Source organism: Oncorhynchus gorbuscha, linkage group LG01 (assembly GCF_021184085.1).
Source record: "Oncorhynchus gorbuscha isolate QuinsamMale2020 ecotype Even-year linkage group LG01, OgorEven_v1.0, whole genome shotgun sequence".
Lineage (NCBI taxonomy): Eukaryota > Metazoa > Chordata > Actinopteri > Salmoniformes > Salmonidae > Oncorhynchus > Oncorhynchus gorbuscha.
Genome location: NC_060173.1, coordinates 100,283,361 through 100,355,449, shown reverse-complemented (window position 1 = coordinate 100,355,449; position 72,089 = coordinate 100,283,361). Strand labels below are relative to the sequence as shown.

The 72,089-nt window shown below is 43.2% G+C and overlaps 1 protein-coding gene across 7 annotated transcripts; it reads left to right on the top strand.

The window, feature by feature from the left end:
* The first annotated feature begins 27,136 nt into the window (after positions 1–27,136).
* Positions 27,137–54,370, top strand: LOC124047383 (zinc finger protein Helios-like). Of its 7 annotated transcripts, none has more exons than XM_046367802.1 (9): positions 27,137–27,342; positions 32,488–32,534; positions 33,182–33,236; positions 36,572–36,679; positions 40,259–40,447; positions 42,032–42,199; positions 50,902–51,039; positions 51,481–51,612; positions 52,898–54,370. In XM_046367802.1, the coding sequence occupies exons 4-9, from the start codon at positions 36,613–36,615 to the stop codon at positions 53,758–53,760; spliced, it is 1,557 nt and encodes a 518-aa protein (XP_046223758.1). In that variant the 5' UTR covers positions 27,137–27,342; positions 32,488–32,534; positions 33,182–33,236; positions 36,572–36,612; the 3' UTR covers positions 53,761–54,370. The 7 variants fall into 7 exon arrangements, with proteins under 7 accessions (XP_046223758.1, XP_046223754.1, XP_046223755.1 ...); XM_046367798.1 differs by lacking the exon at positions 33,182–33,236 and adding an exon at positions 28,440–28,498; XM_046367801.1 differs by lacking the exon at positions 27,137–27,342 and adding an exon at positions 27,382–28,498.
* The last annotated feature ends 17,719 nt before the right edge of the window (positions 54,371–72,089 follow it).

The following is a 72,089-nucleotide window of genomic DNA, read 5'->3' as shown; positions in this document are numbered from 1 at the left end:
GTAGTGACACGATGCGATGCAGTGCCTTAGACCGCTACGCCACTCGGGAGGCTTGCTGTTATTGTCAGCTTGGTGTGGCGAATGGGATTTAGTTCAAAACTCAGGAAATGCAGTTTAGCTTTGTATTAACCTAAATCTGATAATAGGCCAACATTGTAAAAGCAGAACTAAATCAAGATATGCTATCAGTAGCTATGTTTCCATTAACTTGTACTGTGATTTTTTTTTCGACATTTAGCTTGCTTAGAAAATGTGACAATTTCCTGCTAGGGTGAGTTTCCATTCGACTATCTTGTGTCGATCAGAACAGTTGGACTTAATGACATTAGACCTTTTTTAAAGTAGTTGAAGTGTTTCCATTACCCATTTTGGCAAATAATGCATTAATAAATTGCCGACAGCCTGTATACCCTCCCACCGAGCTGTTTTATGTCTCAGGAAGAATGCAATAATTGACTAACATTTGCCATATTCTAATAGATCTCATGTGCCAAAGTTTCGCCAATGAACGTAGATCTGAAATAATTGGTTGGTGAAACCAGCCAACCAGAAAAGCAAGGTGGAGCAAATCAGGCATTCTTCAAAGTCAGGAAAATACTTGTCCTGCAAATATATGTTTTGTTCTATGTTTGGAGCAGTAAGCATTTAGAGTTGAAATCCCATGCCACTTCCATTACACATTACACAAAAATGGTATATTTGTGCCTACCATCAGTCAGAATGTTGTACCAGTTTAAGTAGTTTTAGTGTTGAACAATGTTGAAACCATCTTTTGACTCTATCAGTTCTGAAAAGATCTTGTGATATGCAAGAGCTGCACTGTGAAGAGGTCAAAGTGCATTCTCCAGTAGCTTAATGATTCATTTTCAATAACTCAACTAGCTACTGTACAGAGTGGGTTATTGTAACATTCACAGGACCTTACTGTAGCTAAATACATCACACTGACAGATATGATGATCTGGTAAGGAATTGTTTTTAACAGTGACATATAGGCCAGATATACTGTGCGAGTCAAAAATTTGGACACACCTACACATTCAAGGGTTTTTCTTTATTTGTACTACTTTCTATCTTGTAAAATAATAGCAAAAACATCAACACTATGAAATAACACATATGGAATCAGGAAGTAACCAAAAAAGTGTTAAACCAATTCAAATATATTTTATATTTGAGATTCTTCAAAGTAGCCACCCTTGATGAGAGCTTTGCAGAGTCCTGTCCTTATGTCAATCAGCTTCACTTGGAATGTTTTTCCAACAGTCTTGAAGGAGTTCCTACATATGTTGAGCACATGCTGCTTTCCCTTAACTCTGTGGTTCAACTCATCCCAAACCATCTCAATTGGGTTGAGGTTGGGTGATTGTGGAGGCCATATCATCTGATGCAGCACTCCATCCCTCTCAGTTAAATAGCCCTTACACAGGCTGGAGGTGTGTTGGGTCATTGTCCTGTTGAAAAACAAATGATAGTCCCACTAAGTTCAAAACCAGATAGGATGGCATATTGCTGCAGAATGCTGTGGTATCCATGCTGGTTAAGTGTGCCTTGAATTCCAAATAAATCACAGACAGTGTCACCAGCAAAGCACCCCCACACCATCACACCTCCTCCTCCATGCTTCATGGTGGGTACCACACATGCGGATATCATCCGTTTACCTACTCTGTTACTTACAAAGACATGGCGGTTGGAACCAAAAATCTCAAATTTGGAGTCATCAGACCAAAGGACAGATTTCCACTGGTCTAATGTCCATTGCTCGTGTTTCTTGGCCCAAGCAAGTCTCTTCTTATTATTGGTGTCCTTTAGTAGTGGTTTCTTTGTAGCAATTCGACCATGAAGACCTGAATCATTCCGTCTCCTCTAAACAGTTGATGTTGAGATTTGTCTGTTACTTGAACTCTCTGAAGCCTTTATTTGGGCTGCAATCTGAGGTGCAGTTAATGCTAATGAACTTGTCCTCTGCAGCAGAGGTAACTCTGGGTCTTCGTTTTCTGTGGCGGTCCTCATACCAGTTTCTTCATAGAGATTGATGGATTTTGCGACTACACTTGAAGAAACTTTCAAAGTTCTTGACATTTTCCGGATTTACTGACCCTCATGTCTTTAAGTAATGATGTTCGGTCATTTCTCTTTGCTTATTTGAGCTGTTCTTGCCATAATATGGTATTTTACCAAATAGGGCTATCTTCTGTTTTCCCTCCCTACCTTATCACAAAACAACTGATTGGCTAAATCACATTAAGACTGAAAGAAATTCCACAACGTAACTTTTAACAAGGCACACCTGTTAATTTAAATACATTCCATGAAGCTGGTTGAGAGAATACCAAGCGTGTGCAAAGCTGTCATCAAAGCAACGGGTGGCTACTTCGAAGAATCACAAATATAAAATAGATTTAGTTTTTGGTTGCCTCATGATTCCATGTGTTATTTCATAGTTTTGATGTATTCACTATTATTATGCAATGTAGAAAAGAGTACAAATAAAGAAAAACCCCTTCAATAAGTAGGTGTCCATACTTTTGAATGGTACTGTAAATTAAATATGCCTCCAATAAGCTACACCTGCAATAGGCTGCTGCTGCTACAGTATAGCTGCCAATCATCAAGTGATGTGCATGTTGTCAGCAGAAATGTCAGTGACCAGTAGGTTACTGGCAATGATTGCTAGTTTCAGCAACTGTCCTCTAGGTTACTGGGAATATTTTGCCAGTAAGTTACTGTACATTTTACTATAGCTTACTAACTAGTAGTTTCCAGGTAAGAAATTACAAGTTCACAGCAACTTCTGGCAACAAGTTTCCATTTATTTACTGGAAAATGCACAATAACTTCTTTACAGTGCAGCTTATTACTGACACATTTTCTTACAACGTTTTCAGAACAGACAGTGTCAAAAGAGGTACTTAAACTTGCATCAGCAGACACTTAAACTGCTATAAAAAAAACACCATGGCCCCAATTATACTAATGTATCCCACCAGTACATTGCCCCCACCTATATTGTGTGCCGTGATGATCATACCTTATATTCAAAATATTGGGTAGAACAATGTCTTGAACTGTACCCTGTAAGTTCATATGTGTACCTGTGATGAGTACCTTTGACCTTTTTGTATCCCAGGGAACAACACGATAGTATACCCTAACAATACCATTATTTTTAAGAGTGTTCCAAGCAAGGAGTAGGAACCTGGTGGCACTGCTGAAAAATGTATGCACTCACACCCAAGAGGATGCTAATACAAAGAATGAATGTATACTCTACGATGTCATGTGTCCTTGAGCACCGCTAGTTTAAATCAAATCAAAGTGTATTTGTCACATGCACCGAATACAACCTTACAGTGAAATGCTTACTTACAGGCTCTAACCAATAGTGAGAAAAAAAGTGTGTGTGTGTGTGTGTGTGTGTGTGTGTGTGTGTGTGTGTGTGTGTGTGTGTGTGTGTGTGTGTGTGTGTGTGTGTGTGTGTGTGTGTGTGTGTGTGTGTGTGTGTGTGTGTGTGTGTGTGTGTGTGTGTGTGTGTGTGTGTGTGTAAGTAAAGGAATAAATCAACAGTAAAAAGACATTTGAAAATAAGATAAGTTTATGTTATGGTGGTGGTGATAATTGCACAATTATTTATTGTAGTTGATTCCAGGCAGCTTTTAGCAAAGTGCAGACATGCATCCTTGCCAATTAGTCTGTGGCCCATATCTCTTTCGTTCTCTCAAAGCTGGTGGTGTAGCTGCACTGTGGTGGGACATTTCAGGTTACCAAGGACTGAGATTTTATCATGTTCAAATCTCATAAAAGGATAACTCCCAATTGTGCTCACAGTACAGCTTTTTACAGTAATTGAAATCGGATAGGTCAGCATACTCTCAATCTATAGAAATAACTATTTGTTTTTGTATGTATTTTTACTGCAACTTTAGGCAAAGTGCAGCAGTGTATTATTGGCAATACTTACTGTATATAGCCATTCTTCATAATTTTGGCATACCTGGTGGCAGAACAGAAACTTCAGGTAGCTAGCAATCAAGATGTTGTGAGTTCAAATCCCAAGTGAGGTTGAGTCACAAGTATTCATCATCCTGTCCTTTCAAATGAACATCTGTATTTAGCTGTAAAGTAATTTGCCTCCCCATGATGTCACATTTATTTCACATGAGATTGTTTTCACATGTTGTCACGTGTACTTTTTTTATCATGTTCAAATTGTGCATCCCAATGATGTCACATTTATTCCAAATTAATATCACATGAAATCATTTTCTCACATGTGCTAACATGTTGTCATGTGTAGTTTTATGTTATCATATGTTGCTTCACATGTTGTCACATGTTATCACATTAACTTCACATTAAACCACGTGATTACATGAAGTTATATAAGATCACGTGACACAAGTTTAATTGTCACATGCGCCGAATACAACGGGGGGGGGGGGTAGCCAGTCTGCAAGTAGCCATTTGATTAGCTGTTCAGGACTCTTATGGCTTAGGGCAGAAGCAAGACTTGGTGCTCCGGTAACGCTTGCCATGTGGTGGCAGAGAGAACAGTCTATGATTAGGCTGGCTGGACTCTTTGACAATTTTTAGGGCCTTCCTCTGACAACGCCTGGTATAGAGGTCCTGGTTGGCAGGAAGCTTAGCCCCGGTGATGTACTGGGCCCTACGCACTACCCTCTGTAGTGCCTTGTTGAATCCCAGTTGCTATACCAGGCTGTGATGCAACCCGTCTGGATGCTCTCGATGGTGCAGATGTAAAAACCTTTTTGAGGATCTGAGGACCCATGCCAAGTCTTTTCAGTCTTCTGAGAGGGAATAGGTTTAGTCATGTACACTTCCAGACTGTCTTGTGCTTGGACCATGTTAGTTTGTTGGTCATGTGGATGCCAAGGAACTTGAAGCTCTCAACCTGCTCTACTACAGCCCCGCCGATGAGAATGGGGGCATGCTCGGTCCTCCTTCTCCTGTAGTCTACAATCATCTCCTTTGTCTTGATCACATTGAGAGACAGGTTGTTATCCTTGCACCACACAGTTAGGTCTCTGACCTCCTCCCTACATGCTGCCTCATTGTTGTCGGTGATCAGGCCTACCACTGTTGTGTCATTGGCAAACTTAATGATGGTGTTGGAGTCGTGCCTGGCCGTGCAGTCATTAGTGAACAGGGAATACAGGAGTGGTCTGAGCACACACCCCTGAAGGGTCTTAGCGCGCACCCCTGAGGGGCCCCCATGTTGAGGATCAGCATGGCAGATGTGTTACTATCTACCCTTACCACCTGACTTCCTGATGGCCCGTCAGGAAGTCAAGGATCCAGTTGCAGAGGGAGGTATTCAGTCTCAGGTCCAAAGCTGAGCTTTGGTGTTGAACACTGAGCTGTAGTCAATGAATAGCATTCTCAGATAGGTGTTCCTTTTGTCCAGGTGGGAAAGGGCAATGTGCAGTGCAATAGAGATTACATTGTTTGTGGATCTGATGGTGTGGTATGCAAATTGAATTGCGTCTAGGATAATGGTGTTGATGTGAGCCATGACCAGTCTTTCAACGCATTTCATGGCTACAGACATGAGTGCTACGGGTCGTTAGCCATTTAGGCAGGTTTATGTAGTGTTCTTGAGCACAGGGACTATGGTGGTCTGCTTGAAACATGTTGGTATTACAGACTCAGACAGGGAGAGTTTGAAAATGTCAGTGAAGACACTTGCCAGTTGGTCAGTGCAGGCTCAGAGTAAACATCCTGGTAATCCATCTGGCCCAGCTTCCTTGTGAATATTGATGCTATTAATGTTTGATTTGTCGGAGGGCATAGTGGGATTTCTTATAAGCTTCCGGGTTAGTGTCCTGCTCCTTGAAAGCGGAAGCTCTACCCTTTAGCTCAGTGCGAATGTTGCCTGTAATCCATGGCTTCTGGTTTTGGTATGTATGTACAGTAACTGTGTGTTATTATTATATTATTATATATTATATTAACTGTGTGTACGACGTCCTTGATGCACTTACTGATAAAGCCAGTGACTGATGTGTTGTACTTCTCAATGCCTTCGGAAGAATCCCAGAACATATTCCAGTCTGTGCTCGCAAAACAGTCCTGTAGATTAGCATCTGCTTTAATTTCTGATAGAAATTACGCTAAACTGATTTAAGTTTCCCTGCATTAAAGTCCTCGGCCACTAGGAGTGCTGCCTCTGGATGAGTATTTTCCTGTTTGCTTATGGCGGAATACAGCTCATTGAGTGCGGTTTTAGTTCCAGCTTTGGTCTGTGGTGGTATTTAGACGAACAATACAGATGAAAACTCTCTATGTAGATAGTGTGGTCTACAGCTTATTATGAGCTACTCTGCCTCAGGTGAGAAAAACCCTGAGACTTCCTTAGATATCGTGCACCAGCTATTTTTTACAAATATGCATAGGCCCCCTCCTGTGTCTTACCAGAGGCTATTGTTCTGTCCTGCCAATAACCCACCAGCTGTATGTTTTTAATGTCGTTGTACAGTCACAACTCGGTGAAACATAAGATATTATATTTTTTATGTCCGTTGGTCGGATATATTGTACGTGCTTTCAGATTGTCCCATTTATTTTCCAGTGATTGAATGTTAGCTAGCAGAATGGAAGGTCAGGGCAGATTAGACACTCATTGCTTGTGCTTGTGAAAGCTATTCAGGGGGCTGAATCTTGAATCAACTTGAGGCTGCAGCTGGGGCAGGCAAGATTAGGAGATTCCAATTCTGCCCACTAAAGAAGGACTGTAAAACAAATACTACGTGCTGCACATGTGAGAAATACAGTCCATGCACACACACTTGCATACTGTCCTACATGTGCTAATTAGGGTTGATTGATTTATGTTCTTCATGTTTTTGCTTTGTAAATATTATCTTATTCTTATTTATTGTTGTTGTTTATACCCCTTGTGGGTGGGGGAATTGGTTAAGAAAATGGGAGAAGAATAGTATTCTGTAGTTGAATTTGTCATTGTACAGTATATAAGAATATATCACTGTTGCCTAAAAACTGTTATTGTTTCCCTTCAATAAAATGGATTCAAAACTACTTTCTGCATATTTCTGCTCATTTCTTAGGCTATACAAGTGCTATCTCTTGCTTTAAAAAATCATGTTTACACCTATGCAGTACCTTTATCAATACTAATAATTAACCTCTACTTTAGTAAATAAAATAAAAACTCTAAATTGGGAGAAGGGAAGCTCCTTTCGATTAATATTATTATATTCCTCTTTAAAAATTTAAAATTATGACATGACAATGAGACGTAACTGTATCTAGGGGGATTGTTATTTAGCTGACCCTGCAAGCTAGCTAAATTGAATTTTCTTGCTAGCAATTGCTGTAAAGTGACAGAAATTATTTGAAAAAACAAGGTAGCTTTGTAATCTAACTCAACACTTAACTACTACAAATGAATATAAATTACAATAAATTCATTATTAATAACTTACTCATTTTTTGCTATCCAATGGCACCACAAGTGGACATGTGATTTCAGAACTCATCACGTTCTCTTACTGCAGTACAGAAACGCTGCTAACCAAACTTAGTGCAGGGCATGCACACTGAATTACAGGGCAACTACACCCAAAACTGAAAGTTTTGTAGATTTTCCCCAGAACTCAAAAGTCATCCGCTGATGTGGGTTAATTAAGCATTGTTGCGTACATAGAAAATCCAATTTCTTCTATTAAAAAAGTGAGAAAAAATTGTGGGAAAAGCAGAAACGTTTTTGGGAAATCCAAAACCTGGAAGAACAAATACAATTTATGTCACGCCCTGGTCAAAGTATTTTGTGTTTATCTTCATGTATTGGGTCAGGCCAGGGTGTGGCATGGGATTTTTGTATTGTGGTGTGTTTTGTCTTGGGGTTTTGGTGTGTATGTATTGGAATTGTAGCTAGTGGAGTGATCTAGCAAAGTCTATGGCTGTCTGGAGTGGTTCTCCATCAGAGGCAGGTGTTTATCTTTGTCTCTGATTGGGAACCATATTTAGGCAGCCATATTATTTGAGTTTGTCGTGGGTGATTGTCCTTAGTGTCCTTGTAACGGTCTAGTGTTAGTTTGCACCAGTTTAGGCTGTTTCGGTTTTTGTTACGTTTATTGTTTTTTGTATTGATTCGTGTTTACTTTGTTTTTATTAAACATGGATCGCAATCTACACACTGCAGTTTGATCCGACTCTCCTTCACCACATGAAAACCGTTACAGAATCACCCACCGCAAACGGACCAAGCAGCGTGTTAACAGGCTGGAGCCACAGGAGAGGCAACAGAGGCAGCAGCAGCATGAGCAGCAGCAGCTGCAGTGGGAGAGGCTGCACCACCTGGAGAAATTGACATGGGAGGAAGAACTGGACGGTAAAGGACCCTGGGCTCAGCCTGGAGAATATCGCCGCCCCAAGGAAGAACTGGAGGTGAAGAAAGTGGAGAGGCGCGGGTATGAGGAGGCAGAACGGTGACGCGGATGGAAGCCTGAGAGTCAGCCCCAAAAATGTCTTGGGGGGGGAGGCTCAGAGAGAGTGTGGCAGAGTCAGGAGTCAGACCTGAGCCAACTCTCCCTGTTTATCGTGAGGAGCCAAGGAGGAGACCAGAACCAGAGCCGGTGTTGGAGGTGAGCGAAGCAGAGACTGTGAAGGAGTTAATGGGGAAATTGGAGGAGAGAGAAATGAGGGAGTTGCTGTGTTGGTGCTTTTTGCATGGAATGTCAGGGTTTTGATGGCACCTGGGTCAGCGCTCCATACTCGTCCTGAGGTGCGTGTTAGTCGGCTGGTGAAGTTGGTGCCAGCCTCACGCATCAGGCGTCCTGTGCACATCCCTAGCCTTGCACGTCCTGTGCCAGCACTGCTCTCAAGATCTCCAGTACGCCTTCACGGTCTAGCCCATCCTGTGCCACCTCCACACACCAGTCCTCCAGTAGCAGCTCCCCGCACCAGGCTTCCTGTGCGTGTCCTCGGTTCAGTTCCACCAGTGCCAGCACCACGCATTAGGCCTACAGTGCGCCTCGCCTCTCCAGCGCTGTCGGAGTCTCCCACCTGTCTAGCGCTATCAGAGCCTTCCTCCTCTCTAGCGCTGCCGGAGTCTCCTGCCTGTTCAGTGCAGCCAGAGCCTTCTTCCTCTACAGCGCTGCTGGAGTCTCCTGTCTGTTCAGCGCAGCCAGAGCTGTCAGCCTGCATGGAGCAGTCAGAGCTGTCAGCCTGCATGGAGCAGCCAGAGCTGCCAGTCTACATGGAGCAGCCAGAGCTGTCAGCCTGCATGGAGCAGCCAAAGATGTCAGCCTGCAAGGAGCTGCCAGTCTGCAAGGAGCTGCCAGTCTGCAAGGTGCTGCCAGCCTGCATGTAGCAGTCAGAGCTGTCAGCCTGCATGGAGCAGTCAGAGCTGTCAGCCTGCATGGAGCAGTCAGAGCTGTCAGTCTGCATGAAGCAGCCAGAGCTGCCAGTCTGCAAGGAGCAGCCAGAGCTGTCAGCCTGCATGGAGCAGCCAGAGATGCAAGGAGCGCTGCCGGAGTCTCCTGCCTGTTCAGTGCAGCCAGAGCCTTCTTCATCTACAGCGCTGCTTGAGTCTCCTGTCTGTTCAGCGCAGCGCAGCCAGAGCTGTCAGCCTGCATGGAGCAGTCAGAGCTGTCAGCCTGCATGGAGCAGCCAGAGCTGCCAGTCTACATGGAGCAGCCAGAGCTGTCAGCCTGCATGGAGCAGCCAGAGATGTCAGCCTGCAAGGAGCTGCCAGTCTGCAAGGAGCTGCCAGTCTGCAAGGTGCTGCCAGCCTGCATGGAGCAGTCAGAGCTGTCAGCCTGCATGGAGCAGTCAGAGCTGTCAGTCTGCATGAAGCAGCCAGAGCTGTCAGTCTGCATGAAGCAGCCAGAGCTGTCAGTCTGCATGAAGCAGCCAGAGCTGCCAGTCTGCAAGGAGCTGCCAGTCTAAAAGGAGCTGCCAGTCTAAATGGAGCTGCCAGTCTGCACGGAGCCACCAGAGCTACTAGTCTGTAAGAATTCGCCAGAGCTGTCAGCCTACATGGAGCAGCCAGAGCCGCCAGTCTGCAAGGAGCTGTCAGTCTGCAAGGAGCTGCCAGTCTGCACGGAGCCGCCAGAGCTGCTACTCTGTAAGAAGCTGCCAGAGCTGTCAGCCTACATGGAGCAGCCAGAGCCGCCAGTCAGCGTGGAGCAGTCAGAGCCGCCAGTCAGCATGGAGCAGCCAGATCTTTCAGTCTGCCAGGATCCGCCAGTCAGCCAGACTCTTCCAGATCTGCCAGTCAACCAGAATCTTCCAGATCTGCCAGTCAACCAGAATCTTCCAGATCTGCCAGTCAACCAGACTCTTCCAGATCTGCCAGTCAACCAGACTCTTCCAGATCTGCCAGAACTGCCAGTCGGCCAGGATCTGCCAGTCGGCCAGGATCCGCCAGTCAGCCAGGATCCGCCAGATCCGCCAGTCAGCCAGGATCTGCCAGCCAGCCAGGATCTGGTAAATCTTTCTACCTGCCTGAGCTTCCTCTCACTCCTGAGCTTCCTCTCACTCCTGAGCTTCCTCTCACTCCCGAGCTTCCTCTCACTCCCGAGCTTCCCCTCAGTCCCGAGCTGCCTCAGTCCCGAGCTGTCCTTCAGTCCCGATCTGCTCCTCAGTCCAGTGGGGTTCTGGGTGAGGACTACTAGGCCATGGTCGGCGGCGAGGGTGGACTATCCAGGGACGCAAGGAGAGGGGACTAAGACATTGAATGAGTGGGGTCCACCTCCCGCGCCAGAGCCGCCACCATGGACAGACGTCCACCCGGACCCTCCCTATTGTTTTGAGGTGCGTTCGGGAGTCCGCACCTTAGGGGGGGTTCTGTCACGCCCTGTCACGTTCTGTCACGCCCTGTCACGCCCTGACAGAAATTAGCAGACAATTTTACCCAAAGGAACTTACAGTCATGCGTGCATACATTTCTAAGTATACTGTAGACGGTCCCAGCAATCGAACCCACTACCCTGGTGTTTGCAATGCTCTTCCATGAGAAGGTTATAAACGCTTTGTGAAGCCTCAATTGAATATGATTTATAAAGCCTTTATTAAGTGTTGCTTGTGGAACCATTAATAACGCACAGGTTAATGTAATGTTTGACATAGTGGGTTACGTCACATTCGACATTGGTGGTTATGGCACACAGTTATGCCAAATTTATGAATACTTTACTTGCACACACGCGCACACACACACACACGCACACACGCACACACACGCACGCACACACACGATAGGGAGGTTGTTGTTAGGAAGAGACACAGACGTTGTCTTTGCTCTGTGTGGGTAGAGAGATGTAAATCTGATTGTTTTTAATGTCTTTATTTTCTCACGTTGTGGTTCCGCAATTTCACGGCCCAGTTTCTTCAATCATACTGAGAATCAATTTAAAAAATCTATTGGTCTCTCTTTGTCGACATTTATAAATTAGAAAATATCTTGATCTCAATTATAAATCAACCATATGTTACCAACTTCTTGGTTTCCCCAAATCCCGGTTGGAGGACTTCCGGAATCAGCATATTCCGGAATCCTGCAGGATTTCTGGACAACCAGGCAATTTATTGAAAGTTCCTGTAATTTTTGCAACCCTTTTTGGGATGAAGCCATGGTGTGTTACTACCCTGTTGGACTTTCAATTGACATCTTGTTTCATCTCGTTTCTCAGAAAACAAATCGATAAGAGACCCAGTCAGGCTTTCAGCGCCATACTGTGATCCTCTGTGGCTCCAAAATGTGTCTTCGACAGGCCTGAGTAGATCAGCGTTGGTATCAGAGTATCTCTGTGTCTGTGTGTATTGGAATTCAGGAAAATTGGACAACTCAGTCAACCAAGCCATAAATAGACACTTAAAAGATAGATAAAGCCCACACATGCTCAATGCAGCAGGCCTATTAACGCATGTAACTGAGTTTAGTGGCGGTCAGTGACATTTAAGATGAGGGAGGACATTATTTATTTATTTTTTCATTTCTTACAAGCATTATTTCTATTAGAGCATATTGGATGACTGTCATTCATATTTCATTCACCCAGCTCAATGTAACATTGATTGGTGTAGGCTACTACATGATACTCAAATTTTCCCAATACCTATCATGAGGTTACTACAACCTAGCCTATGAATTGAAGTTTTACAACATAGGTGCACAGGTCGAGAGAACATTTTGAGTAGTCAAGGTGATAGTCAGTAACACTTGCACACTCTTGCCTGCATCTGGCTGATCTAGGGTGTTATCATTAGCCAAAAGTTGCAAGCCATAGTTTCAATTGGACAAATGCAGGTATGTTTATCCCTGTTTCATTCCATTTGATTCCTTTTAAGATTTTCTTTTCAACAGAATGGGCAGAATGAATACACCTCTGATCACACACAAACACAGTACACTTTCATCGCAGCCACATTCTAACAGCATGATAATTTTGCAAGTTGTAAAATTACTCCTTGCATCTACACACTCTCCTCCTGTCACCTTTTCCCTTCGCTTGTGGACTTCAGTGCACAACACACAACACACCACCTGTGACCAGGTGAAAGAACCTTCATATCATAACCGCTAACCTCTACACACAGGCTACATTGTTTTCCCCATATTAGCTAATTATATGTTGACTACATAGATAGTCAACATATGTAATAAAATGAAGAGTTCCAGTATTGGATAGCCTTAGCCGCTGAGCTAACATAGCATCCCTCTCTGTTTGAGCGGGGTGTTTGAGTAGGCTAAACTAGCTACAATACCTGCATTCGCTAGCTAAGTGAAAGTGAAAAATAATACAACTAAATATAGCTCTCTCTATCTTTCTCTTGCTTCTCTTGAATTTTAAAGAAATTAGCTTGTTCAAAACTGTTAAACTATTGTCTTTCTCTCTCTTTGAGTCTACTCACCATATGAGTAGTTATGCACTGCAGTGCTAGCTAGCTGTAGCTTATGGTTTCAGTACTAAATTAATTATCTGATCCTTTGATTGGGTGGACAAAATGTCAGTTCATGCTGCCAAAGTTCTGATAGGTTGGAGGACGTCCTCTGAAAGTTGTAATAATTACTGTGCAAGTCTATGGAAGGGTGTGAGAACCACGATCATCCTAGATTTGTATTGAAGTCAATGTACCCAGGGAAGGACAGAAATTAGCTATCCCCCGGCTACACGATGGTGACACCCTACAGAGTGCTGTTGAGGCTACAGTACAAAACAGTGTGTTTTAATCAATTATTTGGTGACGTGATTATATTTAGAATAGCTTTATCCAAAAAGGATAACTTTTTCAATGTTTCACTATTTACATTTTTATGAAATTCACTGAGAAGGATGGTCCTCTTCTGAAGAGCCTCCACTGGTGAGTTTGACGCGTCATCATGTCCATCTTATAAATAGCTAAGTGGATCACGGACGTGTTTCTGTGACACTTCAGAGATTACATTGTTTGGAATGCTGTAAAGTATAACCATTGTCAAAGCTGGTGCTGGTCACAATCTCTTCCTTTTCATTTATTAGGCGTACAGTATGTGTGTTTTCCAGAAAGGTTCAGCACTATCTTCTGCCTAGACAGTTGGTAAAAAAACTGTTTTGGGGAGTAGTGAAATACATAGTAATTGCTGGTAATTGAGCTAAATTGAAATCTAGGTAGTGTTTGTAGTAGGCTAAATTACATTTTCAGTAGGCTAAATTACATATTCTGTTAACATATGAGCCCAAAATGATCTGTTCTTGAAATTTGTAGTCTATGACATTTCAGATTGGATGTTGGATGTAGTGAACTACCTTTAGTTAAGCTACACTAAATCTACTCTTAAGAAAACCATAGTTCACTTAACTTCTTCCAGTCTGGAGTAATTGGTAGATAGGTAAACTGTATCATACGTGTATATGGACTGTTGAGAGAGATTTGTGTTTTGATCTGAGATGTAAGCTGCAGAGTATGTGTCAGGAGGACTCAAATGATACGAGAGAACAACTACAGTTTTTAAAAAATGAATTTGCAGCCAGCTTTGAAAGCATGTCACAATGATGGTTCAAACAAGACACGTTACATTTGACAAACTCATGTTAGGTCTATGGCATGCTGCTGCTCACCCTCAATTGCATTCTGGGTGTGAAATACAATGCAATCCCCTCCGCTGTCTGTGTGAAATATGCAGCTGCTGCGCCAAGACTTAAAACCGGGCCTGCTCCTGTAACTCACAGACATCCTCTCTCTCTCTGTCTCCATGTTTGTGTGTCATCCCCTCTGTGTCTCTGTATCTCCCCCTCTAACTCCGTTAGTTCTTCACGTTTGGCTGAGAATTCAGACGGAAATTGCGTCAAAACAACGCCGAAAAATATTCCAAATTAGCTCCATAATATCAACAGAAATATGGCAAACGTTGTTTATAATCAGTCCTCAAGGTGTTTTTCAAATATCTATTCATTAATATATCAACCGGGACAGCTGTATTTTCAGTAAGATCGGGAAGAAAAATAGCTACCTCTGTCTATTACGCAAGAATTACTCTGAGAGCCCTTAGCCGGACACTTACGCAATGTAGTCGTTTACGGTCATTCTTCAACATAAAGGCACGAAACTACATCAAAATGCTGTAGACACCTTGGGGAATACGTAGAAAAAGGAATCTGGTTGATAGCCCATTCACTGCTCAATAGGGACGCATCGGAACGCAGAGCTTTCAAGACATGAGTCATTTCCTGATTGGATTTTTCTCAGGCTTTCGCCTGCAATATCAGTTCTGTTATACTCACAGACAATATTTTTACAGTTTTGGAAACTTTAGAGTGTTTTCTATCCTAAGCTTTCAATTATATGCATATTCTAGCATCTTGTCCTGACAAAATATCCCGTTTACTACGGGAACTTTATTTTTCCAAAAATGAAAATAGTGCCCCCTAGTTTCAAGAGGTTAAGAACAAACTCTTTTTTACAACTATGGCCTATCAAAGAATAGTGGATTAACTGCCTTGTTCTGTTCAGGGATTTGAACCAGCAACCTTTTGGTTACTGGCCCACCGCTCTAACCACTAGGCTACCTGCCTTGACAGCTTTGAAGAGTCTTGGCATTCTCTCAACCAGCATCATGAGGTAGTCACCTGGAATGATTTTCCAACAGTCTTGAAGGGTGATTGTGGAGGCCAGGTCATCTGATGCAGCACTCCATCACTCTCCTTCTTGGTCACATAGCCCTTATACAGCCTGGAGGTGTGTTTAGGGTCAGTGTCCTTTGAAAAAAAATGATAGTCCCACTAAGTGCAAACTAGATGGGTTGGTGTATCGCTGCAGAATAGTGTTGTAGCCATGCTGGTTAAGTATGCCTTCCCACACCTCCTCCTCCATGCTTCACCGTGGGAACCACAAATGCGGATATAATACTTTAACCTACTCTCACAAAGACAGGGTGGTTGGAAAGAAAGGACAGATTTCCACCAGTCTGATGTCCATTGCTCGTGTTTCTTGGCCCAAGCCTCTTCTTTTTGCTGTCTTTTAGTAGTGGTTTCCATGCCGCAGTTCACCCATGAAGGCCACACAGTCACCTCTAACCAGTTGATGTTGACATGTGTCTCTTACTTGAACTTTTGGAAGCACTTATTTCTGCTGCAATCTGAGGCTGGTAACTCTAATGAACTGTAGCACTTGGTGGTTTTTGCAACTGCACATGAAAAACGTTCAAAGTTCTTGAAATGTTCCGCATTGACTGACCTTCATATCTTGAAGTATTTATGGACTCTTTGCTTATTTGAGCTCTTTTACCAAATCTTCTCTATACCACCCTTACCTTGTCACAACGCAACTGTTTGGCTCAAACACATTATGAAGTGTCACGTAGAGTAGGCCAGATGGCTGTACTGGAAAACCTGATCTCTATCAAAATAAAAAGATGGCGGAGCCACAAAAGTTATTCTGCGCAAGGGTGTTCATTTACAAAGTGATTCCTGAACAAAAACAACAGTACTACCATCAAACATATACCTTATGGGCCAGGTAAAAACAATGCTGCCCCATTCACAGCTCAATCCAAAATGCCTCTCCATGAACTGAAAGAGAGGCTCCTTTTGTAGGGCTAGCCCCTCCCCTCAGAACAATTAACACTAATTAATTAAGCAATTACCTAGTCAAACCTTTATTTTCCATTTAACTAAACATATTAAAGTATATACATTGCAACATGTTTATGAAACAACATCACAACATAATATTTACAAAATTACATCAAAACTGACAGTGTCTTTCAATATGCCCATTTACATGAATGAACCATTCGGGACAGGCACTACAAATTCAGCCCAATTCCTTTAGCTCGGGTCCTTATCCAACATACCCGGAAGCTACAGAGATAGAGAGAGAGGAACAGAATAAACAAACAACACGCTCATCCACAACATAGATAAGTATAATAAATATTGCTTATATTAAATATGAACACTGACAAGTGTGAAATGTATGTACTAAGACAGAGGAGTATCGACCCACATTGTTACCTTAGCTGATATGGGAGCAGGGAAGAGTGATGAATGTGTGCGTGCGTTAAAGAACCAAATGCTGCCCGCGGCCAGTGACAGACTTCTAGGTCACAAAGGAAAGAAATTCCACAAATGTACTTTTAATAAGGCACACCTGTTAATTGAAATGGATTCCAGGTGACCTCATGAGAAATGGATTCCAGGTGACCTCATGAGGCTGGTTGAGAGGATGCCAAGAGTGTGCAAACGTGTGCAAACCTCATCAAGGCATAGAGTGGCAACTCAAATATAAAATGTATTTTAAAATGTATTTTGATTCATTTAACTCTTTTTTTGGGAGCAAAATGATTACATTTGTGCCATATAGTAAAAAGAAAGAAAAACCCTTCAATGAGAAGGTCTGTCAAAAATGTGTACTGGTACTGTATATATATATATATATATATATATATATATATATATATATATATATATATATATATATATGGATAAAAGCGTCTGCTAAATGGCATATATTATTATTATTATTAGTTGAAGTCGGAAGTTTACATGCACTTCGGTTTGAGTAGTTAAAACTTGTTTTTCAAACACTCCACAAATTTCTTGTTAACAAACTGTAGTTTTGTCATGCAGGTAAAAGAGGACCCAAAAGCGACTTAACAGAAGCAGAGTTTAATAATGTTCAAAACAGAATAACTGACATCCTCTAGATTTGTAGAGGGGAAAACAACTGGAGAAGCGGCCACAGACTGCAGGTCGCTTCGGGTAGGCGCAGGCCGTAGTCGACTGAGACACCTGCTCACACGCAGCGTCTGATGAAGGCACAAAACACGACAGAACAGGGTGATACACAATCACGGCAAAAAACACGACAGGACAGGGCGAAACGCAATCACAGCATGGTGAATACAATATAAGGAACCGACGGCACAGGAACGGATCACAAAGGAATAAATAGGGACTCTAATCAGGGGAAAGGATCGGGAACAGGTGTGGGAAGACTAAATGATGATTAGGGGAATAGGAACAGCTGGGAGCAGGAACGGAACGATAGAGAGAAGAGAGAGCGAGAGAGTGAGAGAGGGAGGGGGAGAGAGAGGGATAGGAGGGAAAGAACCAAATAAGACCAGCAGAGGGAAACGAATAGCATGGGGAGCACAGGGACAAGACATGATAATAAATGACAAACATGACAGTACCCCCACTCACCGAGCGCCTCCTGGCGCTCTCGAGGAGGAACACTGGCAGCAACGGAGGAAATCATAGATCAAACGGTCCAGCACGTCCCGAGAAAGAACCCAACTCCTCTCCTCAGGACCGTAACGAAAAACGATAAAAAGGGAAACTAGGGTACTACTCTAAAAAAAAAATGAGAACTAGGGACAGACTGAGACACAGCAAGGGCAGGGACAAGAACAGGAGAGATGCGATGGCAGGGAACAGACTGAGACCCAGCAAGACCAGGAGCAGAAGCAGAAAAAAAAATTACCAGACTTCTTCTGCGCGCAGTCTGAACACGCAGCCACGAAACGGCGCGTGTCACGCTCCTGAGTCGGCCACCAAAAGCGCTGGCGAATAGACGCAAGAGTGCCTCGAACACCGGGATGACCAGCCAACCTGGCAGAGTGAGCCCACTGAAGAACAGCCAGACGAGTGGAAACAGGAACGAAAAGGAGGTTACTAGGACAAGCGCGGCGACGCAGTGTGCGTGAGTGCTTGCTTAACCTGTCTTTCAATTCCCCAGACTGTCAACCCGACAACACGCCCATAAGGAAGAATCCCTCGAGATCAGTAGAAGCCACAGAAGAACTAAACAGACGGGATAAGGCATCAGGCTTGGTGTTCTTGCTACCCGGACGGTAAGAAATCACAAACTCGAAACGAGCGAAAAACAACGCCCAACGAGCTTGACGGGCATTAAGTCGTTTGGCAGAACGGATGTACTCAAGGTTCTTATGGTCTGTCCAAACGACAAAAGGAACGGTCGCCCCCTCCAACCACTGTCGCCATTCGCCTAGGGCTAAGCGGATGGCGAGCAGTTCACGGTTACCCACATCATAGTTGCGCTCAGATGGCGACAGGCGATGAGAAAAATAAGCGCAAGGATGAACCTTATCGTCAGACTGGAAGCGCTGGGATAGAATGGCTCCCACGCCTACCTCTGAAGCGTCAACCTCGACAATAAATTGTCTAGTGACGTCAGGAGTAACGAGGATAGGAGCGGACGTAAAACGTTCTTTTAGAAGATCAAAAGCTCCCTGGGCGGAACCGGACCACTTAAAACACGTCTTGACAGAAGTAAGAGCTGTGAGAGGGGCAGCAACTTGACCGAAATTACGAATGAAACGCCGATAGAAATTAGCGAAACCTAAAAAGCGCTGCAACTCGACACGTGACCTTGGAACGGGCCAATCACTGACAGCTTGGACCTTAGCGGAATCCATCTGAATGCCTTCAGCGGAAATAACGGAACCGAGAAAAGTAACGGAGGAGACATGAAAAGAGCACTTCTCAGCCTTTACGTAGAGACAATTCTCTAAAAGGCGCTGTAGAACACGTCGAACGTGCTGAACATGAATCTCGAGTGACGGAGAAAAAATCAGGATATCGTCAAGATAGACAAAAACAAAAATGTTCAGCATGTCTCTCAGAACATCATTAACTAATGCCTGAAAAACAGCTGGCGCATTGGCGAGACCGAACGGCAGAACCCGGTACTCAAAATGCCCTAACGGAGTGTTAAACGCCGTTTTCCACTCGTCCCCCTCTCTGATGCGCACGAGATGGTAAGCGTTACGAAGGTCCAACTTAGTAAAGCACCTGGCTCCCTGCAGAATCTCGAAGGCTGATGACATAAGGGGAAGCGGATAACGATTCTTAACCGTTATGTCATTCAGCCCTCGATAATCCACGCAGGGGCGCAGAGTACCGTCCTTCTTCTTAACAAAAAAGAACCCCGCCCCGGCCGGAGAAGAAGAAGGCACTATGGTACCGGCGTCAAGAGACACAGACAAATAATCCTCGAGAGCCTTACGTTCGGGAGCCGACAGAGAGTATAGTCTACCTCGAGGAGGCGTGGTCCCCGGAAGGAGATCAATACTACAATCATACGACCGGTGAGGAGGAAGGGAGTTGGCTCGGGACCGACTGAAGACCGTGCGCAGATCATGATATTCCTCCGGCACTCCTGTCAAATCGCCAGGTTCCTCCTGAGAAGTAGGGAGAGAAGAAACGGGAGGGATGGCAGACATTAAACACTTCACATGACAAGAAACGTTCCAGGATAGGATAGAATTACTAGACCAATTAATAGAAGGATTATGACATACTAGCCAGGGATGACCCAAAACAACAGGTGTAAACGGTGAACGGAAAATCAAAAAAGAAATAGTCTCACTGTGGTTACCAGATACTGTGAGAGTTAAAGGTAGTGTCTCAAATTTGATACTGGGAAGATGACTACCATCTAAGGCAAACATGGGCGTAGGCTTGTCTAACGGTCTGAAAGGAATGTTATGTTTCCGAACCCATGCTTCGTCCATGAAACAACCCTCAGCCCCAGAGTCAATCAAGGCACTGCATGTAGCACCCGAACCGGTCCAGCGTAGATGGACCGACATAGTAGTACAAGATCTAGATGAAGAGGACTGAGTAGTAGCGCTCACCAGTAGCCCTCCGCTTACTGATGGGCTCTGGCCTCTTACTGGACATGAATTAACAAAATGTCCAGCAACTCCGCAATAGAGGCACAGGCGGTTGGTGATCCTCCGTTCCCTCTCCTTATTCGAGATGCGAATCCCTCCCAGCTGCATGGGCTCAGTCTCAAAGCCAGAGGAGGGAGATGGTTGCGATGCGGAGCAGGGAAACACCGTTGATGCGAGCTCTCTTCCACGAGCCCGGTGACGAAGATCTACCCGTCGTTCTATGCGGATGGCGAGAGCAATCAAAGAGTCCACATCTGAAGGAACCTCCCGGGAGAGAATCTCATCCTTAACCACTGCGTGGAGTCCCTCCAGAAAACGAGCGAGCAGCGCCGGCTCGTTCCACTCACTAGAGGCAGCAAGAGTGCGAAACTCAATGGAATAATCCGTTATGGACCGTTCACCTTGGCATAAGGAAGCCAGGGCCCTAGAAGCCTCCCCACCAAAAACTGAACGGTCAAAAACCCGAATCATCTCCTCTTTAAAGTTCTGGAATTTGATAGAGCAATCAGCCCTTGCCTCCCAGATAGCTGTGCCCCATTCTCGAGCCCGGCCAGTAAGGAGTGAAATGACGTAAGCAACCCGAGCTCTCTCTCTAGAGAATGTGTTGGGTTGGAGAGAGAACACAATCTCACACTGCGTGAGAAAGGAGCGGCACTCAGTGGGCTGCCCGGAGTAGCAAGGTGGGTTATTAACCCTGGGTTCTGGAGGCTCGGCAGGCCAGGGAGTAACAGGTGGCACGAGACGTAGACTCTGGAACTGTCCAGAGAGGTCGGAAACCTGAGCGGCCAGGTTCTCCACGGCATGGCGAGCAGCAGACAATTCCTGCTCGTGTCTGCCGAGCATGGCTCCTTGGATCTCGACGGCAGTGTAACGAGCGTCTGAAGTCGCTGGGTCCATTCCGTGGTCGGTTCCTTCTGTCATGCAGGTAAAAGAGGACCCAAAAGCGACTTAACAGAAGCAGAGTTTAGTAATGTTCAAAACAGAATAACTGACATCCTCTAGATTTGTAGAGGGGAAAACAACTGGAGAAGCGGCCACAGACTGCAGGTCGCTTCGGGTAGGCGCAGGCCGTAGTCGACTGAGACACCTGCTCACACGCAGCGTCTGATGAAGGCACAAAACACGACAGAACAGGGTGATACACAATCACGGCAAAAAAACACGACAGGACAGGGCGAAACGCAATCACAGCATGGTGAATACAATATAAGGAACCGACGGCACAGGAACGGATCACAAAGGAATAAATAGGGACTCTAATCAGGGGAAAGGATCGGGAACAGGTGTGGGAAGACTAAATGATGATTAGGGGAATAGGAACAGCTGGGAGCAGGAACGGAACGATAGAGAGAAGAGAGAGCGAGAGAGTGAGAGAGGGAGGGGGGAGAGAGAGGGATAGGAGGGAAAGAACCAAATAAGACCAGCAGAGGGAAACGAATAGCATGGGGAGCACAGGGACAAGACATGATAATAAATGACAAACATGACAAGTTTTTGCAAGTCGTTTAGGACATCTACTTTGTGCATGACACAAGTCATTTTCCAACAATTGTTTACAGACAGATTATTTGACTTATCATTCACTGTATCACAATTCCAGTTGGTCAGAAGTTAACATACACTAAATTGACTGTGCATTTAAACAGCTTGAAAAATTCCAGAAAATTTGGTCATGGCTTTAGAAGCTTTTGATAGGATAATTGACATCATTTGAGTCAATTGGAAGTGTACCTGTGGATGTATTTCAAGGTCGACCTTCAAACTCAGTGTCTCTTTGTTTGACATCATGGGAAAATCTAAAGAAATCAGCCAAAACATTGTAGACCTCCACAAGTCTGGTTCATCCGTGGGAGCAAATTCCAAATGCCTGAAGGTACCACGTTCATCTGTACAAACAGTAGTATGCAAGTATGAACACCATGGGACCACGCAGCCGTCATACCCCTCAGGAAGGAGACGAGTTCTGTCTCCTAGAGATTAACATACTTTGGTCTGGAGGAAACAGGTACAAAAGTATCTATATCCACAGTAAAACGAGTCCTATATCGACATAACCTGAAAGGCCGCTCAGCAAGGAAGAAACCACTACTCCAAAACCGTCATAAATGCGCCAGACTACGATTTGCAACGGCACATGGGGACAAAGATCGTACTGTTTGGGGAAATGTGCTCTGGTCTAAACTGTGTAGCCATAATGACCATCGTTATGTTTGGAGGGTGGTAGCATCATTTTGTGGGGGTGCTTTGCTGCAGGAGGGACTGGGGCACTTGACAAAATAGATGGCATCATGAGGTTGTAAAATTATGTGGATATATTGAAGCAACATCTCAAGAAATCAGTCAGGCAATTTAAGCTTGGTCGCAAATGGGTCTTCCAAATGGACAATGACCCCAAGCATACTTCCAAAGTTGTGACAAAATGGTTTAAGGACAACAAAGTCAAGGTATTGGAGTGGCCATCACAAAGCCCTGACCTCAAACTTATAGGACATTTGTGGGCAGAACTGATAAACCGTGTTAGAGCAAGGAGGCCTTAAGAACTTGACTCAGTTACACCAGCTCTGTTAGGTGGAACGGGCCAAAATTCACCCAACTTATTGTGGGAAGCTTGTGGAAGGCTACCCGAAACGTTTGACCCAAGTTAAACAATTTAAAGGCAATGCTACCAAATACAAATTGAGTGTATGTAAACTTCTGACCCACTGGGAATGTGATGAAAGAAATAAAAGCTGAAAAAAATCCTTCTCTCTACTATTATTCTGACATTTCACATTCTTAAAATAAGTGGTTATGCTAACTGACCCAAGACAATGAATTTTTACTAGTATTAAAAGTCAGGAATTGTGAAAAACGGTGTTTAAATGTATTTGGCTAAGGTGTATTGACGTCAAATGTACAGTGCTTTCAGAAAGTATTCAGACCACTTGAAATGTTCCACATTTTGTTACATTACAAACTTTTCTAAAAATGATTAAATAAAATAAGAATCCTCATCAATCTACATACAATACCCTATACGTTTAGCTAAAAATGTAAATAAAGACTGAAATACCTTATTTACATAAATATTCAGACCCTTGAGCTCAGGTGGATCATATTTCTATTGATCATCCTTGAGGTGTTTCTTCAACTTTATTGGCTGGACATGATTTGGAAAAGCACACACCTGTCTTTATAAGGTTCCACAGTTGACATTGCATGTCAGAGAAAAAAAACAAGCCATGAGGTCGAAGGAATTATTTGTAGAGCTCCAAGACAGAGTTGTGTTGAGGCACAGATCTGGGGAAAAGTACCCAAAATGTTCTGCAGCATTGAAGGTCCCCAAGAACACAGTGGCCTTCATCATTCTTAAATGAAAGAAGTTTGGAACCACCAAGACTCTTACTAGAGCTGGCCGACATGCCAAATTGAGCAATCGGGGGAGAAGGGCCTTGGTCAGGGAGGCGACCAAGAACCCGGTGGTCACTCTAACAGAGCTCTAGAGTTCCTCTGTGGAGGAAAACCTTCCAGAAGAACAACCATCTCTGCAACACTCCACCAATCACGCCTTTATGGTACAGTGGCCAGACAGAAGCCACTCCTTAGTAAAAGGCACATGACAGCGCACTTGGCGTTTGCCAAAAGGCACCTAAAGACTCTCAGACAATGAGAAACAAGATTCTTTGGTCTGATGAAACCAAGATTGAGCTCTTTGGCCTGAATGCCAAGCGTCACATCTGCAGGAAACCTGGCACCATCCCTACGTTGAAGCATGGTGGTGGCAGCATCATGCTGTGGGGGTGTTTTTCAGTTGCAGGGACTGGGAGACTAGTCAGGATCGAGGCAAAGATGAATGGAGCAAAGTACAGAGAGATCCTTGATGAAAACCTGCTCTAGGGTACTCAGGACCTCAGACTGGGGCAAAGGTTCACCTTCCAACAGGACAAAGACCCTAAGCACACAGCTAAGACAACACAGGAGTGGCTGAGGGAAAGGTCTCTGAATGTCCTTGAGTGGCCCAGCCAGAGCCCGGACTTGAACCCGATCGAACATCTCTGGAGAGACCTGAAAATAATCAAATACAATTTCATTTGACTTGATTTTAAAATAGCTGTGCAGCAATGCTCCTCATCCAACCTGACAGTGCTTGAGAAGAATGGGAGGAACTCCCCAAATACAGGTGTGCCAAGCTTGTAGCGTCCTACCCAAGAAGACTCGAGGCTGTTATTGCTGCCAAAGGTGCTCCAGGAAGGTACTGACTAAAAGGTCTGAATACTTATGTAAAATGTATTTATTTATTTATTTATGTTTTATAAATTAGCAAACATTTCTAAAAAACGTTTTGTTCTTTGTCATAATGGGTTATTATGTGTAGATTGATGAGGGGGGAAAAACGATTAATTTATTTTAGAATAAAGCTGTAACGTAACAAAATGTCGAAAAAAGTAAGGGCTCTGAATACTTTCCGAAGGCCCTGTATAACTACAGTAGCTAACTGTACATCTCCAGCAGTTTGTTACGTTGTGAGTATACGGCGACTAAAAAAATCTATTGTGGCTATATTGTGTATACCGGTGTATAGCCCCCACTACACCACTGTGCACAAGTAATTTCACATCTTTGCTTTCCTTCTATCCCCTACAGAATATCAAGCCACAACATCATCAGTGACCTTAACGTAGGTGTGAAGAAGCACTCACTTAAACCTGAGGTCATGCATTCTCTCTTTTCTCTCTTCTGAAAGAGTCCATCTGAGGTTAATGATAACCGTTTGTGTGGCAAAATAATTTAGCTTGATGGTGTGTGAATGCTGAATACTAGGATGTGGATGTGGATGTGGATGCTGAATACTAGGAAGAGAGGTGGCCTTGTGGTTTGGAGCTGTTTGTCTAATGAGTGGTTTTGTGATATAATTCTCCATGTTTTCATTTTTACATGGTTTTCAGGGACAGTAGTTCCTATATATCAGAGATAATCCTAATTTCTTTAAACTTTTACTGTGAGTGAAGTTACCTTCTCCCAGACTATTTTGAGTGAGAGAGAGAGAGAGAGAGAGAGAGAGAGAGAGAGAGAGAGAGAGAAGAGAGAGAGAGAGAGAGAGAGAGAGAGAGAGAGAGAGAGAGAGAGAGAGAGAGAGAGAGAGAGAGAGAGAGAGAGAGAGAGAGAGAGAGAGAGAGAGAGAGAGAGAGAGACAGAGAGAGTGAATGAGAGAGAGATGTGAGGGTGGTTTGGGGGCTTGTAACGGTTTCCCCTCCACTTCAAACACCACCATGAACAGTGGAAACTTCCCCTACACTAACATCACTCTCAGGGTGGGTGTCTACTGACTGTCAGACTCCTTCAAATCAAAATCCAGGAGCTAATGTGAAAAATAAATGCGGAGGTTAACACTTTCCAGCAGGGCAAATGTTATCTTGCAGCAAAAAAAAGAAAATCAACCAAAAAAAGTGTTTTGGAATCATAGGCTCCTCTCATCTGAATATTTTTTGGTTCTAATTCTATATATTACATTTGATATATGTTTCTGACAGTTTAATATCCTACGTTCCTACTAAACATTTCTGAAATAATAATCCAAAACATATTTTAATTCATACAAATGTTCAGGACACAATCGATATATCACACTGCATTACAAATGTCCTTCTGTAGCTCAGTTGGTAGAGCATGGCGCTTGTAACGCCAGGGTAGTGGGTTCGATCCCCGGGACCACCCATACGTAGAATGTATGCACACATGACTGTAAGTCGCTTTGGATAAAAGCGTCTGCTAAATGGCATATATTATTATTATTATTATATTATTATATTATATATATGCACATACGATTCAATCATGTTAGGTATTATATTCATCCATATAGTTAATAAACATTGAGAAATATATATAAGTATTTATAATGGCTTAACTATGTATATTTATTAGGGGATTTATTATGCTAATTTCTTCATATCAAAAGTTCTGTTTAATATAAATGAAATGTTGAAAATATATTTTACTGGGTTACGTATATATTTGCTGTGACAAAAGTGTGTCGTTACGGCTAAAGGTACTTCACATGACCTTATTTTCATTACCAGTAAGTAAGGTGTCATATCACATCTGGACTCTTTTTGGTCATCAAATCTAAAGAGTGAAACATCTAACCACGTATTGGAAGTGACTAAGATGACCTAAAGTTTTCATCTGTGACACAAGAACAACACAAAACATGAAAACATATTTTGAATGTCACATCTCTCTCACGCTTCTTTTTTAGTCTCTTTACATTGTGATTGTACAGCAGCTTTTAGAGCATGCGTTGACAACCGTACCTCTTGAATACTGTGCTGTACTTCAGGAGATCATTTCAGACAAGTCTGGTCTTTGCCACAGGAGGGAGCAGAGGAGGAGAATAATGAATCTACAGTACAATGCAGAGCTTCTTGCTTATATCACTTCTGACAAGACAATATTAGAATAGATAACCAATAAGATATATAATGCATTTGTGTATGTTTCCATGTTTTTAATGAATTAGAACTCTTAGGCAATGGCCTAAATGCAGGGAAATGTGGCATCAAAAATATGTGCTAACAATTGGACTCCCATAATAATAATTATTAGTAGTATTAATAGTAATAGTAACATGTTTATAATATGTGTTCATGTATGTATCTTTTATATTTTTATTCATAATTAATTGTCCATTGCTTAGTAATACAATATATATTTTTATGAGTGCTGTATCAACCATAGCCTAATTAATAAGCACTATTAGCTTTATTATTACTATGATCCTTTTATCATTTATTTATTATCATCCTAATTAGTCATATTCAATCATTGTTTTCACCATTTACTCAAAATAAAAATGCCTTACTGATATTTTAAGCTTTTTGTCAATGTGTTAAATTCAAAAGCAACAGGCTGTGAAGTACTGTAATCGATTGCCGAGCAGCTACAGCACAGACAGCCAGAGAGAGAGAGTGATCCGTTTCTCTGTGTTAGACCAGGTTCCCAGAACAGACACTCGGCGGCTCGTCTGCTCTGCTTTCGAAGATGGAGGAAGTATCGGGGGATTAACTGTTGTTGCCTGCGGAACTTCTGTATTACATTACATTGTATTCCAAGCGAGACATTCCAATGGGTGAACATGTGTAGTTCTTACCTCACAGCATAGGTGATGGGATTATTTAATCTCCTGCGATTATAAGGTAACGAAATAAAGAAAATAGATAGCGATGATTATATATTTATTTAGCCTACAAGGATGACAGTTTGTCTGCTATGATGATGATCTAAAATATGTCCGTGGATAAACGCTCAACATCCGACCATTGATCCAGATTCCAGACAATGCAGATCGTGCTGCAATCTACACAGACACGGAATTCAGCGAGACAGGTGCATTTCACTAATAGACACCAGACGGCTCTGGACTGCACAATGATCGGATACCTGTTGATGCAGCAGTGGGGGCTTCTGCAAGGTCTTTCTATGACATGATTCGAAATGTTTTCAACCCAAATTGCAGTGTCAAGGGAGATAATCTCGTATTTTATTCAATTAGGCTATGGAGACAGAATGGGCACAATAGTTGAGGAGACGTTATGTCTGTTGAAATATCTTTCTACCTCCACCTGCATGTGAATGACAGGTTACTACGAGACAGCATGGACTATCAGCCTGTCATATCTCTCTTGGACTGCCCACTGACACACACTCTTAGACCTCATCCAATACATTTTGAATAACGATGCTTATCCTATTCCTTAGAATCCCTGGGCCAAAAATAGGCTGCTCCCTACTCCTCTTATTTGGCTAATTCCATAGGAACCGGTGGATCCAGTTATATTCTACGCTTTCGTTCTTTCTTTCTTTGTTCCTTTGTTTCTTTCATTTAGTCTAAAAGCAAGTTATATCTTCCCCAACCTGCTTTAATAAATACAAAATCCAGTAATACACAGTCTATAACTGTTGAAGTGCCCATATTTTGGCTAATCAAGGTGTACTTCATGGAATATTATAGGATACATACTGTACATAAAGGGAAGGTGCGTGCGGGCTGAGGTGAAAAAGTTGACGGGCTAGTTCAGCACAGAGGAAGTAACTACCAAATCTACTTATTGAGAAGTGTGCTGCCATGTTCCTAAACTTTATTCAGTTTGTATGCAGGACAGGACCGTGGTATATTCAACTGAAGTTTTTATTTTAGGTGTCCTACTTTTTAAAAAGAGGAGAGTAGACCCTACATTATTAATTGTCTATCAAATACATATTAGACAACTGGGGGTTTTAATTTGTATTTTAGAACGAGGTGCGACTTCCACTGACGAAGATCACTGACTTGCACAGGGGAGACACTGAAAGGTAATATTCAGTTGAACATTTTGTCAATTTATCAAGTCTGGTTATCAGAACCATACAAATTATTATGCATTTATTAGGCTACCATTCCTACACGAATACTTTGCATACTAACTTTGTAACACATTTATAATAACTTAACAGCATTGTTTTTACCTAGTCGCAACAGATGAACTTTTAACTTCAAAGGTCCTCATTCTGCTTACTCTTTCTGAGCGATTGATCGATAAATTGACAGGGCTACCCATTCGATTGCTCAAATCATACAATAACAGGTGGCGGCTGATTCTGTCGACATATGGCTTGATTTCGATCGTGTAATTAAAATAATCAACCCATATGTTGTTTTAAAATAAATGGAGATCTTGGGCTGTCAGATTAGCCAACACACGTGCCATGACTGAGCGTCTAGGGACAGGTGTCCACAGCGGAGCCGCGGATTGTTGGTGCAAATTCTGAAGGGCTTTCCGTTTATTGCTGACGAATAATTTATAATCTCAATTATCAAAAGTATTTTATAAAATATATTGACTGAATGTAATAACTTGTATACTTAGGCTGCTAAGCGCTCTAAAGTTTAGAGTATTAACAACTATTTAGAATGTATTTATTTATTTGAATAGCCTAGTCAACCACATATGACTTTTAATTCAGCATATAGTTTTTACAATTTTTCCATAGAACATACTCTTAAAAAACAGACATATTATCTCTCCTTGTCTTAGGTAAAACAAATATTTGCATTGTAATTGGTTTCCCAATTATTGAAGTGTTAATTATGAGGGAAATGTATCCAAAGTGCATGCCATTTTTTATTGACTTGTTATAAATATGTCTTGTGTGATTATTATTGTATGTAGAGGAAAGTGGCCATCATACACAAGACATTTGCCAAAATGTTGACATCTGTATGCTCGTTCACAGTAGAACATGTTTTGCTTGGTCTGTCCTCAAGATTGGGCCTTGATGCGGTTTTATATTTACACCTGAAATATGACTTTATTGTCCTCTTGTGAGTCATATAGTGCCCTACAAAGTATTCACACCCCTTGACTTATTCAGCATTCTGTTGTGTTACAGCCATAATTCAAAATGGATTACCTAGACTCTTTTGTTCTCACCCATCTACAAACAATACTCCACAATAACAATCTGAAAACATGTTTTTAGACATTTTTGTACATTTCTTGAAAATTAAATACAAAAATATTTCATTTATATAATTATTCACATCCCTCAGTCAATACATGTTAGAATCACCTTTGGAAGCGATTACAGCTGTGAGTATTTCAGGGTAAGTCTCTAAGAGCTATGCACACCTGGATTGTACAGTATTTGCTCATTGCTAGAAAGCCATTTTCAAGTATTGCCATACATTTTCAATCAGATTTAACTCAAAACTAGCTAGGCCACTCAGAAACATTCAACATTGTCTTGGTAAGCAACTCCAGTGTATATTTGGCCTTGTGTTTTAGGTTACTGTCCTGCTGAAAGGTGAATTTGTCTTCCAGTGTCTATTGGAAAGCAGACTGAAACAGGTTTTCCTCTAGGATTGGCTGTGCTTAACTCTATTCCATTTATTTTTTAACCACCCCAAAACAACTCCCTATAACATGATATAGCCACCACCATGCTTGAAAATATGAAGAGTGGTAATCAGTGATGTGTTGAGTTGGATTTGACCCAAACATAAGACTTTGTATTCAGGACATGAAGTTAATCTTTTTGCCACATTTTTTTTCTCCAGTTTAACTTTCGTGCCTTATTGAAAATATGTTTTGGAATATGTTTCATCCTGTACAGGCTTCCTTCTTTTCACTCTGTCATTTAGCTTAGTATTGTGGAGTAACTACAATGTTGTTGATCCATCCTCAGTTTTCTTCTATCACAGCCATTAAACTTTGTAACCGTTTTAAAGTCACCATTGGCCTCATTGTGAAATCCCTGAGAAGTTTCCATCCTCTCTGGCAACTGAGTTCGGAAAGACGCCAGTATCTTTGTAGTGACTGGGTCTATTGATACACCATCCAAAGTGGAATTAATAACTTCACCATGCTCAAAGGGATATTCAATGTCTGGTTTTTATGTCCTTCTTCGCAAGGCATTGAAAACCTCCCTGTTTTTTGTGGTTGAATCTGTGTTTGAAATTCACTGCTCGACTGTGGGACCTTACAGATAATTGTATGTGTTATATGATGTAGTCATTAAAAAAGTATTTTAAGCACTATTATTGCTCACAGAGTGAGTCCATGCAACGTATTATGTGACTTGTTAAGCACGGTTTTACTCCTGAACTTATTTAAGATTGCCATCACAGTTGGATTGAATACATATTGACTCAAGACATTTCAGCTTTTAAATTTTCATACAGTTGTAAAAATGTCGAAGAACATTATTTTACTTTCAAATATGGGGTATTGTATGTAGGCCAGTGACAAAAATGTTGAATTAAATACATTTTAACTTCAGGATGTAACACAACAAATTGTTGGAAAAGTCAAGGGGTGTGAATACTTTCTTAAGGTACAACTCTTATTTAATCTCAGGTGACCTGACCAGACATAACAAAAACATCTATGAAAGCAGAGAGAGTAAACCTGGAACTGATAGGTTTATGATAGGTTTATTACCCTGACTGTCCAATTTCGCAGTGACATGCGCGCACACGCACAATGAACATACACTTACACTTACAAAACATTAGGAATACCTTCCTAATAATGAATTGCCCTTAGAACAGTCTCAATTCATTGGGTCTACAAGGTGACGAAAGCGTTCCACAGGGATGCTGGCCCATGTTGACTCCAATGCTTCCCACAGTTGTGTCAAGTTGGCTGGACGTCCTTTCGGTGGTGGACCATTCTTGATACACACGGAAACTGTTGAGTGTGAAAAAACCAGCAGCGTTGCAGTTCTTGACACACTTAAACTGGTGCAACTGGCACCTACAACCATACCCCGTTCAAAGGCACTTAAATATTGTGTCTTTCACCCCCTGAATGGCAAACATACACAATCCATGTCTCAATTGTATCAAAGCTTAAAAATCCCCCCCCTTCATCTACACTGATTGCAATGGATTTAACAAGTGACATCAATAAAGGATCATAGCTTTCACCTGGATTCACCTGGTCAGTCCATGTCATGGAAACAGCAGGTGTTCCTAATGTTTTGTACACTGAGTGTACTTATCTTGTGTATTAAACATCAATAGTATACAATATCACCTGAACCTCCAACAGATAATACATGTATACAAAATGTCACCCTGATCGCAGACATGAAATTGGCCAGTGGTGGTATGCACCGTATTACTATTCTCCCAGACATATTTCATTTGAGTTTCAGGCCTTTTGTTCAGAGGGTCTGAAACTACTAGAACTGGGAACATTTGTCTTCTGACTCTATGTACATTTATAACCCATACTATAATTTTAGCTTGATATATTTGTTACTTCTCTAATCGCGCAACTTTCTATGAACCACTGTGTTCTATTCAGAGGCTAAAACTTTACAATCCACCAGCACTTCAGCAGCATTTTGGGAAGTTGAACCATAGAGTTTTATGTTGCAGGGATGCTAGATTAAAGTATTTCGGAACCTCAAAAGCCAAAACTAAAACATGTGCATCTTTGTCTTCATATTGAACTGTGTATCATGTTTGTACATTGTCAAATGTTATCAGTAATAGATTTTATTGATTTATTTTCACTCAACTTTCATTGTAATATATTTGTTAAACATTAATCATGCCTGGTTCAAAATCAATGTGTCCTCGAATTTGGCATTTGTAAATATTTATAATCATTCATAATGGCTCATTCATTAAATCTATTACAAACCGTTACCTAAAGTAATGTACAAATAAATGACTCCAACCAAACAGTATCCACTGTTTTCTTCCATGAGGATTTAGAAGAGGTTAGAAGGAGAGTAAGCACTGTGGTACAGCTGGAGTGCTCTAACTTACTGTTTCTTTTTCATACCTACAGCTCTCCCCCAACTATGGAAACAGAGGCAACTGATGCATACTCTGCAAGTAGGTCAACTCTTCAATCACGCTCTAACCAAAATAATATTGGTATATAACTCTTAAAAGTCTTTAAAAGGTTTGTGACATCGTGTTTTAAGTTGTGGATGCTGGATTTGTCTCTTATTCACCATTTTATGTAGTTTTTTTGTATGTTGTTTTATGGTCTTTCTAATCAATTTTCCACACTTTTGAGGCCGTTTTTTCATCATTTTGGTTATAATCCAACTGGAACTAGTATTTAGTCCAGTCCCGTCTTTCATTTCTGGTTGTTTCTTGAGAGTTATTGATTCCTAAAGTGGATTTATGCTAAAGCAATCAGACATTTGAGAATGTCATGATGTTGTGATGTTTTGCACAGCTGAGTTATGGTCAAAGGTATGGGGCAAGGATGAGGCCACCCTATTTAACAAATACAGTTGACTCTCATACAGATATGGAAGTGTACGCAAGGATAGGTGAACGTGTTCCACACAGCTGAGATGAGGAAGTCATTCTGAGTTACTAATCCGATAAGAGGAGAGAGACACGAGCTGCATGTGTTCTGATCCTGTAAAAGGGCCAACTACTTCTTGGCTCCCCTAGAGATGTCTTATCAGTAGGGTGGTGCTGTACCAGGCACAGTGATACTTCCCTCCTCTTTCTCCCCTCCACAGATTCCCTCTGATAGAACACACTGATCATCTGGAGTTTGACAACTCCTTGTTGCAGGTGTTGAAAATAGTTTTGGGATAACTGGAGCAAAATATGGTATAGTGAGGTTATAGTGTGATTGAAAAAGTAGGATGTAGTAGGATATAGCCATTATAGTGCCATCTGTTCCAATCCATGTTTGAAGCATACTGCCATATCTCCTCTAAGTTGTTAAAGGCAAGCTGATGAATGAGATCTCTGTCTCTTACAGTGTGGAGGAATGGTCTGGAGGTTGATGGTTTGACTGGAAAAACCAGATCCTTGCTCCTGCCTGTGCTGCCTGTGTGGAAATATGGAAATAGTCCTGCACAGTTCCAAACCCCTTGTTCAAAGTTCATGTCATTCCAGTATCTGTGGCTTATTGAAGTGCTCCCCACTTGTAAAGTACGGTATACATTTAACCAGCCAACCAGATGTTGATGACCATTTGATGAAATACGTTCTCAACTCACTTCATAAAAGGGCCTACAGAAGCCAACATGTTTATCAGGTCTTGTTCTCTCTTTGCCATTTTCATAAATTGTATTTTCCTTTTGGCTACGCCACATGGAACCATCTATATCTGATGCGTTACACACATCATCTTTCTCTGGTTACCTTCCCTGTCTATACAAGTCATCTGGGTCTTGGCTCTGATGCACAGGAATGTTGTGGCGGTTCATACAGTATTGAGTCAACTAATGTATGGTGCCAGTCAAAGCCCTGATTTTGTGTGTGTTTTGTATGTGTTGTCTGCCCCAGTTACTCCTCAATCTGGCCCACGGGTTCACTTTGGGAGCAATGAGCTGCAATTTTAAGGATTGCATGAGGAATAGCAGATGATGAACACGTTTGAGCTAAATGCCATTAAGGTTTTCAATAATAATTACAAGGACATGAATCATAGGACCATCAGCATTCCGATGCTACTAGTTCATATAATCTTTGAGCCACTGTACTGTGCCTTTACCTAACCTGATCGACCACACAGAGTCGTCAAGGCATCAACACTTAGCACAGTAATGGGAAAGCCTGTCGTATCCAGTCATAGAGCGACTCCTGTCTCTACGACAGACAGCACTGCCAAGGGATAGCCGCCCGTCGGTCACCTGAGATTTCCTTCAACTTCAGCGTGGCTTGCAACCTGAGACCAGACCCAGGGATTCTGTCATCGTGGTCATGGACCGCGACTCCCAGAGTGCCTCACTCAGCAGCAGCCAATCACAACAATAGAACACTAGTCTACCACATATAATACTAGCATTTTGTTTTAGTCTCCATGGGGGAAGCATGAAGATTGAATATTAACTGTTGGACTGAAGTGGCCATTGTCTCTATGACGTCTCTATGACATCTTCTACTTTCCTGTATAATGTGCTAGCTGGTAAAGTGTTGTCTTTGCTCTGGTGTGGCTCATGTGGGATTTGACACCTGGGTCAGTGGAGGTGCTGTGGTGTTGCTTCTGTTTTGGCTGAGGCTCCCCTGGGGTCAGGCTGTAGAAGGGATTGGACAGCTCTACCTTTGAGTGGACAGGACAGCTATCTTATAGCCTTGCCTGTGTGTCAGGGTGGGTGCTAAGAGGATGCAATCTGATCTGATCTGTATGGATAGAACATGAGGCTGACAGATGCAGTAGCCACTAGCAATACATGTTCCATCCTGCACTCCTGTGGTGGCCTGGTTAGCTCCTAAGCCTAAGTGATGGGCCTGGTTGGGATTTGGATGGTGGACCACCCAGGGAAAATATCTTTGCTACTGGAAGTGTTGTTGGGGAACTAGCAACGGATTGCAAAGATCGGTGTGGCACTGTGTTAGATTAGGGACTTACACAGCAAATGGGCCACTGTATTTATAGTGTTTATACTGTTTATTCAGGTGTTACATTAACTATGTTGGTGTTAAATTATTACTTAGTAGTCTAAAATAATCCCAGTGTTAATAACCAGAGTTGAGTGTGAGAGTGTGATTGTGTCAGTATGACTCTGCGGAAAGTACAACATTCTCATCAAAATCCTGCAGAGGTGGCACCACAGGTCCCAGAGCGGCCTTGTTTCATCGCTGCAACTCCCAACGGGCTCAGGAGAGGCGAATGTCGAGACATGCATCCTCCGAAACATGACCTGCCAAGCCCCACTACTTCTTGAAGGTCCCAAACTGTCATTCTGATTCCCATGTAAAATTGCGTAAAACTATAAAACAGAGTTTTAGACAGCTTTAATTTAAATGTATTTTATATCCTTATTGGGTGATCTGTTTATAAATACAGCACTTTTTGTACAAAGTCTCCCCATTTTAGGGGACCAAATGTATTGGGATAAATCTTCTTACTGTATATGTGTATTAAAGTTGTACAAAGCTACATATTTTTTTCCCAGTATTTGGATAATCCTGAATGGAACATTAAAAATGATGAGTGAAAAGGTTTATGATCTAACTTTATCAATGTCGAAGCAAAAGTAATTGTTTATACTTTGGTCATCATACTTTGATCTGGTTTCATCCAAATATCATCATATTTTAGTAAAAACATGATTATGGCTATTCATGACCTTTAACACAATGCTCACTTAACCCAGAAGTCAACCTTGCCAATATGTCGGAAGAAACATTGTTTAATTGACGAGCACTATCAGCTTGCAGGTACCCGGGCCTGCCACAAGGAGTCGCTAGATGAGCCAAGGAAAACCCACTGATCAAACCCGGATGGTGCATGGCCAGTTGTGTGCAGCTTTATGGTGCTCCTGGTCATAGATCGAACCCCAGGCTGTAGTGGCTCCTCCGCACTTTGATGCAGTGCCTTAGACCGCTGCGCCACCTGGGAGGCCCAACACAGTGTTAACAATGAAAGTGGACCCATATACACACTGGCCCAGTCTTAAGTTTAAAATTGTCAGAGTTGATTCAACATTGGAACATTTGCTGTTTAGTATCCGGAACAGGGTATCATACAAATAGCCATATTGGCACTGGCCTCCTGGCCTAGTTTGCTAAATGATTTCCTCTTAACATAAGTGAAACAAAGCTTAAGATTATCCCCAGGTAATCAGGTGTTTTGTCACTATTTTGGCAAGGTGTGATTGCTTCAACTGACACCTATGAAAAGCAATGTGTGTGTGTGAATGACAGCGTGTGTGTGTGTGTGTGTGTGTGTGTGTGTGTGTGTGTGTGTGTGTGTGTGTGTGTGTGTGTGTGTGTGTGTGTGTGTGTGTGTGTGTGTGTGTGTGTGTGTGTGTGTGTGTGTGTGTGTGTGTGTGTGTGTGTGTGTGTGTGTTATGCTGTTTGGACAGATGGAGTTGTATGCTTATGTGTGCTATGCAGTGCAATGCAATGCAGAGCGATGTTCCCAGCTCTCTTGTTGTCTGTCTGTCTCCCAGGTAACGGAGACTGCCCTCCCAGGAAGACAGAGAACTCTAGAATGTTGGTGGACCTGTCGGCAAACACACCCAATGGACAGCAGCTCCAGCATCCTAATTCACCCACTGGTGAGTGGTTGCTGAACATATACGTGCACACAAACACACGTATGTATGGATGCAGAGAGGAACATACACACGCACACACACCCACACTCAAGAGGATTTTGTGTGTTAAGAGAAACAGTTTATCTTATCAACGCATGTCTTATCTGAAGGGTCTTGCATAGTTCCCTTCCCCTAAATGAACAGAAACAGGAAGAGCTGAGGGTGCTATTCACCATGTGGTAGCTGAAGCAGAAAAGGGAAGCTGTTTCCCACAGCATCCCCCACTATTAGTACCCTGGTCCCAGAACTGTTTATGCTGGCTTGCCAACTCCTATGGTCATTAATAGTTAATAGGAGTCTGCAAGACCCCACAAACAGATTTGGGGTTCAGGCTACAGTGTTAAAGAGGGAGAGAGTCTCAGAGGGAGATAGCTCTCACAGACTACAGTGTTAAAGAGGGAGAGAGTCTCAGAGGGAGATAGCTCTCACAGACTACAGTGTTAAAGAGGGAGAGAGTCTCAGAGGGAGATAGCTCTCACAGACTACAGTGTTAAAGAGGGAGAGAGTCTCAGAGGGAGATAGCTCTCACAGACTACAGTGTTAAAGAGGGAGAGAGTCTCAGAGGGAGATAGCTCTCACAGACTACAGTGTTAAAGAGGGAGAGAGTCTCAGAGGGAGATAGCTCTCACAGACTACAGTGTTAAAGAGGGAGAGAGTCTCAGAGGGAGATAGCTCTCACAGACTACAGTGTTAAAGAGGGAGAGAGTCTCAGAGGGAGATAGCTCTCACAGACTACAGTGTTAAAGAGGGAGAGAGTCTCAGAGGGAGATAGCTCTCACAGACTACAGTGTTAAAGAGTGCGATCGTTCTCACTGACACAGCCTGTGTCATCCTGACCCGGAAGTTGCCTAACACCACTCAGCTTCGACACCGTTGTTGTAACATAACACTGACTGACGCTGAATTTCTCTTGAAATTGACCGGTTGTGTCACTGTACAAAACTACAGAACATGTTTGCTATATGTTTACAATAAAACTATTAGTTATTTAAAGCATTTTAAATGCTTTTCTCGTTGACTTCAGCTAAATGCCTCGACAGCGCCACTAGCAAAACTATGAGGGTAATGTCAATTACAGTATGAGGGGAATGTAAACTATGTGGTTGATGTAAACTATGAGGTGTTCAAGACACAGACAGCTATGGGTTGGACAGGCACCCAAGCTCAGATTTGCTTATGATGGCACTTTTCTATTAGCTTGGATACCTAGTTTCTCCTCCTTGGTAACATGACCCATGCTTTGGGAGTTTCTTTCTTTATATTTTATTCATCTGAGTTCTATGATACACTGTTGTCACAGCAACCATCTCAAGTACAGCCAGCTGCGACAGCAAAGTGCAGGGCTCGTCATTTTATATATCCCATCTCCCGTACCCCTCGTCTGGGAGGAAAATATGAAAACCAATAGAGCTCGTCTCGATCTGCTGGTTCCGTGTTGCCAGGATACAGTTCTGGATGATAACCTCAATGTCATGCTGTTAGTAAAACAGGGGCTCCTTCATGTCAGACAGGGATATAGATAGACTGCCATGTTGTTTCAGAGATTGTCATGTCATTGGTGACAATAGCAGGAGCCCTGAATTCTATGTGTCCTATGTTGTGAGAAAGATGGATGACATCAACCCTATAACAATCACCACAGTGGACATTGTTGTCATCCCTAACGCAAACACCACAGTGGACATTGTTGTCATCCCTAAAGCAAACACCACAGTGGACATTGTTGTCATCCCTAAAGCAAACACCACAGTGGACATTGTTGTCATCCCTAAAGCAATCACCCCACACACTCCCCTTGTGTTTATGGAGTCTATGACCCTAAGGGGACATGGGTATGAGATGGATATAGGTGTGAGAGGTTTGGGGCTATTGCTTTGTCTCCTTGCGTATACACCCTGTGATCATGGTCAGTCACAAATCACAAACAGCCGTGTCTAAAGGATTGCAAGGAGTCACCTTCTGCTCATGTTCAATCTTAAAGGTCCCTGTTGCCTATGTTCAATCATAAAGGTCCCTGTTGCCTATGTTCAATCTTAAAGGTCCCTGTTGCCTATGTTCAATCTTAAAGGTCCCTGTTGCCTATGTTCAATCTTAAAGGTCCCTGTTGCCTATGTTCAATCATAAAGGTCCCTGTTGCCTATGTTCAATCATAAAGGTACCTGTTGCCTATGTTCAATCTTAAAGGTCCCTGTTGCCTATGTTCAATCATAAAGGTCCCTGTTGCCTATGTTCAATCTTAAAGGTCCCTGTTGCCTATGTTCAATCTTAAAGGTCCCTGTTGCCTATGTTCAATCATAAAGGTCCCTGTTGCCTATGTTCAATCTTAAAGGTCCCTGTTGCCTATGTTCAATCATAAAGGTCCCTGTTGCCTATGTTCAATCTTAAAGGTCCCTGTTGCCTATGTTCAATCATAAAGGTCCCTGTTGCCTATGTTCAATCATAAAGGTCCCTGTTGCCTATGTTCAATCTTAAAGGTCCCTGTTGCCTATGTTCAATCTTAAAGGTCCCTGTTGCCTATGTTCAATCATAAAGATCCCTGTTGCCTATGTTCAATCTTAAAGATCCCTGTTGCCTATTTTCAATCTTAAAGGTCCCTATAACCTATGTTCAATCTTAAAGGTCCCTATATTCAAACAAATGACAAATGCATTGTATGGGAGTATACAAGCTCTGGATCTCTGAATATTATTCTGTGGCTACGTTTGTGTGTGTGTGTGTGTGTGTGTGTGTGTGTGTGTGTGTGTGTGTGTGTGTGTGTGTGTGTGTGTGTGTGTGTGTGTGTGTGTGTGTGTGTGTGTGTGTGTGTGTGTGTGTGTGTGTGTGTGTGTGTGTGTGTGTTGTCAGTCACAGACACTAGGAGTCTTGTGGCAGTAGAAAACCAGCAGAGGCCTTCCTGCCTTTAGTCAGTCAGTCAGTCAGCACCCCCCCCCCCCACATCCCATCCAGCCAGTCTCTAACCCAGCATCAGTCAAGTGGAAAACCTCAGGGGCTCAGCAGCAGCACCTGTTTAGGCTAGGACATTCCCCTCCCCCTCGTCCTTCCTCTTTCATCTTCTTCCTCCCTCCCTCTTCTCCCCAGGGACTGATTGGAACTAGACAAGCCTGTTTCTCATATCTCCCCCAATAATGTTCAGAGCATGTCACATCACTACACACAGTCCATTTCTGGGAGTAACCAAGTGTATCTTTACATAACATGTTAACTATGTGCATTCCAGGAATTATAGTTACTTACAATTAAAATAGTGTAATTGTTAGTCAGATGTGGAGAGTCTCTGTCTCAGGGGGTTTAGCATAAACTTTCCTAATACTGTGAGTATCATTATATCACTTGCTTCGCCAGGGGAAATGATATGCAGATTGTATGAAATTATTCCTATCAATGGAGTTAGTCAAAGAGAAAGAGATTTACAATATGTAAAATCCCAACCTTCAGTTCCCACACCTATTGAGAAACAAGGATCACCCACAAAAAGAATCTAATGTAATTAGCCAAAAAACATCAAACAATAACTTGATTGGTCATACTGGTCTCTTCTAGAAAACACAATCAAACAGGAAGATGAGACCGAAGATGAAGGGGACAGGAGGACCACAGCAGAGGACATGGGCCAAAGCGGGGAAGAGGGATGGGGTTTGGAGGAGCCCATGATTGACAGCCCAAACAACCTACAGGATGGGGTCCCCGGGTCAGAAGGGTCATGTGACCCAGGAACTCGGCTGCCCAATGGTAAATGTTTCTCTAAAGTTGTTTCCCCTTATGTCCCTTCTATAGTATATAGCCCAAAACGTATGTACGCTATATTGAACACCAATGACCCAATACTCTCTGATGTATCTGAGGATTGTCAATGTTTTACCATTAACATCTAGCATATTGCAAAAAACCTGTTAGTTATATATAATACAAAATGGCAGATAATGGATACTTCACGTTGTAGCTCAGTATGAGATATGTATTTTACAGACTAAAGACACGTCACTTATCCTATGTTTGAGGAAAATTATAATGCTTGAGTCAGAAATGTCTTATTTTTGTGTCATTGGGTGTGGAGGTGAAAAGCTTTGCTGTGTTCTAGAAGACAATAGTTGAGCCTTAGAATCATTCTCAGGGAAAACATCCCAGGAATCTTCCTCAACCTGTTCCCTAGCCCTTAACTGACACTAATACTGTGCCTCAGTCGTCATAGATTTAGGATCAGATTTTAAATTGTTGGGCTGCAGATCAAGAGCGGATCATCATTATGATAATGATGATGATGATGAGAGTGCTGTAGTCTAGTTGTGAACCAGGAAAACTATGTACATGGAGACATACAAACACACACTCACCGATGGTAAAACTGGGCACTAAACGTATACAGCACGTTTAGCAATGCAAGACTATAAGACACAATGTAAGACTCTCTAAACCGTCTTCCAACGCTTAACATAATACTTTTAACTTATACATATGGTGTGTGTGTGTGCATGTGTGTATGTTTGTCCCTCCTATAACCATACATTGGGTCTGGTTAGGGACGGAAACATTGTAATTATGTACCTACTGTACTGTGTGGTGATAGAAAGAGAGAAAGCTGTAGTAGAGACCCAGAGCGAATAGGAACAGAGCTAACACCTCATCTCACCACACTCTATTTCTGGAGATATAAATATCTCTGTCGTTACTTCAGTAAGATCTAGTTCAAATGTATCAATAGTACACAGTGCACAACAGAAACCACACAGCAGTTTGTTTTTCTCTGCACTGAAAATCCTCCTTGAAGTAATATTGGCAACGTTTGTTAGTCTCAGCTAGGGTTTGTTTAATTGAGGCTGAGGACGAGGTTAGCAATTGAGGAGTTTAGGGTTTGTTCACCTCCACAGTCCAGCCATGTTTAGAGCATGGCACTTGCAACGCCAGGGTTGTGGGTTTGATTCTAGTGGGGGACTGGTACGAAAAAAAAGAAAATTATGAAAATACATTTATTCTACTATAAGTTTCTCTGGATAAGAGTGTCTGCTAAATGACGTACATGTTTTACCATTGAAATGTGTTGATTGTTGTTGGGTCGCTGTGAACCTCAATTTCTGTACTTAAGTTCATTCGGTCCAAAATCCCAGTGAAAAGTGTGGCAACTCAAGACTAGGTTGCTGAGTTTCTGTGGTTATTGTGTGTTGCTGATCTGGCACTATGTTAAAGTGGGACTGTGAGTGAAGCGAGCTTGCACTTCCTGTGCCCATTTCAGCTGATAGGCCATTCCAGTGTAACACTTCCTGTGGCCCTCTCAGGTGATAGGCCGTTCCAGTGTAACACTTCCTGTGGCCCTCTCAGGTGATAGGCCGTTCCAGTGTAACCAGTGTGGTGTGTCGTTCACTCAGAAGGGCAACCTGTTGAGACACATTAAGCTGCACACGGAGGAGAAGCCCTTCAAATGCCCCTTCTGCAGCTACGCCTGCCGCCGTCGTGACGCACTCACAGGCCACCTACGCACACACTCAGGTCAGCCTCTCTGCCGCCTCTGTTCTTCCTTCTTCTTCCTCCTCATCCTCCTCTTCCTCCTCATCTCCGTGACTCCTTTATTCACCTATTCCCTCTATATTGAGTCATGCTTGCTTTAACTTTTTTTTATTCCTGTGGTTACTACTGAGGATCATATCCTGGTTTCAATAAATTCTCAACTTGTCAAATAGTTGATGCTATAGAACAGGCTATAGAACAGGTCTGTCTCGAAGTAACTAAAAGCATGATCTCGTCTGACTTGTGTCTAAGTTTGTGTGAGACAGATTAGCAACAGTTCCCACAAATATCATTGTTTCTCATTGTTGGATGGATGCATCTCTCTGAAGCTTTGTTTGCAGACAGACAAGGGCTGTGGTTAGGACATGATTTTCCTTTCATTCCTATAGCCTGCTCACGTCTAGTCTCCTCAGAAAGGAACTCTCGGTTCTCTGTAGATATATGGGGAGACTAAAGAAACGCTGTGCTGTGTTGCTCTAACTGTAACTCACTGTCCTAGCTCTGCATCAAAGACCCTTTTCTCTCTGTGGTCTCCACTGCTGTGTCTTTGAGACCCAGGACAGACAACAGTACGCTGCCATCTCTAGTGTTGTCCTCCTAGAAGTACTCATATGCAGCTACCCAGAACCAGAGGGTATTTCTCTCTGTATCTTGTCTGTCTTTGTCTCTGTCTCTTTCATTCTCTTTTGACCTTTTTCTAATTTTCACATCCTGTTTTTTAGGCTAAATTCATTCTTCACTCTCCTCCAGTCAGTGTAGGCAGCAAATGAAGGTGTAGTAAGTAGTAGTGCTGTATGAATCCTCTTTCACCCCTCAGCCTACCTACTATATGAATCCTCTTTCACCCCTCAGCCTACCTACTATATGAATCCCCTTTCTCCCCTCAGCCTACCTCCTATATGAATCCCCTTTCACCCCTCAGCCTACCTACTATATGAATCCCCTTTCACCCCTCAGCCTACCTACTATATGAATCCCCTCCGCCCCTCAGCCTACCTACTATATGAATCCCCTCTGCCCCTCAGCCTACCTACTATATGAATCCCCTCTGCCCCTCAGCCTACCTACTATATGAATCCCCTCTGCCCCTCAGGCTACCTACTATATGAATCCCCTTTCACCCCTCAGGCTACCTACTATATGAATCCCCTTTCGCCCCTCTGCCTACCTACTATATGAATCCCATTTCACCCCTCAGCCTACCTGCTATATGAATCCCCTTTCACCCCTCAGCCTACTTACTATAAGAATCCCCTCCGCCCCTCAGCCTACCTACTATATGAATCCCCTTTCTCCCCTCAGCCTACCTCCTCTATGAATCCCCTTTCACCCCTCAGCCTACCTACTATATGAATCCCCTCCGCCCCTCAGCCTACCTACTATATGAATCCCCTCCGCCTCTCAGCCTACCTACTATATGAATCCCCTTTCTCCCCTCAGCCTACCTACTATATGAATCCCCTTTCTCCCCTCAGCCTACCTACTATATGAATCCCCTTTCACCCCTCAGCCTACCTACTATATGAATCCCCTTTCACCTCTCAGCCAACCTACTATATGAATCCCCTCTGTCCCTCAGCCTACCTACTATATGAATCCCCTTTCACCCCTCAGCCTACCTACTATATGAATCCCCTTTCACCCCTCAGCCTACCTCCTATATGAATACCCTTTCACTCCTCAGCCTACCTACTAAATGAATCCCCTCCGCCCCTCAGCCTACCTACTATATGAATCCCCTTTCGCCCTTCAGCATACCTACTATATGAATCCCGTTTCACCCCTCAGCCTACCTACTATATGAATCCCCTTTCTCCCCTCAGCCTACCTCCTATATGAATCCCCTTTCACCCCTCAGCCTACCTACTATATGAATCCCCTTTCACCCCTCAGCCTACCTACTATATGAATCCCCTCCGCCCCTCAGCCTACCTACTATATGAATCCCCTCTGCCCCTCAGCCTACCTACTATATGAATCCCCTCTGCCCCTCAGCCTACCTACTATATGAATCCCCTCTGCCCCTCAGCCTACCTACTATATGAATCCCCTTTCACCCCTCAGGCTACCTACTATATGAATCCCCTTTCGCCCCTCTGCCTACCTACTATATGAATCCCCTTTCGCCCCTCTGCCTACCTACTATATGAATCCCCTTTCGCCCCTCAGCATACCTACTATATGAATCCCCTTTCACCCCTCAGCCTACCTACTATATGAATCCCCTTTCACCCCTCAACCTACCTACTATATGAATCCCCTTTCGCCCCTCAGCCTACCTACTATATGAATCCCCTTTCACCCCTCAGCCTACCGACTATATTAATCCACTCCGCCCCTCAGCCTACCTACTATATGAATCCCCTTTCGCCCCTCAGCCTACCTACTATATGAATCCCCTTTCACCCCTCAGCCTACCTACTATATGAATCCCCTTTCGCCCCTCAGCCTACCTACTATATGAATCCCCTCCCCTCAGCCTACCTCCCCCCCTCAGCCTACCTACTATATGAATCCCCTCCGCCCCTCAGCCTACCTACTATATGAATCCCCTTTCTCCCCTCAGCCTACCTACTATATGAATCCCCTCCGCCCCTCAGCCTACCTACTATATGAATCCCCTCTGCCCCTCAGCCTACCTACTATATGAATCCCCTCTGCCCCTCAGCCTACCTACTATATGAATCCCCTTTCTCCCCTCAGCCTACCTACTATATGAATCCCCTTTCACCCCTCAGCCTACCTACTATATGAATCCCCTTTCACCTCTCAGCCAACCTACTATATGAATCCCCTCTGTCCCTCAGCCTACCTACTATATGAATCCCCTTTCACCCCTCAGCCTACCTACTATATGAATCCCCTTTCACCCCTCAGCCTACCTCCTATATGAATACCCTTTCACTCCTCAGCCTACCTACTAAATGAATCCCCTCCGCCCCTCAGCCTACCTACTATATGAATCCCCTTTCGCCCTTCAGCATACCTACTATATGAATCCCGTTTCACCCCTCAACCTACCTACTATATGAATCCCCTCTGCCCCTCAGCCTACCTACTATATGAATCCCCTCTGCCCCTCAGGCTACCTACTATATGAATCCCCTTTCACCCCTCAGGCTACCTACTATATGAATCCCCTTTCGCCCCTCTGCCTACCTACTATATGAATCCCCCTTTACTATATGAATCCCCTCCGCCCTCTGCCTACCTACTATATGAATCCCCTTTCGCCCCCTCAGCATACCTACTATATGAATCCCCTTTCACCCCTCAGCCTACCTACTATATGAATCCCCTTTCACCCCTCAACCTACCTACTATATGAATCCCCTTTCGCCCCTCAGCCTACCTACTATATGAATCCCCTTTCACCCCTCAGCCTACCGACTATATTAATCCACTCCGCCCCTCAGCCTACCTACTATATGAATCCCCTTTCGCCCCTCAGCCTACCTACTATATGAATCCCCTTTCACCCCTCAGCCTACCTACTATATGAATCCCCTTTCGCCCCTCAGCCTACCTACTATATGAATCCCCTTTCTCCCCTCAGCCTACCTACTATATGAATCCCCTCCGCCCCTCAGCCTACCTACTATATGAATCCCCTTTCTCCCCTCAGCCTACCTCCTATATGAATCCCCTTTCACCCCTCAGCCTACCTACTATATGAATCCCCTCCGCCCCTCAGCCTACCTACTATATGAATCCCCTCCGCCCCTCAGCCTACCTACTATATGAATCCCCTTTCTCCCCTCAGCCTACCTCCTATATGAATCCCCTTTCTCCCCTCAGGCTACCTACTATATGAATCCCCCCAGCCCCTCAGCCTACCTACTATATGAATCCCCTTTCGCCCCTCAGCCTACCTCCTATATGAATCACCTTTCACCCCTCAGCCTACCTCCTATATGAATCCCCTTTCTCCCCTCAGCCTACCTCCTATATGAATCCCCTCCGCCCCTCAGCCTATCTACTATATGAATCCCCTTTCACCCCTCAGCCTACCTACTATATGAATCCCCTCCGCCCCTCAGCCTACCTACTATATGAATCCCCTTTCTCCCCTCAGGCTACCTACTATATGAATCCCCTTTCACCCCTCAGCCTACCTACTATATGAATCCCCTTTCGCACCTCAGCCTACCTACTATATGAATCCCCTTTCACCCCTCAGCCTACCTACTATATGAATCCCCTTTCGCACCTCAGCCTACCTACTATATGAATCCCCTTTCACCCCTCAGCCTACCTACTATATGAATCCCCTCCACCCCTCAGCCTACCTACTATATGAATCACCTTTCTCCCCTCAGGCTACCTACTATATGAATCCCCTTTCTCCCCTCAGGCTACCTACTATATGAATCTCCTTTCTCCCCTCAGGCTACCTACTATATGAATCCCCTTTCTCCCCTCAGCCTACCTACTATATGAATCCCCCCAGCCCCTCAGCCTACCTACTATATGAATCCCCTTTCGCCCCTCAGCCTACCTACTATATGAATCCCCTTTCGCCCTTCAGCCTACCTACTATATGAATCCCCTTTCACCCCTCAGGCTACCTACTATATGAATCCCCTTTCTCCCCTCAGCCTACCTACTATATGAATCCCCTCCGCCCCTCAGCCTACCTACTATATGAATCCCCTTTCTCCCCTCAGCCTACCTACTATATGAATCCCCTTTCTCCCCTCAGGCTACCTACTATATGAATCCCCTTTCTCCCCTCAGGCTACCTACTATATGAATCCCCTTTCTCCCCTCAGGCTACCTACTATATGAATCCCCCCAGCCCCTTAGCCTACCTACTATATGAATCCCCTTTCGCCCCTCTGCCTACCTACTATATGAATCCCCTTTTGCCCTTCAGCCTACCTACTATATGAATCCCCTTTCGCCCCTCAGCATACCTACTATATGAATCCCCTTTCACCCCTCAGCCTACCTACTATATGAATCCCCTTTCACCCCTCAGCCTACCTACTATATGAATCCCCTTTCGCCCCTCAGCCTACCTACTATATGAATCACCTTTCTCCCCTCAGGCTACCTACTATATGAATCCCCTTTCGCCCTTCAGCCTACCTACTATATGAATCCCCTTTCACCCCTCAGGCTACCTACTATATGAATCCCCTTTCTCCCCTCAGCCTACCTACTATATGAATCCCCTCCGCCCCTCAGCCTACCTACTATATGAATCCCCTTTCTCCCCTCAGCCTACCTCCTATATGAATCCCCTTTCACCCCTCAGCCTACCTACTATATGAATCCCCTTTCACCCCTCAGCCTACCTACTATATGAATCCCCTTTCGCCCCTCAGCCTACCTACTATATGAATCCCCTTTCACCCCTCAGCCTACCTACTATATGAATCCCCTTTCTCCCCTCAGGCTACCTCCTATATGAATCCCCTTTCTCCCCTCAGGCTACCTACTATATGAATCCCCTTTCTCCCCTCAGGCTACCTACTATATGAATCCCCTTTCTCCCCTCAGCCTACCTACTATATGAATCCCCTCCGCCCCTCAGCCTACCTACTATATGAATCCCCTTTCTCCCCTCAGCCTACCTCCTATATGAATCCCCTTTCACCCCTCAGCCTACCTACTATATGAATCCCCTTTCACCCCTCAGCCTACCTACTATATGAATCCCCTTTCACCCCTCAGCCTACCTACTATATGAATCCCCTTTCGCCCCTCTGCCTACCTACTATATGAATCCCCTTTTGCCCTTCAGCCTACCTACTATATGAATCCCCTTTCGCCCCTCAGCATACCTACTATATGAATCCCCTTTCACCCCTCAGCCTACCTACTATATGAATCCCCTTTCACCCCTCAGCCTACCTACTATATGAATCCCCCTACCTCAGCCCTTTTGCCCTTCACCTACTACTATATGAATCCCCTTTACCTACACCCCTCAGCCTACCTACTATATGAATCCCCTCCGCCCCTCAGCCTACCTACTATATGAATCCCCTTTCGCCCCTCAGCCTACCTGCTATATGAATCCCCTCTGCCCCTCAGCCTACCTACCATATGAATCCCCCTTGCCCCTCAGCCTCCCTACTATATGAATCCCCCCCATCCTTCATCCGACCTACTGTTTGAATCCCCTCCGCCCCTCAACCTACCTACTACACAACCTGAGCATTGAATGGAATTGTAGGCACTCTTCTGTGGCATACGGAGTAGGTTCGCATGCCGTTCTCTTACGTACAAGGCTGTAGTTGAAAGGGCTCTTCTCCCTTCTCCTCTCTCTTTCTCTGCCCCTCCCTGCCCCCTGGGAGACCCATGACACAGTGCCAGGAAACAGGTGAAGAGATTGAGAGGGGAAAGAGACAGAGACAGAGAAACAGAGAGAGACAGTGACAATGTATTGTACAATCAAAATCAAATCAAATTAAATTGTATTAGTCACATACACATGGTTAGCAGATGTTAATGTGAGTGTAGGGAAATGCTTGTGCTTTTAGTACAGACAATGCATTAATATCTTACAAATAATGTAACAAATTCACAACAACTACCTTATACACACAAATCTAAAGGGATGAATAAGAATATGTACATATAAATAAATGGATGAGCGATGGCCGTGCGGCGCAGGCAAGATGCAGTAGATGGTATAGAATAGAGTATATACATATGAGATAAGTAATGTAGGGTATGTAGACATTATTAAAGTGTCGTTTTTTAACGTGACTAGTGATACCTTTATTAAGTCCATTTATTAAAGTGGCCAGAGATTTAAGTCTGTATGTTGGCAGCAGCCTCTCTATGTTAGTCTCTCGGTCCCAGCTTAGATGCACCTGTACTGATCTCGCCTTCTGGATGATAGCAGGGTGAACAGGCAGTGGCTCGGGTGGTTGTTGTCCTTGATGATCTTTTTGGCCTTACTGTGACATTGGGTGCTGTCGGTGTCACAGATTGGCACTGCATGGATTGTGTTGTACAGTATCTGAACCCATCACAAACACATTGTTGAATGGCAATATGAAATCATTCCTAGAATTGCTGTGCAAATGTGTAGTGTGCATGTGATTGGTTGTTCTTGGAGGTGTTTTGATGCTACATGGATAGCAATGAGTTCACTCATTTTTGACATTACATGAGAAAATAAAAGGTTTCTGAGACAAGAAACAATAGGTTCCTGTTTGTCACCCAAATAGATGCGACTGAGTCTAAAGGCTGAGAGCGTTGAGGCTATTTGCATGTTCAAGAATAGCTGCTGAAAGCGGGATTTTGGTGATACATCCAACATCTGCAAAAGGCCACGTGGGGGAGGTTGTGTAAATGAGGTGTGTGTGTGTTGCCTATTCCAACGTGAAAGTGTAACTGCCCATTGCGGCTGGCAGCTGGCGACAGTTCGCAGGTGCTTTGGCCTCGATCATTGGAGCAGACAGACAGTTCAGGGTGTTTTTCCATTACCGCGACATTATATTACTTAAGTTGGTAGAACATTGGATTCTTATAATGCCAGGGTAGTGGGTTTGATTCCCAAGAACGCCCATACGTTAAATGTATGCGCGCGTGACTGTAAGTCGCTTTAGATAAAAGTATCTTAGTTATCAGACTGAAACATTTTATTCCCACAGTAACAGGTCAGGTAGTTTCTAGTGACGTAGTCACCTCTGCCATACATTTCATCACGTGAACTGCTCCTATTTTGGGCCAGAGTCTGGGTCACTGGTGGGTGTTGCCTGGAACGCCTACTCATTGTGAATTTATTCATTCATTCATTCATTCATTCATTCATTCATTCATTAATGAGTAATTCATTCATGAGTGAATGAATGAAGTAGAAGGAAGGAAGGGAGGAAGGATTGAAGGAAGGAAGGAAGGATCAACGGATGGATCTTCTCTGTGGGAAAGCTAGGTGAGGTTTTGGCCTATCTCACCAGCATAAACCCCATCTGAATGGAACTGGTAGCATGAATCACTTCCCACCTCCAGCTGCTGAGGAGAAACACATGCGTTGTTTAGGTCTAATGTTGGAGTTATTTTCCTCCCACTAAGGGATGCAGAACGTATTGACTGTCTCTGTACTGGGCCTACAGGCCCTTTGAATTATGCAACATAGTAGTAAACTCGTATTTGGCGCCTGGAAGAGTTGTAACAGTTGTTCCCTGGTGTATGAAAGGGACAAGTCTGTATTCGAGAGTCTGGTTTGTGTGAGGGATCCTACTAGCTGTGGAGCATAATTACTCCATAGCGCATCATAGCCCTCCTCTATTTTCTGTCTTCTCCATGGGCTCTGTTTGTTTACTACAACCTCCTACAGCAGTGTTTCTCAACTCCAGACCTCCAGTACCCCCAACAGCACACATTTTTGTTTTAGCCCCGGACCAACTCACCTGATTTAACTCATTGAGGGCTTGATGATTAGTTGACAAGTTGAATCAGGTGTGCTTGTCTCGGGCTACAACCAAAAGATGTACTATTGGGCATACTCGAGGACTGGAGTTGGGAACACTGTCCTAGAAAGTACACATAGACTCTGTTCTCCACAGGTTCTATGCGTTTACTATAACCTCCTAGAGAGTTCACATACTGTAGATTTGCGTCGCCACAAAAATGTTTTGGACCATGCCCACTCTCTGTCTCTGTCCATCCATCTGTCTATTAAAATAATATTTCGTTATTTTGATATAATTTATCTCGTTTAGTGGGCAAACCACACAAGTGCAACTACTGTGGGCGGAGCTACAAACAGAGGATTTCATTGGAGGAGCATAAAGAGCGTTGCCATAACTACCTTCAGAGTGTTGCCATGGATCCCACCTCCATCACCGGACCTTATCCAGGTGAGTGTCAATGTCCTGCTCTGGTACAGAGACCTGCTATATGGTACAGCACTGTTGATGGTATAGATGTGGAAACGTCTGCTTTGTTTGTCACTTTTCTGCACCTTGCACTTTCTCTTTTTATAATTGATCATTCAAGCATGAAGTTCAATTGAAGACCAATTGTATTTCCCTGCCTCCTTATTGTAGAGTAAGTGTGAGTACCCTGTAAACTCTACTTAGTTACTTGACATTCATACACCAGCCACCTACTACCTACAAGCCTTGGTGCAGACTTTCACTCTGCTTTTCCACACACACACACACACACACGCACGCGCACACGCACACGCACACACACACACACACACACACACACACACACACACACACACACACACACACACACACACACACACACACACACACACACACACACACACACACTCCTCTGACCCCTAGGTGAGGTCCCTAAAGAGCAGAGGCCCCTGGCCGAGGCTGTTGCCAGGGCAACCTTCGACCGCCCACCAGTCATCGAGAGACTGCAGACTAACATGGGGAAGAGGAAGAGCACCACCCCACAAAAGTTTGTGGGTAAGAATTATCACATCACTTCCTGTGATGGGGAGCACAATGATATGTTGACCCCAAGGATCACTAACTCACAATTACTCATATAAGCTTATATAACTATTGTATTTAAAAGACAATACATAATTTCATTTTTCTTTTCAATAACTATTTGAAATATTTCAGTGTTTGATAATTATTAATTTGTTATTAAAGGTAGACTCAGCAAAATTACGTTACCACGAGCAGCACCGGAGATATTGAGATGAGTGAGATGCAACACTTCGCTCTCACACAGTCACACACAGTGTCTGTGCATGCACATGGGTGCTTCATGCTGTTCACAGCGTGGTGGCCAGGGCACCAAAACAGTTGAGAAGTTCAGCCTCTCACGTCAACACTCTTAGTTGTTACAGAAATTGACCCCCCATATTGTTTACGTTTTGCATCTACCTCATATCACTAAGTCATTTGTGGGGTATTTTGTTCATTCCATTTTTTGATTGAATTTTACCTGTTAGGTTAATTCAGTTTCCAGTTTTGATTTTCTATGTTCAGTTTGACCGAACTGTTACAGGATGAGTTTATGCATGCAAAAAAGGGAATTGCGTGCCTGGGCAGAGGTTTAGCAACAAAAATATTACCTTGATTTAACGGTAAAAATGAACAAACTAATCACAGATTTCAGCCTTTTGTTCAATTGTTTTAGATTTCAGATCCATTGGTCTTATTCACTGTATTTCTACATTCAATTACAATAAATACTTATCATCAAAAACCTTAATTTTCTTTGTATTACGAAACAGTTGTAAACATTTAGTGGACATATTAGCGTTGAACACAATTATTTTGTTTGTGAGGTATAATTCACTGCACTATTAGATAGAGCGAGACACAGAGAGCGGATGAGAGAGACGAGGGCATGTTTTTCACTCTGTGGTTTGTTACACCTGTATCTCTGCCATAGCTCTTATCGAGAGAGGGGCAAAACAGCTCACCGCATCCCTGTTCTGGAAGGGTTAAACAGTGCATTCAGATAGATGGGGATTTCCACTATTAAACACAAAACCTCTGAGATAATGCAATACGAAAAACAAGAACATAATGCTTAGGTTCTCAAAAGGGAAAAGGTTCAACTTTGACAGGCACTCATTTTCATATACTACAGTATATATTTACACTTGTATGTATAGTATACTAGTTGTCACTAAACATGGTTTCAAGAGGTGTCATTCAACCTTCAACCAGACACTTTCTCCATACATATGTGAGTTTCATTGTGGTAATATGTATTCTGTGCTCTGTGCAGGTGAGAAGATGATGTGTTACAGTTACCCAGAGCTGAGCTATGACATGAGTCTGAAGTATGAGAAGGAGGCAGAGCTGATGCAGGCTCACATGATGGACCAGGCTATCAACAACGCCATCTCTTACCTGGGCTCTGACTCCCTGAGATCCCTGGTCCACCACCCCCATCCGCACGGTCCACACGGTCCACACCCATCACTCTCAATGGCTGAGGTGGTAAACATGGGCAACCCCCTCTTCCACCACGTCTACCCCATGGAACCAGGGCCAGGGCACCGTATGAACCGACCAAGCAGCCGGGACGCCCCACCTCATCCTTCACCTCTGCACCCTCCTCTTCCTGACTTTACTCCCTCCTCCAACGGGCCCATCGCCCTCACCAGACCCAAGCAGCACCAGCTCCAGGGTACCAGAGAGGAAAGAGAGTGTCCTAGCAACAGTGGGCTGGACTCGGCCGAATCTGCACGGAGCAGCCCACAGGAGAGGCTGGGTTACCACAGGAACCACCGAAACAACCCCCACCCCCGACCCAGGTCCAGACCCAGCCCAGCCAATGGCGGGAGAGAGGAGGAACAAGGTGGGGCTGAGGTGGGTGGGTTGGGGTTGACAGCGGAGGTGGCCCGGGGAGAGGCGGCAGAGACGAGTCGGGACGGGGTGCGTGTGTTTGGGCGAGAAGGCCGGGAGGTGAGGGTGTTCCAGTGTGAGCACTGCTGTGTTCTCTTCCTGGACCACGTTATGTACACCATCCACATGGGCTGTCATGGTTACAGGGACCCGCTGGAGTGCAACATATGTGGCCACCACAGTAAGGACCGCTACGAGTTCTCATCTCACATCGTCCGCGGGGAACACACCTTCCAGTAGAGGGCTGGACAAGACAGGAGCCGTCCCTCCCCATCCCCACCCCAGGACTGTGATGTTGAACTAACTGTATGTGATCAATGCAGCGAACCAAGGCAGAGAAAACTAACTAACATTTGCTGCAGCATAATGATACTGACTATATAATTCCAAACAAATATATGAAGGTCTGGGACAAATACACATTTTCATTTTTTAAGGTGTTTTGAAGATTTTAAAGTTGAGATATGCATCTGAAGTGAGAGATTTCTTCGTGTGGGAAAAAGAGGACAAAGAACAAGTACACCTATTCAGTTTTGTTGTGGTCTGTCTCTGAGATTGTCAAAGAGCAACTAATACTGTGAGTAGTTATATTATAGTTTTATAAGTCGTTTCACTGTCCTTGTCTTGCATACTGTATTGTTGCACTTGTTTGCTGCAACACAGACTGCCATGGAAGAGCTCTACTTGTCAAGGGGGCTTTCCCTGACTCCACCAACCAAACCATTTCATGCAATACACATCTTCTCTGTCTTATGTCAAAAGCCTTGCTAACTGCAAACTGTTCAGACGTGTTGTCACACCAGCCACATTAGAGAGGGAGAGAGAGAAGAGAGAGAGAAAGAACAAGAAAGAGAGGAAGAAAGAAGATAAAAGAGAAAGAGAGAGAGACTTACTCAGACATTGATTTACTTTTCCAGACATTGTATACAAATTTGTTATTCAAGTTTTGTTAATTACACTAGCTAACTATCTGCTTTCCTTAGAACAGTTCCTTTAACCTTATCAGTTCCACAACACTTCACAGAGGAAAGGTTGCACTGCACTGCAACCTGCCTCCCTAAACCTGTTCTTGCACTAGCAGCCTGATGCCTTGAGGGATGTGGAGGAATGGATGAGGCACTCCCTGGTTCAATAGCAACTTCACATATCTTTCTCGCAGCTTGCCTTTACTCCACTCATGTGTCTTTAGTGAACAGGCTGCTTTCTGCAGATTACATGTCAGTGCATGTACTCCACTGTACTCCAGGGTTGGGATCAATACCATTTCAATTCAGTCAATGAAAAAAAGCAATAACGAAAATTGGCATTGGAATTTGGAATTGCAATTTACTTTTTTTGTTGATAGAATTAAGATAGAATTGATCCGAACTTTGCTGTACAGTGGATATGAATGATGTGGAAAGCATTTAGCCCAGTACAAATGGCAATGCACTTTAAACCGATACACTGCTACTGTCAAGTAGACAGAACGCAGTGTGGTTTAGAGTTTACTGAGAGCCTTTTTAGAAGGATAATGCCAATGAAGGAAGATGGCACTGATTTGGATCAAATATGATAATCTAGGTGCACTTGGACAAATGCATAAGACAATTTACATACTGCTCTTTAGATAACTCATATTTTGCTGGCAAAATATGTAATGTCGCTGTTGTTCTGTTTATTTTGCAGCATATACCATATTTTGAATTGACACTGTCTTTTGTCTTGATAGTCTTTGTAACCTTCCTGGTCAAAGATGACAGCGACGTGGCCAAATGATATATCTACTCATTGTGCAACAGACATACGGTACTTCTATTGCAACAGCTTATTGTTACTGTAAAGTATTGGCAATAGTATCTGTTTATACTTTTTAGTTGTTGTAGTATCTCATATACTATTGTACATTGTACATTCCCACACTGCATTATTCTTATTAAATAAGCGCCCCTATTTTTGTATTTAATCACACCTTTATCTTTGATAACATGTATTTCTATAGGTGTTCTAATGCAACGGTATAGGCCTATTCTATGTTATAATTGTCTTAAATCTATTGTATGTCTGCCTATTTTCTTTGTCTAAACAAATCCACAAACATAACAGCTCGCTATGAAGCAAGCATGATGCAAAGAAATCATAATATACAGCACCAGCCAAAGGTTTTGACACACCTACTCAATTAAGGGTTTTTCTTTATTTGTACTATTTTCTACATTGTAGAATAATAGTGAAGACATCAAAACTATGAAATAACACATGGAATCATTTAGTTTAAAAAACAGTGTTAAACAAATCAAAATATATTTTATATTTGTGATTCTTCAAAGTAGCCACCCTTTGCCTTGATGACAGCTTTGCACACTCTTGACATTCTCTCAACCAACTTCCACTGGAATGCTTTTCAAACCGTCTTGAAGGAGTTCCCACATATGCTGAGCACTTGGCTACTTTTCATTCACTGCGGTCCAACTCATCCCAAACCATCTCAATTGGGTTGAGGTCGGGTGATTGTGGAGGCCGGGTCATCTGATGCAGCACTCCATCACTCTTCTTCTTGGTCAAATAGCCCTTAAATAGCGTGGAGGTGTGTTGGGTCAAAAACAAATGATAGTCCCACTAAGCACAAACCAGATGGGATGGCATATCGCTGCAGAATGCCGAGTGTGCCTTGAATTCTAAATAAATCACCAAAATTGTCACCAGCAAAGCACCCACACACCATCACACCTCTTCTTCCATGCTTCACGGTGGGAATCACACATGTGGGGATCATCTGTTCAGATACTCTGAGTCGGTTGGAACCAAATATCTCAAATTAGGACTCATCAGACCAAAGGACAGATTTCCACCGGTCTAATGTTCATTGCTCATGTTTCTTGGCCCAAGCAAGTATCTTCTTATTATTGGTGTCCTTTAGTAGTCGTTTCTGTGGAGCAATTTGACCATGAAGGCCTGATTCACACGGTCTCCTCTGAACAGTTGATGTTGAGATGTGTCTGTTACTTGAACTCTGTGAAGTATTTATTTGGGCTGCAATTTCTGAGGCTGGTAACTCTAATGAATGTATCCTCTGCAACAGAGGTTACTCTGGGTCTTCTTTTCCTGTGGTGGTCCTCATGAGAGCCTGTTTCATCATAGCGCTTGATGGTTTTTAAGACTGCACTTTAAGAAACTTTCAAAGTTCTTGACATTTTCTGGATTGACTGACCGACATGTCCTGAAGTAATGATGTTTTTCTTTGCTCATTTGAGCTGTTTTTGCCATAATATGGACTTGGTCTTTTACCAAATAGGGCAATCTTCTGTATACCACCCTTACCGTGTCACAACACAACTGATTGGCTCAAACACATTAAGAAGGAAATACTTTTAAAAAAATGTATGTTTAACAAGGCACACCTCTTATCCTCATGAAGCTGGCTGAGATAATGCCAAGAGTGTGCAAAGCTGTCATCTATGCAAAAGGTGGCTACTTTGAAGAATCTCAAATATTAAATAATGTGGATTTTTTTAACACTTTCTTGGTTACTACATGATTCCATATGTGTTATTTCATAGTTTTGATGTCTTCACTACTATTCTACAATGTAGAAAATAGTTTTAAAAAATAAAGAAAATCCTTCAATGAGTAGGAGTGTCCAAATGTCTGACTGGTACTGTATGAAAAACATATGTCATACCACCTGTAGTAAACAGCACACAATTGCTTTACTATCTCTTACAAAACATTTATGCAGATTATAAATATAACATACATTATATGTTATATTTGTCCCTGTAGATAATCTGTTTGTATTCTGTTTTATTCTCTCCTTCCAAAAGCATCGACGTGTGCAGAAATTGCTTTGGCATCTCCCCCATTGAGAAAGACAGTGTCAGCACCAAGATTAGACTTTTGAAGAATGATCTATTTAACAAAAAGTCACTGGGAAGAAAACAATACAGATGCTTGTTTTTGAATGTGAACTCGATAGCGTATAGTTAAATGTATTGTATACTGTGTGTATATGTAGAGGCCTTAGCTCAAAGTGCTGGTTTTTGGACCTACCGCTGTTGTACGAGCCGTCTTACCTCTGTTTGTACAATCTTGTTAAAGAGTGATGAATCTAAAGTTGAAGCATCACGTGTAAATATATCTGTAGGCTATAGCCTATATATGAACTTATGTGAGCCTATATGAACACAAAGAAGAAGTGATATTATTGACAGACTCCACACTCCTAGATGAAGAGCATACTTGAAGTGGAATTAGTGACGCTCCTGATTGTGCTACATTTTTATACTTACTGAAAACGGAGCTAGATTTATATTTTTCTTGGTAAGTGTAAAATATGAATAGTTTTGTGAAAATTACATGCTTTTTTATTATTCTTAAGTGCAAACCAACAGAACTGGTAAAAGAGGGTTACTGTGTATTGTTGTATACATATTATATATGGTGTTTATTTTGGCACTATGAAAATGGGTTAGGAATGTGCACCTATATATTTGTTGTAATGATTATCATGTGGGGTACTCAGGTATTTGTCTTCTATGTACTTCTACTTTTGTATTTCTTAAAATACATATTGAAATACATATTTTTTTTATAAACTAAATTTTAAAAAACAAATTGGGATATTGCTTTTATTGATAGGTTCATCTCTGAAATTGGTGAATTTTGTGATGTTACAAATGTTACAAATTAAAATACCTGAAGAGAATATTGAGGTATTCCCAAAACCAATGTTGCTACTGAAGTTTGCTTCCAATATCATTGAAATGAAATGAAGATACTGTGCTGTAAATAGCAAAATATTTGTTTATGACATGAGCTTTCCACTATTAAATTATAGATTGTTTTGAATGGATGTCAAGTGTGATGAAACAAGTTATTACCAGTTTGTATGGTGAAAGATAACCGCACACAATCTATGTATCCTAACACCTTAACCCATAAGAGCCTAAGACCCATGAAGCATAAAAAAAATACAACAAAAAAAATATTTGATGAAAAAAGTGTTTTGGCCTTACTGCTATTAGCCCTTACAAATGCATTGATTAACAGATTTACAACATGAACATATATCTTAGAGGTATAAGAAAGATCAGGAAACATATTATATATAATATATTACATGTATTTAACCCCTTATTTTTGGCACTAAACAGTCTCCTTATATACTTACATCCATTTTTTCTCAACTGGTACCATGGTACGTTCAGATGAGTCTTGTGAGGCCTGCGAGGCATCTTGTGAGGCGTCCTAGAGCAAAGCAAACAAGGTGTACGTGTCAGTGAGAGTCTCACCTTTGCAGATAGGAGTCGGATTAGTGTATAGCCCAAACTTTTAGGAAAGGGAAAGACAGAAGTTGGCAGATAAGCTGTACTGACTTCAGACGAGTCCCAAGACGCTGGGGGTCGCAGAGAAAACAGAGAACACCAGCGTGTTAATGAGAGTCTCATGTAAACATTATTCAAGAGATTCGTGTTCCATTATTAAAGGGACCAGTGAGTACAAGTCTATGTTCATAGGGCAGCAGCCTCTATGGTGTAGGGTTGAGTAACTGGGTGGTAGCTGGCTAGTGATGGCTATTTAACAGTCTGATGACCTTGAGACAGAAGCTGATTTTTAGTCTCTCGGACCCAGCTTTGATGTACCTGTACTGACCTCGCCTTCTGGATGATAATGGGGTGAACAGGCCCTGGCTCAGGTGGTTGATGTCCTTGATGATCTGTTTGACCTTCCTGTGACATCGGGGGCTGTAGTTGTCCTGGAGGGCAGGCAGTGATGCTCTGGGCTGACCACATCACCCTCTGGAGAGCCCTGCGGTTGCGGACGGTGCAGTTGCCTTACCAGGAGGTGATACAGCCCGACAGGATTCTCTCAATTGCGCATCTGTAAAGGTTTGTGAGGGTCTATGATGGCCATGACAAATTTCTTCAGCCTCCTGATGTTGAAGAGCCACTGGTGTGCCTTCTTTACCACACTGTCTGTGTGGGTGCACCATTTCATATTGTCAGTGAGGTGTACGCCGCAGAAATAGAACCTTTTCACCTACCTACTTGTCATATACAGTTTGGACACACCTACTCATTCAAGTTTTTTTTTGTTATTTTTTACTATTTTCTACATTGGAGGATAATAGTGAAGACATCAGAACTATAAAAAAACACATATGGAATCATGTAGTAACCCCAAAAAGTGTTGAACAAATCAAAATATATGTTAGATTTTAGATTCTTCAAAGTAGCCACCCTTTGCCTCGATTACAGCTTTGCACACTCTTGACATTCTCTCAACCAACTTCACCTGGAATGCTTTCCCAATGGTCTTGAAGGAGTTTCCACATATGCTATGCACTTGTTGTCCTCCTGAAAGGTGAATTTGTCTCCCAGTGTGTGTTGGAAAGCAGACTGAACCAAGTTTTCCTCTAGGATTTTGCCTTTGCTTAGCTGTATTCCATGTATTTTTATCCTCCAAAAATCCCTAGTCCTTTTCAATGACATGCATCCAATAATGTTATGTAGCCACCACCTTGCTTGAAAATATGAAGGGTGGTACTCAGTGATGTGTTGTGTTGGATTTGCCCCAAACATAACGCTTTCTATATAGGACTTTAAGTTAAGTTCTTTGCCAATTTTTTGGAAAGTTTTACTTGAGTGCCTTATTAAAAACAGGATGCATGTTTTGGAATATTTTATGCTGTACAATATTCCTTCTTTTCACTCTGTTATTTAGGTTAGTATTGTGGAGTAACTACAAAGATGTTGATCTCAGTTTTCTCCTACCACAGCCATTAAACTCTGTAACAGTTTTAAAGTCACAATTGGCCTCATTGTGAAATCTCTGAGCAGTTGCCTTCCTGTCCGGCAACTGAGTTAATTAAGAAGTTAAATTGCTGTTTGAAATTCACTGCTCGACTGAGGGACTTTACAGATTATTGTATGCTTGGGGTACATAGATTAGGTCGTCATTCAAAAATCATGTTAAACACGATTATTGCACACAGCGTGAATCCGTACAACTTATTTTTACTCCTGAACTTATTTAGGCTTGCCATAACAAAGGGGTTGAATACTTATTGACTCAAGATGTTTGAGCTTTTCATTTTTAATATGTTTTAAAAAATGTCTAAAAAACATAATTCCGGGGAAGAGAAGAGATATTCGGAGTGGACTTCTAGTCCGACTCAGGAGGCGTGCACACCATCCACCGCTTCCGAGTATTTTACTTGCTAATGTTCAGTTTATTTTCCTCAGGAGAAAAGACTGAGTGGCCCCTGGCCTCCCTGGGCTAAGCTGAGCCATCGTTTTGAGAGACTTCCTCTTTGAAGTTTCTCTGGCATCCTGTAAAATTAAACTGATCAGGCCTGTTCTAAGATGTGACCCAGTTGTAAAAGAGTACTTGACTACCTGATAAAAAAAGGTTTATTAATATCACCTCAGCAAGGATTACTGTAGTCTGTATATGATTCAATTCCATTTTTCAGTTTCTGGCAGTTTGTCTGGTTTCACGGAATTATGTCTCTCTCCGGATATACTGTCCCCGTCCATACAGTCAGTTGATTTGGTTTGATTTGATTCATTTTAGAGATGTTCAGGACCAGTTTATTACTGGCCACCCATTCCAAAACAGACTGCAACTCTTTGTGGGTGTCAGTGAATTCATTAGCTGTGGTTGCTGATGTGTATATGGTTGAATCATCAGCAGACATGGACACACAAGCATTGTTTAAAGTCATTGGTAAAAATAGAAAAGAGTAGTGGGGCTTGAGAGCTACCCTGTGGAACTCCACACTTGACATATTTGACATTAAAGAAGCTTCCATTAAAGAAAACTCTCTAAGTTTTATTAGATAGATAGCTCTGAATCCACAATATGGCAGAGGTTGAAAAGCCATAACACATACGTTTTCTCAACAACAGGTCATTAATGTCAAAGGCTACACTGAAACCTAACAGTACAGCCCCCACAATCCTATTATTATAAAAAATCTTCAACCAATCATCAGACAGTGCAATACATGTTGAGTGCCCTTCTCTATAATTCCACTGAACGTCTGTTGTTAATTTGTTTACAGAGAAACAGCATTGTATTTGATCAAACACCATTTTTTACCAGTTTGCTAAGAGCTGGCAGCAAGCTGGTAGGTCAGCTGTTAGAACGAGTAAAAGTTGCTTGGGAGACTTGGTCGGCAGGATCACTGGACAGATAGTACTGTAGCGTGACAGCAACTGATTCCAAACACCTCGCTAGATCCTAACTCAAATGGTAGCTAGCTAATAAGAAACTACTCAAAAAACATTCAAAACTTTCCAAAACAACAAACCGAGCTCTCCTTCGTTCCGTGTTCAACAGGAAGTGACGTGTACAGTGATGTGTATTGAGAGTAAGAATACACCAGGTGCCATTTCTAAATTTGGTTGTGCATCAGCAGTTTTTCTCTTGTTATGTCAGTCACTCAATTAGCCATGTCAGCTAACAATTGTTTGATTGGTATTTAATCTAACCAGCTATCTAAACTTGTAGTAATCATGGTTGAAAACTGACCGGGCCCTGCCCTCCAGTGGGCCCCCATTGATTTTGTTAGTCATTCTCACTCAGGTCTCTTATTTGTATTTATTTATTCTACCTTTAGATATCTTATTAACATGGCATAAATCATTATCAAATGTGTAGAAGTACAGGATAAGTGCTTTAAATCAACAAACTGTAATGGCTGTTTGAAGAAGAGGACCAAGATGCAGCATGGTACATGTTCATGATTTGTAATAAAACTAGTAAATAAAACACTAGAACAAACAATGCGGCACAAACTAAACAGTTCTGTCTGGTGCAGACAGACAAAACAGAAAATAACTACCCACAAAACACAGGTGGGAAAAGGCTACCTAAGTATGGTTCTCAATCAGAGACAACGATAGACAACTGCCTCTGATTGAGAACCACACCCGGCCAAACACACAGAAATAGAAAACATAGAACACAAAACATAGAATGCCCACCTCAACTCACGCCCTGACCAAACCAAAATAGAGACATAAAAAGGATCTCTAAGGTCAGGGCGTGACACAAACATTTCTCTCCACCCCATGGCAAAATAGGTTGAATTGCAGGATGAACTGCAAACATTCAACATTTTTTTTGCCTTATGGCAAAATGAGTAATAATTGCATTATTTTTTCAAATAAAATTGCAGTTCTTTCCATACTATGGCAAAATTAGTAGAATTGCATGCTTTAAAATGTTTTTTTTGCAGTTCTTTCCATCCTATGGTTAAATGTGAATAATGGCAGAAAACTTGCTTTAACGCTGCAACATTTAGTCTTTTCCCAGTCTCCACCGTCAAGAGGGGGGCACTAAAATGTTTTACTGCAAGGTGGGGGGGCCCCCCAACCAAATCTCACTTAGGGACCCCATACTGTCTCTCTCTCACCCTGTTCACACTCACGCTGTACAACACATTTAACACAATGGTTGTGATAAAACTGATGTTTTTGTGATAAAACAAAGTTATCACAACAAACAAAAAATTATCACTGTGTGGTTTCTTCACAACACTTATGTATTCATGTTTGTGCAGAAAAACCCTCAGTTGCATCACAACCGCAGTTCCAAATGTGTTGTACATCAGGGGTACAACTCAAGTGTGTAGGAGGCCATACAGCCAGACTACTATAGTTTATTTTCTTCAGGAGAAAAGACTGAGTGGCCCCTGGCCTCCCTGCGCTAAGCTGAGCCATCGTTGTGAGAGACTTCCTCTTTGAAGTTTCTCTGGAATCCTGTAAAAATAAACTGATCAGGCCTGTTCTAAGATGTGACCCAGTTGTAAAAGAGTACTTGACTACCTGATAAAAAAACAGTTTATTAATATCACCTCAGCAAAGATTACTGTAGTCTGTATATGATTCAATTCCATTTTTCCGTTTCTGGCTTTGTTTACTAAGCTTGGAAAATAACCAGCAGTTTGGCTGTATGGCAGGGCATTGTCTTGTGAGTTAGACGTTACAGTAGGAGGAGGTTCCTGATATCTTAAGCCCAGATATATCCACTGTGTAGTTGTGCAATCACTGCCTGGTGACTCTTATTCCTGTTTTTCCTGCCTGACCATGGGGATTTTAGGGCTGGTTTGCTACACACACCATTTCTCTCTCTCTCTCTCTCTCTCTCTCTCTCTCTCTCTCTCTCTCTCTCTCTCTCTCTCTCTCTCTCTCTCTCTCTTTCTCTCGCTCTCTCTCTCTCTCTCTCTCTCTCTCTCTCTCTCTCTCTCTCTCTCTCTCTCTCTCTCTCTCTCTCTCTCTCTCTCTCTCTCTCTCTCTCTCTCTCTCTCTCTCTCTCTCTCTCTCTCTCTCTCTCTCTCTCTCACTCTCTCTCACTTTCTCGCTCTCTCTCTCTCATTCCAATAAACACCCAGCGCACATCCACAAGACAATGGAGATACAGGCCATAGACTGCTAGAGAAATGGCGCGAGAACCAAAAAGGGTTCTATGGTAACCCAGGTTACTGTACCACTCAGCCCCGTCTAAGGACTTATGTTAGGAATAGAAATTTAGATAAAGAGACTGTTATATTTGTGTGTGTGTATGTGTGTGTGTGTGTGTGCGTGTGCATGCGTGTGTGCGCGCGTGTTCCTCTGCGTGCAGACGCTCGCAGTGCAGAGATTGACTAATGTGATGTCAGTTCAGTTCAGTTCAGTTCAGCACAGTGTCAGAACCATGTCAGTAAGGTTAGGGAGTGGAATGGGAGGGGCCTCCAGACAGGAGCTGTAAGGACTGGGGAGTGTGGTTAGGGGAATCCAGCTCAACTGATGTCGGCAGTAGTCTAGCCCTACAATCTATTACACTGGAAACAGTTCTCCTGGTGCTGTCATTGTTTAACAAAGAACCCATCACACAGAGGTACACTGGAATATGTACATTTAAGCTGGATAATGTACTAATCATAGGGTCCAAGTCACCATATCCTCCAGGGGTCGCTACACTAATCTATGGCTCACGCTGTGCTTTAACCTCTCGGCTGTCTTGGGGTTACATTTAGGCAAAACAATCAAATGTGTATTTCCTGTGACAGTAGAGAGCAATGTCATGTTCTGTAAGGAATGATTATGAGGATTACTTCTGAAACCAAACCAACCTGATGTCAGTGCAAAGACCTATGGGTAATGTGGGCTGGTTTGTGGTCAGGCAGCTCAAAGAGCAGGTTGAGATGTACATGTGAGGAGGATGTTGGACTATGGGGAAACTTCCACCTTCCTTCGTCTCTCTCTCTCTCTCTCTCTCTCTCTCTCTCTTTCTTTCTCTCTCTCACAAGTTATATAGCAAGTCTTCTCACTACGGGAACTTTGGTGCAAATGGCATGCAGAGAGAGAGAGAGAGAGAAAGAGGAGACAGACACAGACAGACAGACGGACAGACGGGCAGGCAGGCAGGCGGGCAGGCAGACAGGCAGACAGACAGACAGACGTGTGCACCTGACAGGAGAGAAAGTGAGAGAAGTAGAGGTTTTGTGGATCAGCGTACACCTGCGTGGTTGCTTGGTTTGTGAGTTAGTATTGGGAAGAGAGAGAGAGAGGGGAGAGAGAGGTTGTGATGTTGGAGAAGCTGTTGGTTTTAGCTGGGGACACAAGGATACAGACAGCTGTGGTTGGACATAACTGGGTTCACAGCTGCCTTAAACTGAAGTGAAAACAGGAAATATATGTAAATAAAGATAGACTTTCCACAATAGATAGACTGTTTAGTCAGATGCGTTTTCAGAACTTCATTGTACCTTGCTACCTATCTCTATTTGAGGCTGCTAGAGGGAGACACTCCCCTGGGTAAAAAAAAGAGAGAAAAGAAACATGTTGTCTCTGCAACTCTTGGCACGGTTATCTCCCCTTTTAAATGTCAGCTCTTTTGTTAGCTTTGTGGTTGCTGGGCCTTGGTCAAGACAGGAGTAAACGACTTAGATACAGAACAACACTCAGAGAGAGATTAAAAACTGTGCCATAGGACCCCTTAAACTTTCTATAAGTATACCAATTCAATGCATGCACACAGACCAGATCTGCTGCAACATACAGGGCAGAGATGCATGGATAGGGATTGGCTTCAAAGTGAACTATCTGGGGAAATATCTCTAGAAAGCCACTCACTGCCTCTCTCTGGTGTAGTGTAATGTCCTGTTGTGCAGTCGGGCTGCGCTACTAGTATGAGTTCTGTAATCCTTTTAAAACATGCTTGTATTGGTGGGTTACAAACTCAACGATAATCTGGTTTATACGGCCTCTAGTTTTGATAATGTGCCCAATGACCATATTCAAACTGTCATTATTCATAACATTCGAAGCCCGTGGTTTGCCTTATCATTCAAGTTATCATTCAAGTTTCCTTCAGTCACATAACGTAACAGATAGTACTGATCAGTCAATGTGACCAATGTGATATTATTTAACCCTACGCTGTAAGAGTCTACTCAAGTCCCAGCCCCCGCATTGACATCAAGGGCAGAGTGGTATGATGCTGTACTCTCAGTTTTGCTCAGATTAAACCAGTCATTCAGTCTTGTTTCCACACTCATGGTTAACTGCGAGGGCGGACATCAACACAAACTGTAAAGTCCTGCCAAGGTATGTGTTGACGCGGGCAAGCACACACACACAACCGTGTAGTTAGTGAGTAAACTACTGCTACGATAAAAACGGAACTCATTCTCACTCGTGTGCTGCCCTCCAGTGGTACTACACTTAGATAAAATGCTTCACATAAAAGAGACAAGATATGGATAAAGACGTGATAAATTAACATCTGGTTAATTCATTAAATTACCATAAAGCAGTATGATGATCAGACCCCTTAAGCACTTTTCAAACACCCTGGGATGATCATGGGATCTTTTGCCATGTTAACTATAGTTGAAGTTTCTACCTATGCCCAGTAGTTGGCAGTATATTTGAAAAAGTAACAAACCAGAGACAATAATTTATTTTATCCAGTGGATGGCAGCAGTGTACAGTGTACAAACGTTTCCTCCAATATCCCTAATCATCATTAAACCACAACTCAGAGAGACAGAGAGGGCAGAGAGAGAGAGAGAGAGAGAGAGAGAGAGAGAGAGAGAGAGAGAGAGAGAGAGAGAGAGAGAGAGAGAGAGAGAGAGAGAGAGAGAAAAACAAAACACCCCATTAATAACTTGAGAAAGTCCTCTCAGCCTCATCCAGGAGTTTCACTTCTGACCCTGACACATCTGACCCTGTATGAGCTTGTGACCAGCCAACAATTTCCAATGTAAGCTATCTACCTTCACAGCCCTTAGAGAGATCAATGCAGGCAACCCTCAGAGAGATCAATGCAGGCAGCCCTCAGAGAGGTCAATGCAGGCAGCCCTCAGAGAGGTCAATGCAGGCAGCCCTCAGAGAGATCAATGCAGGCAGCCCTCAGAGAGATCAATGCAGGCAGCCCTCAGAGAGATCAATGCAGGCAGCCCTCAGAGAGGTCAATGCAGGCAGCCCTCAGAGAGGTCAATGCAGGCATCCCTCAGAGAGATCAATGCAGGCAGCCCTCAGAGAGATCAATGCAGGCAGCCCTCAGAGAGATCAATGCAGGCAGCCCTCAGAGAGATCAATGCAGGCAGCCCTCAGAGATCAATGCAGGCAGCCCTCAGAGAGATCAATGCAGGCAGCCCTCAGAGAGATCAACGTAGGCAGCCCTCAGAGAGATCAATGCAGGCAGCCCTCAGAGAGATCAATGCAGGCAGCCCTCAGAGAGATCAATGCAGGCAGCCCTCAGAGAGATCAATGCAGGCAGCCCTCAGAGAGATCAACATAGGCAGCCCTCAGAGAGATCAATGCAGGCAGCCCTCAGAGAGATCAACGTAGGCAGCCCTCAGAGAGATCAATGCAGGCAGCCCTCAGAGAGATCAATGCAGGCAGCCCTCAGAGAGATCAACGTAGGCACTGCCACTTATTCAGAATGAATCAACAACCCCAACTGGCCCTCGATATACAGACTGAATCAACAACCCCTACTGGCCTTCGATATACAGACTGAATCAACAACCCCAACTGGCCCTCGATATACAGACTGAATCAACAACCCTTACTGGCCTTCGATATACAGACTGAATCAACAACCCCTACTGGCCCTCGATTTACAGACTGAATCAACAACCCCACTGCCCCTTATTCAGACTGAATCATCAACCCCACTGCCCCCTATTCAGACTGAATCAACAACCCCACTACCCCTTATACAGACTGAATCAACAACCCTTACTGGCCCTCGATTTACAGACTGAATCAACAACCCCACTGCCCCTTTTTCAGAATGAATCAACAACCCCACTCCCCATTATACAGACTGAATCAAAACCCCTATGCCCCTTGATTCAGACTGAATCAACAACCCCTACTGGCCTCGATATACAGATTTAATCAACAATCCCACTAGCCCCCTATATACAGACTGAATCAACAATCCCACTGTGACTTATTCAGACTGGATCAACAACCCCGCTGGCCCTCGATACACAGACTGAATCAACAATCCCACTGCCACCTATTCAGACTGAATCAACAACCCTTACTGGCCCTCGATTTACAGGCTGAATCAACAACCCCACTGCCCCTTATTCAGACTGAATCAACAACCCCACTGCCCCTTTTTGAGAATGAATCAATAACCCCACTGCCCCTTATTCAGACTGAATCAACAACCCCACTGCCCCTTATTCAGACTGGATCAACAACCCCACTGCCCCTTTTTGAGAATGAATCAACAACCCCACTGCCCCTTATTCAGACTGAATCAACAACCCCACTGCCCCTTATTCAGACTGAATCAACAACCCCACTGCCCCTTATTCAGACTGGATCAACAACCCCACTGCCCCTTATTCAGACTGGATCAACAACTCCACTGCCCCTTATTCAGACTGGATCAACAACCCCACTGCCCCTTATTCAGACTGGATCAACAACCCCACTGCCCCTTATTCAGACTGGATCAACAACTCCACTGCCCCTTATTCAGACTGGATCAACAACTCCACTGCCCCTTGTTCAGAATGAATCAACATCCACACTGGCCCTCGATATACAGACTGAATCAACAATCCACTGCCACTTATTCAGACTGGATCAACAACTCCACTGCCCCTTATTCAGACTGGATCAACAACTCCACTGCCCCTTATTCAGACTGGATCAACAACCCCACTGCCCCTTATTCAGACTGAATCAACAACCCCACTGCCCCTTATTCAGACTGGATCAACAACCCCACTGCCCCTTATTCAGACTGGATCAACAACTCCACTGCCCCTTATTCAGACTGGATCAACAACCCCACTGCCCCTTATTCAGACTGGATCAACAACCCCACTGCCCCTTATTCAGACTGGATCAACAACTCCACTGCCCCTTATTCAGACTGGATCAACAACTCCACTGCCCCTTGTTCAGAATGAATCAACATCCACACTGGCCCTCGATATACAGACTGAATCAACAATCCACTGCCACTTATTCAGACTGGATCAACAACCCCACTGACAACCCTCGATATACAGACTGAATCAACAATCCACTGCCACTTATTCAGACTGGATCAACAACCCCACTGACAACCTCAATATACAGACTGAATCAACAATCCCACTGGCCCCCGATATACAGACTGGATCAACAACCCCACTGGCCCTCAATATACAGACTGGATCAACAATCCCACTGGCCCCCGATATACAGACTGGATCAACAACCCCACTGGCCCTCAATATACAGACTGGATCAACAATCCCACTGGCCCCCGATATACAGACTGGATCAACAACCCCACTGGCCCTCAATATACAGACTGGATCAACAATCCCACTGGCCCCCGATATACAGACTGGATCAACAACCCCACTGGCCCTCAATATACAGACTGGATCAACAATCCCACTGGCCCCCGATATACAGACTGGATCAACAATCCCACTGCCACTTATTCAGACTGAATCAACAATCCCTCTGCCCCTTATTCAGACTGGATCATCAACCACACTGGCCCTTATTGAGAATCAACAACCCCTACTGGCCCCCAATATACAGAGAATGATCCTGCCTCACTGACTGGACATTGAGCATCTTAAAACAGAATGGTCCTGCAACCCCACAGCCCACTGTCCCTTATACAGAATTATCTTGACTCACTGCCTGGCTACTGAGCATCATGCATCCATCAGCAGACAACGCCAGGGTGAGATGTGATGGGATGGGAGTGAACATTTCCCCTAATGGGAAACAATTACACAGTCAGTAGGTTCTTCAGTGACTTCTGATGAGAGTTGTTGGCTGATGAATTGGCCATGTAATCATGTGTGTGTAATGTGGTAATGCAGCTTATTGCTCTGTGACTCGCGAGCGGAGCCCATAGAGTTGAGGCAGATAGAGATAGAGACATATTCAGAGGGAACTCTAAACCTCTATGAGACATCACTGGTTTTAACCCATCCTAATCTGAAGATTTAACCCCTCCAACCCTACAGCTTCTGGGTTTTGCCCCAAAAAATATTATCAAAGTGTATTTTTCATATGCAGAAGATACAGAGGGGTGTACCAAACAAAATAAAATGATATCAAATAAAATGTTTGTCATATGTTTCGTAAACAACATGTGTAGACTAACAGTGAAATGCTTACTTAGGCGTCATTTTCCAACAATACAGAGTTAAAGATAAAAATAATATTCCAAAAATGTAAATAGTAACACGAGAAATAAATACACAATGAATAACGAATAACAGTAACGTGTAAAAAAAATAACATGGTTATTTACAGGGAGCACCAGTACCGAGTTAGATGGGTAGAGGTCCAAAGTAATTGAGATACTGATGTACATATAGCAGAGGAACAATAACAAACACATCAAACATATGGAAACCACATTTTTGACTCTGTTCCATTCATTCCATAACAATGAGCCCGTCTTCCTGTAGCTCCTCCCACCAGCCTCCTCTTACATAACGGTAGGGGTAAAGTGACTTGGCAACAGGATAGATAAGACAGTAGCAGCAGCGTATGTGGTGAATGTGGAATTGTGTGTGTGATAGTGTGTGTGTGTGGCATCAGTATGTATGTGTGTGTGTTATGTATGTGTACGTGTGTGTGTGTGTGTGTGTGTGTGTGTGTGTGTGTGTGTGTGTGTGTGTGTGTGTGTGTGTGTGTGTGTGTGTGTGTGTGTGTGTGTGTGTGTGTGTGTGTGTGTGTGTGTGTGTGTGTGTGTGTGTGTGTGTGTGTGTGTGTGTGTGTGTGTGTGTGTGTGTGTGTGTGTGTGTGTGTGTGTGTGTGTGTGTGTGTGTGTGTGTGGCATCAGTATGTATGTGTGTGTGTGTGTGTGTGTGTGTGTGTGTGTGTGTGTGTGTGTGTGTGTGTGTGTGTGTGTGTGTGTGTGTGTGTGTGTGTGTGTGTGTGTGTGTGTGTGTGTGTGTGTGTGTGTGTGTGTGTGTGTGTGTGTGGGGTGTCAGTGTAAGTATGTGTGAGTGTGTGGGTTGAGTCCAGTGTGTGTGCACAGTCAGTGCAAGAGAGTTAGTGCAAAAAAGGGTCCATGTCTGGGTATCCATTTGATTAGCTATTTAGCAGTCTTGTTTAGCACCCTTGTTTAGCAGTCTTATAGCTGGCCCTCTTCACAACTCTGTGGGTGTGTCTGCACCATGTTAATTCCTTAGTGATGTGGACGCAGAGGAACTTGAAGCTCTCGACCCTCTCCACTACAGCCCCATTGACGTGGATGGGGGCGTGCTCGCCCTCCTTTTCCTGTAGTCCAAGATCAGTTTGTTAGCAAACTTGATGATGGTGTTGGAGCCGTGCGCAGCCATACAAAAATGGGTCAACAGGGGAACAGGAGGGGACTAAGCACACATCCTGGGGGGGGGGGGGCTGTGTTAATGGTCAGTGCGGTGGATGTGTTGCTGCCTACCCTCACCACCTGGGGGCGGCCTGTCAGGAAGTCCAGGATCCAGTTGCAGAGCGAGGTGTTCAGTCCCAGGGTCCTTAGCTTGGTTATGAGCCTGGAGGAGACTATGGTGTTGAATGCTGAGCTGTAATCAATGAACAGCATTCATACATAGGTATTAGGTGAGGGCAGTGTGGAGCGTAATAAAGATTGTGATGTCTGTGGATCTGTTGGGGTGGCATGCGGATTGAGTTGGTCCAGGGTGTCTGGGATGATGATGTTGATGTGAGCCATGAATAGCCTTACAAAGCATTTCATGTAATTTGCGGTACAATGAAATGCACCTTACAGTCACACGGGTAGACATTTAATATAATTATTTAGCATTTTAAGATAAGATAAAGATAAAGCATAGCAGTGTGAACAGACAACACAGTTACATGGAGTAAACAATTAACAAGTCAATAACACAGTAGAAAAAAAGGGGAGTCTATGTACATTGTGTGCAAAACGCATGAGGAGGTAGGCGAATAATTACAATATTGCAGATTAACACTGGAGTGATAAATGACCAGATGATCATGTACAGGTAGAGATATTGGTGTGCAAAAGAGCAGAAAAGTAAATAAATAAAAACTGTGGAGATGAGGTAGGTGAAAATGGGTGGGCTATTTACCAATAGATTA

Coding starts and splice junctions, on each gene's coding strand:
- LOC124047383 (XM_046367796.1), top strand. CDS start 36,520: ATGCAATGCAGAGCGATGTTCCCAGCTCTCTTGTTGTCTGTCTGTCTC. Junction 42,200..50,901: donor CCACCTACGCACACACTCAG/GTCAGCCTCTCT, acceptor TATCTCGTTTAG/TGGGCAAACCACACAAGTGC. Junction 51,613..52,897: donor CACCCCACAAAAGTTTGTGG/GTAAGAATTATC, acceptor TGCTCTGTGCAG/GTGAGAAGATGATGTGTTAC.